The sequence below is a fragment of the Serinus canaria genome, chromosome 1A, assembly GCF_022539315.1.
Source record: "Serinus canaria isolate serCan28SL12 chromosome 1A, serCan2020, whole genome shotgun sequence".
Lineage (NCBI taxonomy): Eukaryota > Metazoa > Chordata > Aves > Passeriformes > Fringillidae > Serinus > Serinus canaria.
Window position 1 is genome coordinate 29,569,674 of NC_066314.1, and position 72,089 is coordinate 29,641,762.

The 72,089-nt window shown below is 42.3% G+C and overlaps 2 protein-coding genes and 1 long non-coding RNA gene across 5 annotated transcripts in view; 1 reads left to right on the forward strand and 2 right to left on the reverse strand.

Moving 5' to 3' along the window:
- Window positions 1–1,462: 1,462 nt before the first annotated feature.
- On the reverse strand, window positions 1,463–44,138 carry SLC38A1 (solute carrier family 38 member 1). The gene is made up of 16 exons (XM_030237770.2): window positions 43,874–44,138; window positions 35,106–35,318; window positions 27,255–27,330; window positions 26,570–26,685; window positions 21,602–21,675; window positions 19,840–19,932; window positions 19,445–19,526; window positions 18,220–18,302; window positions 17,253–17,311; window positions 16,425–16,544; window positions 14,152–14,231; window positions 12,890–12,990; window positions 9,600–9,718; window positions 8,880–9,021; window positions 8,673–8,770; window positions 1,463–7,651 (listed from the first exon to the last, which is right to left on the reverse strand). The coding sequence occupies exons 2-16, from the start codon at window positions 35,222–35,224 to the stop codon at window positions 7,550–7,552; spliced, it is 1,464 nt and encodes a 487-aa protein (XP_030093630.1). The 5' UTR covers window positions 35,225–35,318; window positions 43,874–44,138; the 3' UTR covers window positions 1,463–7,549.
- A 1,335-nt stretch (window positions 44,139–45,473) lies between these two features.
- LOC127060457 (uncharacterized) lies at window positions 45,474–56,711 on the forward strand. 2 transcript variants are annotated; one of them, XR_007779559.1, is made up of 3 exons: window positions 45,474–45,768; window positions 55,038–55,159; window positions 55,920–56,711. It is a non-coding gene; the product is annotated as an uncharacterized LOC127060457 (long non-coding RNA). The 2 variants fall into 2 exon arrangements; XR_007779558.1 differs by lacking the exon at window positions 45,474–45,768 and adding an exon at window positions 51,477–51,630.
- A 12,438-nt stretch (window positions 56,712–69,149) lies between these two features.
- Window positions 69,150–72,089, reverse strand: part of SLC38A2 (solute carrier family 38 member 2) — a 16,131-nt gene continuing 13,191 nt past the window's right edge. For both annotated transcript variants that reach the window (XM_009095040.4, XM_050983742.1), the window contains one exon: window positions 69,150–72,089. This exon is cut by the window's right edge and continues 709 nt beyond it. The gene's annotated coding sequence lies outside the window, so the exon portion shown is untranslated.

Genomic DNA, 72,089 nt, shown 5'->3' on the forward strand with positions numbered 1-72,089 from the left:
ACCATCTCCACTGTCTCCACACTTCCTGAAATTGGCATGAGTTCTTATTCCCAGCTCTTAGTGTAGTGGAAAATGAGACATCTTAGTGGCTTGAATTGGGCTTCAGCTTGAAGACTAAATGCAATTTTACATTAATTTAAGTCAAGCCAACAGCCCAGTTGAACCATATGGAGGAATATGTTCCTTCTGATAAAAGCATTGCTTGCCCTAGGAAATACTAATTTATTTTTTTTTCCCCCTACTCACAAACAGGGACTGGTCAGATATACTCAAGAGATCTGGCTGACTTTAGGGATACAAGCCAAAAGTAGAAGCATGTGGCTGGAAAGGAGATTGGTGTTTTTAACTTTGGCTGTGTGGTTTTAGGTGAACTTCAAGTGAAGCTGTCAGACTGCACTGCAGAAGGCAACAGATATTTGTGGTAGTCTCTGCAAGCAAGGAGAAAAACGAACAATAGTTTCTCTTTTTTCCTTTGCTCCATAAATTATGTTCCCATGTCTTGAGATATGGCTATGAGAGGATTAAGTTTGCCTGGGTACAGAAGTGTGTGCAAATGTATGCCAAACAGAAGAGACTATTAGACCAGTCCAGTGCAGAAGCTTGTTCCTCTGTGCTCCCAGGTTTATGGCTTTAAGATACATTCCTGGGCTTGGGAACCAGACAATGGCTTTCAAGGATCCTCTGATACACAAATGGCCTCATCACTTCTGCAGAGGAGCCTGGGGAGCTGTACTCATCCCATGCAGTCAGGGACACTCTTGTTTGGACTCTAGCCAAGAAGCCTTTTTGTAGGTGGTCACTATTATCTAGTAAAACACTAGTAAACACTAGTACACTAGTAAAATTAGTGGTCAAAGGCAAAAAAAGCAAGCACTTTCCAGACCCTTTAAGGCTTTGACAAAGGTACTTTGGCAGAAACAGTCACCTAAGACATTACAGTTTTTGGGTATCCTCCTCATACATCTAACGGCTTCTGCTTCCATAGCTGGGAAACGTCTAGCAGGGGTTTAGTCACTTCCAGTTTGACATCTTAAACCCAATTTAACAGCAACCCTTTAAGTTAAATTGCCTGATTTGACCTTGAAACAAACTGGCAAGCACTCAGACAGTCTTCCAGAAGCAGGCAGAAACAAGTATTGGCCTTGAGGAATGCTGTCATCTTCAGCAACTGCAGGCTGTAGTAACCATCTGTCCCCACTTCAGGTCCCTCTGTTTCAGAAACTTCACCTTAATGTTCCATAGCTGTTTGTTGATGCTTTGCTCTATATACTGCACCAAATGTAATGTAGTTGGCTTTGCAAGAGCTGCATGCCCTAAATTCAGTGAAAATACTTGGATAAAGAGTAAGAGAGCATTTGCTGTTAAAATGATACATCGTCATCCCTTTGGAAGAATGAGTATGGTCCCAACATTAATTTAGATCCCAATTATAATGTTTAAAAACTAAGAGGTAACAGAGAGATCATAGAACTTGATACATTTTATTTACACATAGAAACTGAAAAACTGTGTTGTTTATTTGGATATGAGCAGCACAAAGTTAACAGGTGATGTTAAAAGGAGCAAAATATTACCAATGACTCACTTCAACAATCTATTAGACATGAGCTTGTATGAAGCATACATCGTTCAAACAACATTGTTTATACTGGATCTGTGTGAGCCTTAGCATATGTTGGGACACTAAAACCAGGTTTCTATAAACAATGTAAAGTTCAAGTCTAGTGGAAAAATACCTTTTCAGTTTATATTTTGTTGGCTATAACACTGAAAACAAAACATATACTGGTATTAATTTGAAAAGCTCTGTAGAACTGACTGTATATAGGGTTTTCCCCCTCAAATTTGTGCTCATGATAAAAGCAAATGTTATTTCAAGTTTCATTTTCATCCAAGCCCATAAAGTAAATATGGAAAAAACCCACAATTATTTTTAGATGCATTTCTTAACCTCCATTTTTCAGCAGTCCCAAAAAAACATTTCCATGCTTTACCAGTAAGAAAGTCTACACAAGGCCTCTGATGGATGCACTCTCAAGACATACCCAGCCCTCACCCCTGGACACAGCTATCCAAAGAAGTCTGCCTGTTCATGGAGTGGGATGTGCAAGCAGTCCCTGGCCAGGGAAGCTCTTGGCAGTCTCAGGTGCCAGCATTTTGGTTGCATGAGAGCAGCAGGATCTGAGGCGGAGCAGCCACAGGACTCTGCAGGAAGGGAGGGCGCTGGAAATGGCACCAATTGCTCTGGTTGCTGCTGACCCCTGACTTGTCATACTTTTTTTTTTCTGAACTACTGGCATTTCTGATGGCTGAAAATGGAAATGCAGAAGCTCTGCCCTGACTTCTGTTTGTACTAGTTGGGTAAATACATGCCTGGATACAACACGGCATAATGCTAGGTCAAATTGCTGGCTGCAGTTTGCCATGGCTTCTTCCATAAACCCTCCTCAGCACTTTACTCCCAAATGACCCCAGCTGAGAAGGTAAGAGGTGTCTGGGTACCAAAGGGGCCCTTTACCAAGGGAGATATTTTTCCCAACAGGAAGACTGGCAGACTTGCTGTTGAGAAAACAGGGAGTCATTCACTGGAATTGATTCTAGCAATTTAACTGGACCTTTTATTTCTCTTTTTACTTTAGGGAGGTAATTATAATTTCAAGTTTAGGATTTAACTTGTGAACTCTCGGGAGAAAGAAAAGGATATACATTTTGCTAAGAAGCTAAAGTATTTGTATTTCTATTAAAATCATTCTTAATATGCAGAGCCTATCTCAACACTTCTATTCATAGGGGATAACCAACTGCAAAAATATACAGCATCCTATTTATTTACAATATATATGTACATAAAAATGAAATTTCCTACAATACAACACAACTGCATAGATTTGTCTTCAGAAACATAGGTATGTGTACAGTTTGTGAATTCTAGACTTTCCAGCCCTGTACCTTTTATTAATTCCTTATCTTTTTTTTTTTTCACAGTTCATTACAGAAATCCTTACATTAGATACAAATAAAACATTCTTGGCTGTACTTTACAGGAAATAAGGATTTTCTGACGCCAAGGGCTCTGGGGATTTGTTTATGAAAGCACCGTGGCGCCAGCTGATAAAGCCATCTCATGGAGCTGCTGATGGAGCTGAGTACATTCTGTGGTGCCTTTCTCCTACAGGCACTGGGGTGGGGCAGTAGGACTGGAGGTGGGACACCACCACATGAAAAGTTTTGTTTTGACCAAGGTGCTCTTTAGCCTTAATGTAAGGTTCAAGCAAAGAAATGTATAAATTTAAACTAGACATACCATTAATTGTTACTGTTTAATACTCAATATCAGAGAGCTGTGTTGCGCTTATGCACTGTAAGGCAGATGTACAGACAAAACCCACACACCATCCAACCCACACTTGCATGTGTGACATATTACAGGTGGAGCACAGGCTTTGGGTTCATATGTGGCTCAGAAGAGCAGAGCCTTCAGAATGGATGAGCATCCCCATCCCTGACCTCACAGGATGACACCAGCTTTTGTGCCCTAGTCTTGCCCATGTGCCAGGCACCCCTTGGTCTGTGTCAGCTCTACAAAAGGTCTGTGCTGGTGCACAGATTTGGCATTGGCCCTCTGACCAGGAGTGCGCATCACCCAGAGAGGTGACTGCCCCGAGATACTGCTCCCAAATAACAATTTACTATGTTTTACTACCTAGGCATGTTTGCCATTAGACAGAGAAGGGCAGCTGTATTACGGCTGCTGTAAGCCCATAACTATTTTCTTTGCAATGTGCTCTGGACTAGGAGAGGCAGCAAGGCTGTCTTTTAAGTGTAGGATTAACTCTTACAATCTTATTAGTAATCCCTGCTTCTAATTAGTCCTTCCTTGTCCCTCACCACTCAATTGTTGCTACTATGCAAATAAGAATTTTAAAATTTTTTTGTTGCAGTTATTAGGAGCAATTTTGCATCCAGTCTATGACATTTGCAGTGCTCACAATAGTGATAAACTCTCTATGAAAAGAAAGCATGCTATCACCTACTAAGTAGATATGGTACTCTGGATCCTAATAATTTTACAACAGAGAAACTCCTATAGCATTTCACTGTGCTCTTAAAATCCTAACTAAAATGTGGGACTTGTACAATCGTGGCTACAGGTTCACTATTCCAAATGAACTGAATAACAGCAGTACATTTTACAGATAACCTCATACAAATATTGTCATCCATCACTGATGTTGACAGTTACAGCAGGGTCTATTGCATTCTGTTAAGAATGTATAAACCTGATGAGAAAACAAAAAGCACGTTATTTCACGTTCATTACCACAGACATCAAAAAACACATGATTCCTTTCCATAAATATCTACAAATATGATGCCAGTAAATCAGTCTAAGCAAAATTCCCTCTTTCTTTTTTTTTTCTTTTTTTTTTTTTTTTTTTTTAAATTGAGACCCAGAAACTAAGTCTGTTTAAAGACTTAATATTTTGGGTATCTATTTTTCAGTATATAAGACATGCTTTGGTGGTTCTGTACCTTGGGTAATTTCACTTCTATGCACACTCAGCTTATTCTCCCTATTTATTCAGTAAAACTCCAGTATACAAATAAACTGGGGAAAAGGAGAAGGCAGAATAGCAAAGAGGAGAGAGAGGAATAGTGATGGAGGAGATTTGGGAAGATGAACAATCACTGACCCAACAGCCCTTCAAGCTGAAGGAAGTTGGGTGCCAAAACTCAATGGTTCGTATTTCAAACAGCAGACTACAGACTATTTGGGAGGAGGTACGGGAGGAAGGAGGAGGTCACATATGTGACCTTGCTGGAATCCTGTGCAGCAGATCAGACCTCTGGCTCATACCTGGAGACTTGAAAATCTTTCCCAGGATCTCGTCTCTCACAACTCCCCAGTGCACAGCACTGTGCTGCTCATTAATCAGTAGTAGAAGAAAGACAAAGGGGGCGGAAAGAAGGAGAGCCTGGTAACATCTTAAGGATAACACTGCACGGCATTCTCAGGTCTGAGTTAGGTTTTTAGGATAAGACCCAGAGAGATTATAAGGCACCTCAAAACCTGAAATGCAACCTCAGCAAGCTGAGTCAGAGAATGGAGTGAGATGCTGGGCTTCTGCTGTAGTGACCACTGAGGGTTGGGTGCCTGCAAAAGGAAAAGTTTACATCCCAGGCTGAGAAGACGCCTAGAATAAGGTGCAAAGAGATAGGAACAAAGCACAGTCTCTTCTCCACAGAGCTCGCCTAACACCTGGTCTTGTAGGCTATGGTATGGACTTCTCTGTGAATAAGGGCAGGGATCAGTCCCATAAGGGGACAGCACAGAAAGAACTGGTGATCTGCACCATCACAGATAAGGGTCTGATACCACCCACAGGGAAATAGAAGGGATCTTAGTGCAGGGGTCCCAGGTAGCTCAGCAGTTTGTATGTTAAAGGCTGGGCTAGGGAGTGCTTGGGAGAAAGAATGATGCACCAGAGACCTTGCTGGGAGGTTTCTAGTTTTGTTCTTGCTTCTAGGCTACTCCAAATATTTTGGAAGCTTGTGGAATCCACTCTGCCTTATTTCTGGATCATAGTGAAGTAGCATCAGAGGCAAGCACCTCACTGTCTATGCTACGGTACAGATCTGGCAGTCTGGGCTTAGTAGGCTTAGTTTCTGCAGCATGAACACTCTGCATCTCAATGCCCAAATTTCTGGGAAGGCCTCAAACTAACCTCTCTGGATGTTATCTTTAGAAACCAACTTTCAGGGTCCTGAGATGTGTTCTGTGATCTCAACTCTCAGTGACTTCAAACAATGGTAAGGTGTTACATTACAAGGTAATAGCAACTGAGGCAATTCAGTAGCTTACAGAAATCCCAAGATCCCAAATACTCTATCCCTAACCTTAAAAAGAGTAAGTTGCAATGACAGGTTCCTCACAGCTGATGATGGTCTGTTTCCACAGTTAGAAAGAGAGTAGTCAATGAACCAGACACTGAGAACAAGAGGGTCACTACATACTGACAGGTATGGCTGGAGCATATCAAGGGCATCACAGCCCTTGGGCATGAAGCGGGGCTCCCTCTAGCCATCAGTTCTTTCAGTAGGAGCCACGTTCATATTCTCAGACACTCTTTAGCTCGCATGGTGAATGACATAAAGTGAACACGTTTATGCTGCTGGCAGTGCACTAATAGAAGATGCCTGCTCAGGATGGTGAGTGATCACCTGCTTAGCTTTTGAGTCTCTACATGTGGTTCTCTACACCAGCTATAAGGCATTAGGCAAATGCTTATTCTGTGGACAACTGTTGCAAGTTACAGTGTTTCTGCTAGTACAATAACACTAGCTGTGTTACTTCTAAGTGTTATGTTCTGCATAGCACCTAGAATATGAAGTGTTATGCAGAACTAATGAAAAATGTAAATGAAATCTTTTAAATATATAAAGTATTTCTGTTCATTTAAAGAAATATTGCAGATTTCAATTTCCATTAGAAATTTAGTAGTTTGGCAGAGTGAGTCAAATCCTGCTCCCACTGCTGTCAAAAACCCCACTGACTTCAGTGGGAGGAGGGTAAGACACAAGAGAGGCGCCAGTCCCTACAAGGTATGGAAAAGGCATGAGGTATGATTAAATGCGCAGGTTTTGATAAAACTGGAGCTTGGTATTTTTTTTCTGAGACCAATGGGGCATTACTAAACAGTTTAATGCTGAAGAAAATGCAGACTTCTTATGGAAATCTCCAAATGTCTGCTTCTCTTCAGACACAAGTACTCATGGTTTGGGGTCAAGTTCTGGTCAATCTCCAGCTCAAGTGTGCCAGAGGAATAGTGGCTGGTGGTGGTGGCTGTCCTCCTGCTCCCTGCTCCACATCACAAAGACACACACAGTCTGTTCCCCAGAGCTATGAATGGGCCAAGCCCTGGGCCTGGTTCGCCCCCCAAAACATGAAGAGAAGCACCGGATTTAGGACCTACGCTTACACAGCACTCAGCTACACTCTCGTGGTGCTTTTCATGCCTGTATCCAGAATGCTACACTTAACCCAGTGAGGCAAATGGTGCCTGGAAGAGCAACAGAACAAACAAACAAACCAACAAACCAGATGCGTACGATTAGAGAGCAGAGTTTTGGCTAAAAAAGGGGGGAAGGATATGAACGGACAACACTCCAGTTGGAATTGATAGCAACAGGTGCTGCTGCCCTAAAGGAGCAGAGCTTGTGGCTGGAGGGCTGAGGAAAATAATGGAACAATGCAATTCATGGGTGGAAGAGGGGAAACTAATTGTGATGAATTTCTATAAGCGATGCTCTATATGATCTCATGGACAATTAACACAGACTTTTTGCTGATCAGAGAGTGACACGCCTGCTGGAAGAATGGGTCTGTTTTCTGCAAGAAAATACTCCCATGACAGTATTTTCAGTACTGGATAATCATTATTTGGATTTGATTTGAGTAAACTCACAAAAAGTGGAATAAACAGAACGGATGGTTGCGATTTTGGTGTGTAGCAAACAGGGGTATCTTCTTTTGAGAAGAGGGTGAACTTCAGTGGCCTTCGGCACTGCCTCCTGATTGTACCCAGTCATAGATGACCAAGGGAATGCTCACCAGGGAAAACAATACCCCCAGTGCCAAAAAAAGAGAAGCCTGAAATGAAAAAAAAAAGGAGAGAAGATTAACAAATAAAAAAAAAAGACAATTAATTCATGTGTGTTAACTTCTCTTAAGGAGATGTACAAGGTGATGTATTAAAGTTATCAGCTAAAATGAGCTAGCACTTCTGGTAAAGACAAGATCAACCAATAATTAAACAGATTAGCATCATTAATAATTACTTGCTGAACACCAAACTACTTTTTTTTCTCCTTTCAATTCACTTCTTAAACACTGATCACCTCTAAAGATGATTAAGTGATCAGCTCTGCTCTTTCCAAAACCTCACAGAAATCAGTATATTCTTCCTATCGGATATGTGTTCACCTAAGTTCAGCCCTTTCGTCATGGGATCTGTGGATGCAGCCAAAGTGAAACATGTTTCCTACCTGTCTGCTCAGAGAAGAAAGGTCTAACTGTACAATGCTTCCAGTTCATGCCCCATTAGACTGGGAATATACAGGAGTGTTGCATCTTTTCAGCTGCAGCACTCTCTGGGGTTCACAGGAAATCTTTCCAAGGTCCATTCCTATTTGCTCATGCATGCCAAACAGCTAACATAACACTTCAGCTGGCTGCTTCGTGTGGAACCACCCTAAGTCTGACTCAGGTCCATTAAAACCATGAGGAATGCTGCAAACAGAGCACTTTGCATGCTTTCTGGATCAACACACAGAAGCAGAGAGAGCTTGCTGCGCTGAAAGGCTTGTGGAAGTGGGCTGGAGGGCTTCCTGCACCCTGCTGACAGCTGCTGCTGCTTGCCAGCCAAGGAAGTACCTCATTCCACAGAGAAGGGGCACCCCAAAACACAAGATGCTGTGCATAGCATGGCCCCTCCACCAGGGGACTCCCAGGGTAAGCAAAGGAGAGGAGCAAGCACAGCTGCCAGCTGACATTACAGAGGGAATGTAATGTAAAGGAGCTCAATATGTTCAGATTAGGTCTGCTTTGCACCTAGCACATTAAAGAGAATGACAAGATAGAGGCGCTGCATCGATGGGAATGGAATTCATACCCAAATCCTCTGAGTCAACTTTGATCCATCCTGCTGTGTAATTTTTAAATACAACGATGAAGGAAGAATGAAGATCAGCATATTGGCAGAAGTGACCCCTGCAAAATTCAAATGAAAGAGTTTTGTTAACTGTCAGCAACAGCTAATCATTGCTTTGCTGATTAGCAACTGTTTTTTTATTAGTAGTACAAAACCAGGATACTCTACCTACAACTCCAAAAATATCCTTCATGGATGGGATAAAAATGACTAACAGGTTGATGATAACCAAAAGAACCAAAGTAACAAAAACATGACGGCATAAGTCAAATTTTGTTTTTCTGGCCATCTCGAATAATGATGAACGAACCTGTAGGGGGGAGAGAGAGAGAGAGGAAGTTTTCTGTCAAGAATAGTCTATGACCCAATTCAAAGCTTTCCATGTTTACTTTAATTTGGTTCTTCATGTGACAAGTGCTGCATGGATCTGTCAGAAATTTTGGGTTGCCTGAAGTAATGTCCTTTGAAATACTCCTTAAAATTAATTTGTTATTTCAGAACTGTAGGTACATGTACATGTACAGTAGCATATTCTTCTCTTTCTAACATGCCTTTTTGAATCCTTCTGCACTTTAAAAGGAACTTCACCTCAGCCTGCCCCAGTAAAGTGATGTGATTTGTGGATTCAATTTAAAACAGATTTAAGGCCAGAAGTGATTTGTTTATTTACTGTATAGAGAACTTCTCCAGAAGTGATTTATTTATTTACTGTATAGAGAACTTATCCAGAAGTTAGTGGGCATCTGGCATGAGAGAAGACTAATCCAAGCTCAATCTCTTTTTGTAGCTGCAGCACTGTAGTCTCAGCCACCACTGGATTGTGGTTTGAAGAAATGTGCTGTGCACAGGTGTTACCACCTTCCAAACCATGCAGACCTTTTTACTTACAGTGAAAAACAGCACCGGCACAGTGAGAATCACTGCCACGATCACAGCCAAGCGCACGGTCAGGATGAGGATGTCATCTTTGCTCTGGTACTTGTGAAGCAGATCTGACTGCACATTCTCTATGGGAAAGACAGTAAGGTAAGTGTTCTGGCAAAAAGGCAATTAGTCCGCAAAAATCATTGCTTAACAACAGCCTTCTTGAACAACAAGTGATTTATCTGTAAACAAAAGAGTACGGAATGAAACATCCTTGAGTTAATACAGCACTTTGAACAAAATCCCAATGATCCCATTATTCCAGATTAATCCTTTGGAGGCCTGATTTAGGAATGCATCTTAATTCATGACAGCACATGCCTAAGTCTAAGGTAATTTTCACTGTAGAAAAGACAACAGTGAGACGTACACGAAAGCTTGCTTACATATATACATTTATACAAAAATAGGTAAAGTGAAATCAGCTATTTTTAATTGGTTCTGTGGACTTTTTATGAAGTTCCAAATGATATAAAAATAAACACATGCACTGCAATGGCTGAACTTAATATAAACTGCAAGGTCTTGAGATAAATTTGTCTAAACAGCAAATAAACTTCCAGCAAAAAGCAGTGCCCCTGTTCTCAACCGAGAGCAAAGCCTATCTCGGGTCAGCTCTCAGCAGGACGCTCTGACATTTACACTCAAATCCTTCAGCAGCTCCTCTGAGGGCTGCCAGCAGAGCCTGCAGCTCAGCTCCACGCTGGCCAGCAGCCCCAGCAGCCAAGACAAATCACAGGGGGTGCTTAAGAGGGAGGTGCTGGCAATATTTTAATACAACCTCCTGCCAAAATGTTTCCTTGAAGCTGTGATAAATAGTGCAGAGCAGGTCTGCGTGTACTAACCAGCAGGAAAACCAAGTTGCTGAGGGACCTACATGTTTGCTTTGTAATTTTTAAATATCCAGGAGCAATAACCTTAAGGGGTGGCTGTTAAGCGTGCCACCAAACACACTTGCTGCCCCTTTTTAGGCCCATGTTTTGTTTCTGCCTGCTAATCTTAGAAAGCTGGTGGTAAAACATAACAGCTCTTAAAGGGAACTCAGTGGCCACGTTTAATTTACCATCTTTGGCACTTGGGAAAACCTCATGTATTCCTGGAGGCAGAGGGATCTGTCCTGTGGCAAAATGCCTACACTCCCCCCAGGGCGCCCTTCTGGGTAGAGACCACAGGTCAACACCGCCTACGCAGTGCCTGAATTCCCACCAGGAGAAAGAAAACGCTCTCCCACCTCCCTGCAGATCAGGAGTGGGGTTTTCAAGCCGGGCACATGCACAGCTTCTGCAACACAGAGCTTACTCTGCTCCTGCAAGCACAGACTGCAACTTCTGTACCGCTCACGGGCTGCAGCCAGGTAGGAAGTGAAGGGCAAGGCTTACAGTTGAAGGTCTGTTTTCCTTTCAGCTAGATACACCACAGAGCCCAACCACACTGTGACCTTTTAGGGGAAGAAAAACACCTCTTTTCTGTAATTCTGCAATGTAAATATAGTCATCACTGCAACACTTTTGAGAACATAGCAAACAGACAAGTACTATTGGTGTAAAGAAGAAATGGTCACAATTAAAATACTGTTCTTACCCAGGTAAGGGTAGAGAAGAGGGTTAGAACACTGTAAGTGAACATATGAAAGGTAAGGTCTTTTCAGTCTCAAGGGGAAGAATGAAGGAATTTTATGGAGGAATTCTATATTCCCTCAGTGTCTTCTTTGCAGCCTGTCACTGCACTGACACTGCAGAAGGCCCAGCGGAGCTCTCCACAGCTTCCACCTGTGGGCTGCCAGTGCTGGAGGGCAGGGATGCCTAATGTGGGGAGAGGCACACAAGACACCCCAGGGATTCCTCCGCCATTCCCCCTCAGGAGGGCCAGAAGGACGCAGCCCCTACCTCCTCCATGGACTCCAGACCCTCGTCCTTGAGGGATGTGGGAGATTCCCAGAGAGGAGCGCCACAGATCTGCCTCCTCAGATCCCTGGGGCAATCACATCAGAATCTCCTCCCTGCCAAAGCGAAGGGGTCCATGCTGATTTACACCCACTTGCTCCCTGGGGCTGCTAATTTGATGCATCTCTACGAAAATGTGTTAGATGGGAGCAGCTGGATGAGAACGGCTGATGCTGTTGTCACTTGCAGCCTATTTGTGGGTTTATTGGGAAAATTAGAACAGATGACCTCAAGTTACTTCAACACATGTATACTCAAGGCCTCATAATCAGAATGAGAGTTTGAGAAAGCAAATATGAGATAGGTACACCTTTGGGGAAAAAAAGCCACATTTTATATTTACTTTTTTTTTTCTCTTGCAATTGGTGGCTCACAAGGGACATTATCATGAATGAGGAGGTTGTAACAAAAATGCCACTTAGAATAGGGTTGTGAAGACTGATGGGTGACTCTGAGGTAAAAGGCAAACATCAGCTTTGTCACCTGTCATGTAACCCCTTAACAGTCCATGGAAATAGACATTACTTTTCAACATTCTCATGATACTGGAATATGGGAGTTCCGTGGGCAACATTCCCAGGAGTCCTGGGCAACATTCATATTTTATCCTACTTTACTTAACAATTGTGCCTTTAGGGCATACATATTGTATCCTGTAGTGATACAACATAATTTGTTTGTTAACTGAATAGATATGCATGGAAAGAGACAGGGTGGGAGTCTCAAACAGAGATAATCATCCTTTGATAATCATCCCTTTGCTGAGCTGGGGCAACACTCCAAGCTTCCACACCTTCACTGCCAGTTTGTTTAACCAAGACCTAAAAAGGTCAGCTCTAGGGACACAGGGAAAACATTTGGCCTGTTGCCTCTATGATGAAAGTGCTACTAAGAAAGTGAAAAAGCTGTAATGGCCAATTTGTTGCTCATTTCCTAGGACCTGCTCTTAAATCTGTCTCAACTTTTGCAAATATGCATGCTTCAGCCATTACCAATGCACACATCATTCAGGTAACGAACTTGGAATAAAATAAAATCTTAGTGGGGCCCAGCTAATCCCCAATTCTGTAAAACAAATCTCTCCCTCACATTTTGAAAATGCCTTTTGCAAATAATACTTTCACTTGTGCTTTTCATCCACAGGGGAAAAGGACGAAAGGATTTATACCTTCAATATGAGAACTACAAGGAAAATTATTTGGAAAAGTATTTTAATATAAGTGGATGGGACTTTCCTTTCCAGCTGGGATACACTATTGATTTTACATGTATCCCCTTTCTACTCCGATCAGTAAAGAGCCGCATACTTACCGTAGAAAGTCAAATAGCCAAATATGGCAGTCATAAAGTACATCAGAAACATGGCAAAAAATGAGATATTTGAAACCAACTGCATTTTTTTCTGTGAACGGCTGGAGAAAGAACAAGAAAAGAACACATAAGAATGGTTGGGCTGGATTTTTCCATAGCTGTTTCAAAATGTATTAGGTGTTTGCGTAAGCATAGTAATTCTGGGGAGACTCATGAAGGCATTTCCATTTAAAACAGAAACTCACTGACAGCTGCACAAGGAAGAAAAGGACTCGGAAAAAGGACCCTTCTCGGGGCTTAAGTGAAAAAATAGTGGGTGTGACTTGTAGGTCTGTGCCATGTCTGTACCTGCTTAAACAGTGAAGCTGTGTGGAGACAGGATGACCCTGAAACACTTTGGTAAGCAAATTAAAAGGTCAAAATGAAGGAAGCATAAAATTATACAGAGAGAAAAAAAAAAACCTGAAATGTTCTGAAATACTGCAGAGAAATATTTGTTTCCCCATGGGTAGAAAATACTGGATTTATGCTGACCTGTAAAATAGGTTAAGTGTAAACATTTAATCTTTAGATATTTATTCTGAAATATTAACACTCTAGTACATAAACTCAGACTTTTAAATGCACACAAGGTTACCCTAATAGGTTCCTGGGAACCTGCTCAAGTCTAAACTTTAAATTTAAAGCACCCAGCAAGTGTCTGAGGGCAGTCATGGGTCTGATTGACCCTGACCTCTCCCCTTGGCCCAGCACCCCATTGTAGCTGCCAGGGCTGTCAGCAGTGCGACAGCAGAGCTGGTCTCCAGCTCCCCACAGCCCATCCCAGCTGGAGGTGTCAGTGAGACAGCAGTACCAATAAAGGTCTTTTAGTATCAGTAAGGCTGAAAGCCCTTTTATTTTCCTGGTACTGCAACAGACTTTTAGTTGCACTAATATTGTGGAACAAACACTGTTAGCAGAAGACAGGCCTCTCCTATGCCAAATATCAACTGGCAGAACTTGGCTCTCCCCAGGCTGCTGTGTATTTCCAGGGAAAACTCCCAAGTATTGCATTATTCTCCACCTCCCTCGCCCCTGTTCCAGGGGCACAGCACGCCTGGGAGGCCAGATTTCCTAGCTGACAGCCACGCTTGATTAGTGTTACTAAAGCACACCTCTGAGTGGTACAAATGATTCAGAGCACCTCTGTGCTAACACTTTCCATGTAAAATGGTTCAAAACAATAAACTCTTTAAAAAAAAAAAAAAAGAAGAAGGGCTTACTCTTTAAGTTCGCTGTAAATCGGGAGGACTGATGGGTGGCACACAAACGCAAAAGCAATGGTGGGCAAAGCGTACACGGTCTGTTCAGAGAGAATTTCAGAAAATGAGTTAAGAAGTATTTTATCCAGTGCTCTGAAGAAATGTTCCATGTTCAACTACCTCAGCTCCAAGCTCGCCGGGACTCCTCAAGCGAGCACTGAGAGCCTTTCTGAGAAGGCAGAAGACCTGTCAATTAGCATGTGCTTAACGAAATGGGGAAACCAGCGCGCTTTCAACAGGAGGGCAAAGTCTGGCGTTGGTGGCGTAAGCGCAGCACTGACTGTGCTCACAGAGCACACAGCTGGACACCACACTGCTGCTGGCCTTGCCCCCTGGGATGGGTTTGCCTGCCCAGCTACTGCCAGCGCTACTAGCACAGTGTCTGTCACGCGTGAGAGGGACGTGTGGTGGGTCACCGCTACGCTACCCTGCCTTGGCATGGAGAGGGGTGCGCACCCATGGTGCTAAGGCTGAAGTCCTGAAGAGGAAGCCCGTATCCAGACTGTAAGAAAAGAGAACAGGAATGCAGAACTTACAAAGAAATGGATATTTCAAGGTACCAGACTGAATCCCTTAATTTCACAGGCCAACAAAAGGACCAGGAGGGCTGTGGAGGGAGCATGCTTTTTCTTGGGGAAAAAGAAAGACCATTATGTCACCAGAAAGGGCAGGAGGCCTCCAAGTGGGACCTCAGCCCCTTCTCCACTAACAGCTTGGGTGGGTTTCAGTCCTCAGCCAAACTTCAGAAATGGTATCAGTGCTCAGGCACTTCCATTCTCCTGAGGGAACAGGTATGAGCAAAGGTCACATACCTGAAATTATAGGTAATTATAGGTCCTCCTCTAAGGACAACATGAGTCTGTTCTACCTGCAGCTGTGTCCTGCCCTCTGAGATCTGCTTGTGCTCATCACAGGCATCCCCTTCCCACACAAGACATCCTATGGTGCACCCCAGGCCTGACAGATTCAGTAAATGTTATGATTGCTCTCCGGAGGTTCTTTCTAGCCCAGGCCTTTGCCACCTTTCCCTCACTCACAGCACAGTACTGTCGTGGTGTCTCCATCAAAAGGGACATTCAGAAGTTGCCTGGACACAGAGCTGGGTGGCCCTGCCTCAGCACAGAGGTTCAACCTCCAGGTCTCTGCCAACCTCTGATATCCTTCCGCTCTGTGGAACTGCCCTGTCTTCCCCTCACACACTGAAGTGCTAAAATGACTGGCAAATTGTTGGCCCTGAGGGCAAGCCTCTGGAGTTCAGCTCCCGTGTACCTAATTCAGATGGACCGATCCTTCCGAGGTGCCTCCATTGGCTCTGAGGCAGATGCTGACACTCACTGCAGAGGAAGACTACCTTTCAATGCTTCCTGAAACATACCTATGCCTAAGGTGCCATGGCACAACAAGTTAACTTATTCTTGGTCCATCATGATGGATCTGGGGTGTTAGTTACCCTCAACCAAAGAAAAGTGCTTCACTTGGCTTCTTCAACTGAAGCTGGTGGGTTAAATTTTAAAAAATACTGTTTGCACACCTCTGCTATAAATGTGCATTCCCTATGAAAGCGACCAAGGCCCTGAGGACCAGGCCCTGATGGATAAGGTCCTGTTTCACTGGGATCACTGCATCCCAGCACAGCTGACAGGAGCCATCCTCCTGCTCCTAGTTAGAGACAGCTGCACTCTCACATTCTCTTAGACCAACTTTTTCTGCAGCTGTGTGGTGATAGAGGGAAGCATCCAGCTGAAAGACAACTAAATTTTTGCTGGATTATCTTTCAAGAATATCCTTTTCACAATCCAGTTCACCGCATGGCTACAGAAACGTGTACCCTGTTATAAAGAAGTGGTTTGTGTGCAAAAGGACAGAGGTTATGGGCTTTGGATGCAGATGTGGCCTCCTCAGCCTCTACTGAGCAACAGCCTAAAGGCACAGCTGCAGCATGGACAGTAAGCAGCAGTGGAAAGGAAAAATCTCCTGAAGAGAGCAGTTATTGCCCAGTGGTAGCTTGGGCTCATCAGCCTTAACACATCTACTACCAGGGCAGGACAAGACTGCAAGGAGACACATTCACCATGGCATCTCTGTAAGACTGGGCAATGACAGCTGCTGTGCATTAACCACTGGATCACAAATGGAACTATGGAAATCAGTCCCTTTGTGAACAGAATAAGAACACGGGGTGTAGGTGCATATATTATGTGAATTAAAAGTAAGTATTATAAAAAGAAACATACCTTGGAATTAAAGATAACATACTTTGGCTTACACGTATGTTCTGAGCTATTTGATAGAATAGATGATGTTGCATTTAGCGCTTGTCCATCACAGGGAATTTGAAACTTCTTGTAAATAACCTAGAATAAGAGGAGAAGATAGCTAATTGCTAAAATAATAATGAAAAGCAAATTAGAATTAAAATATCAGTGGAATTGTGGGCATCATGGCCTGTATCAGAAATAGTGTGGCCAGCAGGACTAGGGAAGGGATCAATACCCTGTACTCAGCACTGGTGAGGCTTTCCCTCGAGTGCTGTTTCCAGTTCTGGGCCTCTCACTACAAGAAGGACATTGAGGTGCCACAGCATTTCCAGAGAAGGCAACAGAGCTGGTAAAGGGCCTAGAGTGAGTCATAAGAGGAGCTGCTGAGGAAGCTGGGGATGTTTAGCCTGGAGAAAAAGAGGCTGACCAGGGACCTTATTACTCTCTACAACTGCTTGATAAGAGGCTGTAGCCAGGTGGAGCTCAGCCTCTTCTTCCAGGTAACAAGTGACAGGACAAGAGGAAATGACCTTAAGTTGCACCAAGGGGCATTCAAACTGGACATTAAGAATTTATTTTTTTTTAAAGGCAATGGTTGTGAAGCATTGGAAAGACTGCCCAGGAAACTGGTGGAGTCACTATCCCTTAAAGTGTTCAAAAACACACAAGTGGATGTTCCACTTGAGGAAAAGGTGAACAAGGTGCTTGGTTGACAGTTGGACTTCTCCAGTCTCTTCATTGCCGACACCTTAACAATTCTGATTCCAAGTGATTCATACAACAAAGAAAGCAAGCTGAACTTACCACTACCAGGAAAAATACCATGCAGCTTAATGAAAATCCACTGGTATAGCCAAGGTATCCTGAAAGAAATAGAGAGGAAGTCTCATACAGAATAATTTTATTAGTCTTATCTTGGTTTTTACTGCTTTTTGCTTCTGCATGAAAAGTTCAAATGTATTAAACTTTTGATATGTATGGTGAACTTCTGGGCAGGACAAAAGCATGTCCTGTTGGTGTGGGAGTCTCCCAAAGTCTTTCAAGTCTCCTAGCTTTTGGGCAAGCCTAAGCCTTGCTCTGACCTGTTGTGACATCCTCAGGGTCACCTTTACCACAGTTTAACTAACTTTACTTTTAAAAGAGGCTGTGATAATTGAAAAAAACCTGAAAGTGTGCAATTGCAATCTGAATATGACCCAGGTTCCCTGAGTCATGTCAGCTGAGTTCAGGTTTTCGTCTCAAAAAGGAAGATTCCGAATGGACTTTGGTGCCAAATGGTGTTATCAGGATGGTTTTTACCAGCACTGTGTACCTACTGGCATTGCTGCTGGATTCAAACACATGTGAAAATGCAATTCTCTGTACCTATCTTACTACAAAGTCCAATACTTCCAATTAACCTCACCAGTAAAAATTTTCAAGCAAATAGAAAAGTAACATTTTCTGTAATGTCACCATTTGGGAACTTGTTTTTATGGGCTGTGCATAAAATTGAATTACCTTATGAAATGAAGACCCTCTTAACTATAATTTGTAAAATCTATTTCCACAATTGTATGGATAAAGCTGGTTAATACTGAGCTCAATCACTGTGATAATTTAGGCCTACTTGTTTCAAAATGCTCAGGACACAGATTATTTCTGGACCAGGGAGGCTGCTTAGATAACAATGAGAGCATGTTTTTCTCATTATAGTTGAATTGTCAGTTTGCAAGTTGAATTGATCAGTGGCACAATATCTGGGCTCCTCTTGATGGTATTTTCCTCTTACCTAAGTTCTTCAGGAGACATAAAGGGAGGATTATACAAAACGTCACTGCGACAACAAGAATCCTCCCGTCCACGTACCATTCCCTGTATAAAACATTCCAAAAACCATACCATGAGCACATCCTGAACATCTTCTGATTTTCCTCACTCAGTCATCCTCTTTGCTATACTTACAGAACTATCTTTGGTCTCCTTACCCTACAAGTTCCTACAAAAGGAGAGAAAGGATCACATCTTGGCTTTGGAGACTCATTAGGTATCCATGGCACTGCTCTGACTCAGGTAGGGAAGATTTCCAGAGGCAGGGAAGATTTCCTTTACCCTACCATGGAGATCAGGGCGTGGGGCTGAGAGGCAGAACCACCACCTCTGTGACCTGATACAAGCCACCCTGCCACTACGATGAAAGATCACACAATGGGCCGCAGAGCACAGTGGGGCTGGGGGGCCACCACGAGGCATTTGCCAAACCACCCAGGCACGTGACTGGAGCAGCAACAGGCTCCAGCAGGCTGGCATGCACTAGCTAGCCCAGCTCTGCATCTCTTCTACCAAAGTGCTTTGCATCCTACTGTAAAGAAAGAAAGAGGAGAAGGAGCAGCGTTAGTGATGTTCTGTATGGACTATTTCCATTGCTTGGCCCAGTATAGTAGGAAAGCCTAAGAATGGAATCTCTATGACCTTCTCCTACACTGAAGCACACCATATAATCCATATTTACTGGCATAAAAAATGCCACCCCTCTACTAAAGTAGCTGGCAAATGCCAAAGAGACATAAGGGGCAGAAATCTTATTTATATAAATATTCTGCAGTGGTCATATGCTAGTAGCAAAGAATTTCACTCTGTGGACATTGTCTCAGGGGCAAAATAATGTAAGAGCCTGAGAACTCAGGGAAACACATAGTATCTTTAACTTGCATTGTTCCAAATATTTCAAGTGTTGCCTAACATTGTAAAATATTTCATTCTATTATGAGAGTTTTGTATAATTCTTCATGAAAAGCTGGTGTGCAAAAAGGGCAACTAAAGCTTTATTTCTCATCAGTCTTCTCCTTCCTAAATTTGTCTTGTCTTTTATTAACCCCTAGAGATATTCCTGTGAAAATCTACTTTGGCAAACCTAAAGGGTATCCAATACTTCAGAGCTTTTGTAACCGTATGCTTAAACTTTACTATACAATGTTAAATTCTACAGTCTAAGTATCAGAACTAATTCAACTTACGAAAAAGTTTCTTCTTTTCCCATTAGAAACTTTATGGCAGAAGGCAGCTCATTTTTGACTATGAAGAGATAGCTCAACATTGCTGGAGGAAGAAGAAGATAATTTTAGAAAATGGGTAAAAGAGTTTCTTGAACAAGAACCAAGAAGCATTCTTAATCTTTTCCCTCATCAGTGTCTGATGATAGAAGACCTGAAACTGTGACTGACTGTAAACTACTGATCACTCAGTAATGCAGTATTTTCAAAGGGCTGCATGCAAAATGATAGCCACAACTATACTGAGGAGCATGAAGGTCCCTGGATGTCATGGAGAAAAGTAACCTGACTTGTTTGCAGCTGTGAAACTACTGAGATGTTCCTGGGGCTTGTTTTTCAATATTCCTTATTTCCTTTACCTCCAACATTCTGAAGAGATGTAGATCCAAAGACAATCATTTTCCCTGGGGTACCAAAGATCTGCTCACCAAGCTTTTCATACACCATGCAGCCTGCATGAGAAGAAGAGGAGAAAGGTTATAGACACACTACTAAAAGCTGTTGAGTCAAAGCATTTACGATTCCTTTTCAGGCAAAAGGAATCGTTTTCCTATCAATGCAGCCAAACCTGCCGTTTGTAAGTAAATAGGGAGCTCTCTTGTAATTTCTAGGGCTGAAAATTATGTAGGTATATCTTCCTGACTCTAGAAATGTTATTGTTGGCTACCAGTCACTTCAGAAATGGAAGCTCTTAATGAGAGTATTACACACCTTTAACGAGTCTGTCTATACCCCAAGTGACATGTGAAGTTCTGGAATCCTCATGCCAGCATATTAAGTTTTGCACCTGCAATGTAATGTAGAAAGGCTCCTCTCCAGAAGAAACCCAGCACAGCAGGATCCACAAGTCAGCCCTGGCAGCCTGGACACACACTACTGCCATTCTGCAGTTCTGCTTGCCTTGACTGAATGATCAAATGAGGACAGCCACTGGTTTAGAGGATCATTTATGGCTTCTAATGACAAAGCCTCAACTTGTGAATTCTCACTCTCGTATGTTTTTGGTAAAGCAGGCAAAGGTGTAAAAGATAACTAAAATTTCTTTTCAAATATCTGTCAATATCTTGTGAAACTCCTCTGTTAATTATGAACTGGTTTGTGTTTATGTTAAATGGGTTTTTTTTGTTTGTTTGTTTTTTTACTTGGCTGTGATGTAGGCTGATAAAAAGAGTGGGCATTGTGAAGATGGTGAGTTACACAGGAACAGAAAGAGAAATACTGCAGATGTTATACGGGGCAGATGATTTTTAAAATGTATCCCATTATCTTGTTTTCTCTATATTACCTTACAGCTGACATTTCTGCTTTAAAGTTTGTGTAAAAAGTAAGTTTGAGCTTAAACGTACCGGCAACATAGAAAACAGGACTTAGATTTTGGGAGTAATGGGACCCAAATGTATCTGCACAGAGGAAGCTGCACCTAGTTGAAACAGGCAGTTGCTGACATCATACATACTATAACAGTAATCATGTGTGTCCAAATTCCATATTTAAATATTACTGTATTCTTATGCACAGATTATTTTTCAAATATGACTTTAGACATTGTTAACAAGGAAAGAGACTCTTGGATTTCAGAACACAGTGTCATTTGACATAATACTGTAGGCAACTTCTAATTTCTGTGTTCAGATAGTGTATCTGTGTTACAGTTACACTTCTCTCTGTGAAGGAACTGTTCCCTTTTATTTTATTCTAAGAAAACTCCACCACAAAGATTATCAGGAGTTTTACACTAACCACTAAAGACAAACTGTATTTCTAGGTAAGCTTCACCATAAGCAAAGATTCATTATATTTCATTTGCAATTTGACTTGTAATGCAAAGAAACTATATGAGCTGTTCGTTCTAGCTCACTGAAGATAATATTTCTGGGCAGCTGAATTAATTCTTTGTCACAAGTATTTCTCTTTACAGTGATGCTGTTCTCCATTGTCATGCCATAATTTCTTCAAATTCTTGTTAATTCTAGGCTTCTGACCCAAAGTGTGTCAGACCTTCCTATTGTGTCAGCAAAGTGATAAAAACTCCCTATTTTACACAAAGCACCTGGCCTCATTTGAATGCTTGCCACCTCTTGATTTTTACATTCTTCTGAATGGTGTAGCATCTTAAATTACCTGTTTCCTTTGAGCACACCAACAGGAGATGTATTGAATAAATAGACAGCAGCGTGACTGAAACCAAAAGCAGCCTAAAAAAGAATGGAAAATAAAGTTTACCATATGAGATGAGGTCTGACATTGCAATATTTCAGGTCAGGTCATGTTCCTATCGACTCTGAGATAATTTTTTATTCTCCTGACAATGCAATAGGCCCTAAAATACGTATGAATCACATCCTGTGTGCAGTTCCACCATGGAGGTAGAAAACTCTGCATGTAGAGGGATACAACAAAATAAGACTTAGCAGAGCTGCAGTTACATCTCCTCATATTAAAAAAAGCAAGAATAAAGATGTTTTATCAGATAGGAATGAAGATTCATCAGAGCACAGACAAGCCAGATATGTCACTCAAAATCCATTCTAAGGCGCTTTATTTTTTCTGGAAGCAGAGTGAAAATTTAAAGCAAAGTCCTTTATTTAAGGACTTCCATACCAATTGGAAGCATCTTTTCCCAGGATACATTTCATATGCTACCAAAGGGGTGCCCAAATGGCTTTTTATGTACCTCACAGTGCCCAGGGAGGAGGAAGATGGGGGGAGTTAAGGCTAGACTGGCTTCCCTTGGAAATAAAGGCTGCAACCAAAGGCTTGTACTTTGTCTAGGTAGAGATTCATGTTCCCTCACTGATGTCAGTCCTGGTTTGACATGATCCATAATTTAACTTCACACAGAAGAATTGCAGGAAGTAATGACCAAACTGTTTGTGTAGGGAACTTGCTGGCACAAATGATAATTAGTCAGTGCCGGGGGCCAAGTGCATAAAAGCACATTTTCTCATTGCTCAATGTCTTTAATCCAAGCACCATGTGTGCCTTCCCCTCCAACACTCTGACACACAAAGACCTGATGATGTTTTCATGATGTGTGCGAAGAGCATTCAGACAATCTGTTGGCAATCCCTCCCTTTATTATGACAACTACCCTCCGGACACCGAGAAAAACAAGGCTAAAATTCAAGAGAAAACAAACTGCTGCCATGGATAGGCAGCAACACATCTTGTTCATAGGAATACATAGAAAGAGCAGAATGAGAAGCCTCCTCCCCCTACTTTTTTATTAGTTTAGACTGGAAATACTTCTGTGCCAAATAATGACCAACTAGTTTCTTGGGGCCAGAGGAGCAGGGAGAAACAAAGAGGAGAGAGGAGGAACTGTCCTTTCGCCAGCAAAGAATGATGGCTGACAATAACAACACACTCTTTGTACAGCCCTAGGGGTGTTTCTCCTTGAGAAGGTGGAGAAGGAAAGGAAGGCTGTATAAGCTGAGGTCACTCTGGTCCATTTTTGATGGATTTGCTCAGCCCTGCTCCTGCCCGTGTTCCCCGCCGAGTCGTTCCGCCCCTGTCTGCCTAGAGACACGGCACACAGCCCCAGTGCTCAGCTGCTGGGGCTGACTCACTCCCAGCCCCAAATGGCTACAGCTCCACATGCCAGCATCCAGTCTGCCTTAATATTAAAAGCTTCTGTTTTTCAGGCACTGAGCTCATGGAGCCTTCGCAGTGGTAAAAATAACACTCCCAAGCAGCCAGGTATTTATCTGATCTGTTGTCCTTAGCTCCCCATAGGGCTCCTACAGACACTTGGCATTTTCATTAGCACTGTATGAAAAACTTGTTTGTGCTAGGACTGTGGTATGGACAGGAATATTGGTGCCAGAACCACCCCTTGGAAAGGAATGAAAATGTCCACACCACTCACTCTGCACAAATTCAAAACAGAAGCAGGAGAGCTTGCACTGCAGTCTCAAAAGCACTCCTCTACTTTTTATTTTGTCTGCTTTCAAAGAAGTGCTGGTAGCTACGGAAGCCAACAGCAGATACAAAAGTTACCTTCCCCCAAAAGAATAAACAGTTTAGGCTAGGGAACTGATAGAGTGTTGGGAAGAACAATGTGCTTCTGCGATGCCTTCTGCTGTTTTCTCCCAGATGCCACATTTACCAGGTATACTGAAACCTGTGCTGTCCCTCCCCTCTGTGAAGTCCCAGGCTTTGGGGCTAGAAGACCTGTGAGGATTATGCAGTCACAAGAATTACTTCACTGAGCAGTTCTGAACCCTAAAAAGGGGCAAAGATGGAAGAGCACAGGGTTTGCTCTCGTACAGCCTCCCTGCAGGTCTGCCAGCCTGCCCTAAAACACTGCAGGAGTTACACGGCAGTGTCCTGGCCCCTTCCAGACACACCCAGCAGAAGAGGCTGCAGTGTGAGACTTCAGCTCTAGTCTCAGACTACTCCCGATCTAACAAGCCCCTCTGCCTCAGCAAGGTGTTTCAGATGACATGCAGTCCTGGGTTAAATGCAGGTTGAAAACACCTTATGCTTGGCCAGTCCCTATGCCTCTGCAACATGATCCATCACTTTGGTCCTGGCTCTCCAGGATGAAACCACAAGCAATAACTGCTCCTGCCATCCCTAGGTAGCCCAGCTCATCTCTAGCTTTTCAAACTTTTTCTGTTGTCTTCCTAGAGCAAAGTTTTCTCTCCTTTTGCATACTGGAAATTATGCTTTCTTTTGGTCTGGGCAGTAGTTATCAATAACACTGCGATTAAGTTCCTCTGAGTTCCCACCCTCATTTTGCCTAGAAATTATAACGCTTTGTTATGGCACTGTTAAGCAAATAAATTGTGTCGTTGCCATGCTTATTTTGCACATCTTTTGCTTAGGATATTGGATCTGAATTGATCCAGATGTTCATGGCAGTACACGCTTCACACTGCAGCAGCCCAAAAGTTGTGAGAGTGGAAATCAGGCTGGGTCTGCTTTGATAGTGCTGAAAATGCTCCCTTAATTTTTCTGCATCTGAAGAATTTTCAGCAACGCATGCCAATACTAGATAAAGCAACCTAGAACATTTCCAGAACTGTGCTACTCAAAAGCAGTGAATTTAAGATCTTTCTCATGTGCAAAAAGCAGTGAAAGTATTGTTAGGACTCTAATCACCTGCAAAGCAGAAATGATCTACCTGTGACAGTGACAGCAGAACTATACACTTATGGGAAAAATGAACTGAATTCGTGTGTAAGAAAAAATCTATCACTAATGGACTAGGTTTAATGAGAGATTATGGCATGAGAGCAGAACATTTAAAGCAGTTCAACTTTCAAGCCTAACTACGTTAGGATCCTGCATCTCCAGGCTTCAAAGACGGAAGCTCTACTAGCCTGCTCAGGTAGGTCCTGCTAACTTACTTCCTTTGATCATAGCTGGATGCTCTATCTCAAGGCCAAGAGATCCAAAGGCATCATAAAGCTCAGAAAAACTATCATCCACTTTTAAATACACACAGTTAATTCTATAGGGAACAATGCTGTCCTTTACTGAATGAAACCTCCACATTCATATTTGGCAGTTTTTTGTGCAATGTGTCGGTACAGATCTACACACTCCCTACTCGAGTCACCAACACACCTTGCTAGAAGTTTCTCTGGTGTTCAGGTCACCTGTCTGATCTATGTCACCTAAAAGAAACTGCATTTTTACATCCTTTGGAACAAAGGATGTAACTCTCATAAAAACTGCTGAAAGAATGAGAAGAGGATGGGATTATTAAAAACTAAAGCAGTAAGGACAAATTGAGGCTGCTCCTTTGCTGAGAGCCTGTTAATCAGCCTGTATCAGGTGACAAGCCTGAAAAGATGTAATTTCTTTTTCTCTCCTTACAGTGATGCCTTTTCAGGGCTACCTAAAAACAGAGGCCTAAGGCATCAACAGCAGTTATTGCAGCCACCAGTCTGTACTCTCAGAGATGGAGCATGGGTGGAATATTACATACAGGTTAGAGTACTGGGTAAAAAAGCAACAAAAATAAAATAAACTCTGTCACTTTGCTAACGAAAGATGTAAATTTTATAGTCCAGCCTAGCTTAGTGACAACACAATAATGAGACCTTCTACACTCTTAAAGTAAATGGATTAACTCCTGTGATTACTCCCTAGATTTTACCCAGGCACAGCAAACTCTAAGCTAGCAGCATGGATCTAGCTATCCTGGCACAAAACTCCAGAGCAGATGGCTATATGTACCACTTTGGCCATCTACTCTTCTTTATACAGCGCTCAAATTATGTATTTCCCAAAATCCTAAGAAATGACAAAAGTTCTATATTTTTAGATTTGACATTCAAGAAGTGACATCTCTTTAGAGCAATCTGTAAACCCAATAACTATATTTCATTGTTCTCAGATATTGTAAATTATTGTATTTCCTCCCTCAATGAACATTTATCATTGAAATCTGCACACAATTCCCAACTGATTTCTTAACAGTCACTTCTCAAAATGAAACGTCTCATACTGAGATCCAGAATAACACTGTCTTAGTCATTCAATGGCACTGTTCATTTTTAAACTATGAAATTCTCCTTTGTAAAAAGCCTCTTTTTTTTCTGCTGGAGTTAAGTAGTCTACCTCAGTCCTTTTCTATACTAAAATCTTGGCTATATTTATGTTGGCTTTCAAGGACTCTCATTAAAAAAGCTGTAGGAGTGAGATGAAAATATTATATATAACATACAAAGAAAATAAATATTCTTGGTTTAAAAAAAGTGTTTATTGCACCATGCTTTGAAGAAAGCTCTGGAAATCCTGTGACAAAAGTAAGAACTAGGTACTAACTCACTGCAGCTATTACTATAGAATATTTTTGATGTCTATGTAGCTTTCAGAGCACAGGAAAAATCCCTGTCTAGGTCTGTAGTAAATAACATGGACTTAATTTTCTCTGGCACTACAAGTAGTGTTTTTGTCCACAAAAACATATGACTGAAAAAAAGATGTCTGAAACTTGTAACTAATATTTTCAGGCTTGAATGCTGTACTTGATTACACATGGACTATAAATCCCTCCACTTGCTGGCAGTGCATGCAATCTTTAAACACAGTGAAATTCCATGGAGACCAGCTACTCACCACATGAATACTTACAGAAAAAGGAGAATTCCTGTGTTGGCCAAGGCAAAAGCAAGACCCAAAATCCCACTGCCCATAATTGCATTGCTAAGGTTGAAGACGGACATTCCCAATGAAGTAGTTCCTGGGATCTGGATAAATAAAGACAGATGTGTCAGCAACAGCTTGGAACAGAGCAGGAAAATGCAGCTCTGCTTCAAACCCCACGTTTTGTGATGCATCAGATGTAAGTAACTACTGCTATGAGAAGGATTTAACAAAAACTGTTTGAAAGAGGAGAAAGCATGGCTGGACTCTGTCACAGCTACGCTGCTCGCTGCCCAATAGGTTTTGTAAACTGACCTAAATGGTACAGGCAACACACAGCTCATACTGCACTCTCAGTTTTAAACCCCATCTTCCACTACACCTGAGAAACATCCTGGATGTGTAAGTCATATATGGAAAAGCCATAAGGAACCACTACAACTTCCTGCCAAACAGAGGCCAGAGGGATTCCCTTGCCTCAACACAACCAATATGCTTGGGGGTTTTGTTTTGAGGTTTTATTTAAGTACTGATCCCAGGCAGCTCCTACTGGAAATTGAATTCAGTTATAGTTGTGTGTGCCCAGAACTTTTGAAGACAACGTCTAAAGGCCTTTCATATACACAACATGCAGTTCCATTTGACAGGGAGCAGAGCAGTGAGAGAGACTTACATATTCATCACATTTCTTCTTCTCGAGGTGGCTGTTTGTGAGACTTCTTCTGCTTTCTCGATCCGAAATAAACTTGCTGAAAGAAGTCAGAGGATTTATTTCCAGCAAGTGTTTAGAAAATATAAACACAAGGTCCTGTGAAGCAAGTACAACAAGAAACCAAACAGACTTCTTCTTCCCTTCCCTATCAACCTCAAGACTCCTGGGCAGCAGCTCAGTTACTTCCTGCCTTGCCAGGCACAAGGTCCCAGGCACAGGGCCCAGCAGGCAGTGCTGATGACCCCTCCACAGAAGAGGAAAGCATAACAGCATCCTGGGCACTGAGTTCAGATCAAGCAGTCACAAGTCCTAAGTGGGGAACTTGGGACTGCAGTTGCCACTGGCCAGAGACACCCCCCTGTCCTCTGCACCTTCCAAGGATTATGGGAGAGGCTCATATTCTTTTACATGATTTTTGAGTTGAGATTATGATTGTGTACTGATACAAGAAACCACAGATTAAGATCTGACCCTATCTGCTGACAATCCAGTTGACTAGAAACTGTAAGTCAAACTGTACTCTAAATTCTGTATTATGCTACTTATAGAGTGCACTGCATTGATTCTGCTTGTTGAAATCCTGTACCATTCTAATCACAAATTCTGTGCTACACTAATCATAACACCCTGCTAAAAAATAAACCTTTAATCAGAACTATGAATTTCTGCCAAGGATCCCTAAAAGAATTCACTGTCCCCTCACTGTCAGGTGGCACTGCAAAACTTTGTTGCTACTGAAACCTTAAGCTGCCTGTCCTGGTTTAGGGCAAATTTGGGAGAAAACCTCCAAAGGGGTGCCTGTAGAAAGCAAATTCAAGTGGGCCCTCCCCCAGCTGGTTCAGGAAAAGATTTCCTTGGAGGAAAGTGGAAAAAACTGTTTCTTTAACAGGCAAAGCATTCACCAGCACAGAAAATGAAAAATATTAAACAATAAAACCTCTTGCCAATCTGAAGAGATGACAAACTCAGAAAGTCCTTATTGTGGGCTGTAGCTCAGCTCACCCAGTCTGTTAACAATCCCTCTGGTGCTGGAAATGCCTGGCCCTGTGGGCCACAGGTGGAGCTACCAGTGCTCTTCTGGGTGTTCACTCCAGAGCAGGTTTAAACAGGTCCAAGAAAAGGAAAAACCACAGTCCGGGGTACTTCTCTGTCTCAGCTAGCTAAAAGCTTGCTAAAAGCAAAGGAGAGCTCTGTCTTGCCCTCTGTCCATCTGCAGACACAGTCCAGGAGAAGGATGCGGTTTCTGAAAGCAAATGCAGTTTCTGCAAACAAACTGCACACTTCTTCTCTCCCCACTTCTCTCTCAGAACCAGTCCTAAAGATGCAAAAGTTATTTCTGGGCTAAACAGACAAGTGGGGATACAAGCATCATAAAGTCACCCCAGGACACTGCCACATATGGTTGGTATGGCTGGAGTTAAGAGGCAGAAGATGTGGCACACTGCTGGCTGGACAGTCCTGAAGCAGGCAACCTGCTCTGTTGGTACACTGTTCTGGGCTACTGGATTTTCATGTAAGTGTCTTTCAAAACTCAATGCTGAATTCATCACGCTGCAAAATTAAACATTTCTGTGCAGGGAAACATAGAATAAACAGCTTTTCTTTCTCTTTACCCTTTGCTTGTTCTGTGTCCTTGATGTATCCACATTTAGGAACTTACTGTCCCCCTGTGGCAGTGCTGGCATCCTTGAGATTTACAACACTTCTGATTTGGATGTGCTGTTATTTTCTCACAGATCTTCTCTTCAGCAAACATGTTAGTTTGTACAAAGCATTCTTTCAGCTTTTCATCTTTTGAAGGTTTATGCACAATTAAGTCCCTGGCATCTTTGCTAATCCACAGATGGTTCTTAGCCTGCGCTGGCTAATGCCTCAGCCATGGTACACGTCACATACCTAACCAGGGGCTGTCACCAAGTGTCAGAGCCCATTTTAGCTGTAGCTACATTAAGCTGGCTCTTCTTAAATTGAAGCAGACAAACAACACTGAGCACAAACAGCAGCACTGCTGATCCTTTCCCACAGTGGGAAACATCTGCTGGCCAGCGATGTATAGTTCAAACTGTGACTCAAAACTTTGCATCATTTCAGTACATCCAGCAGTATTCAGGCTAGTAATAAATCCATGAACTTTAAATACAGAGTTTGAACAAACTTCCCTACTGCCCCAGTTGCGGCCTAATTACTAGTGATATATATGCCAGCACAGCTTCTAAGGCCATGCCAAAGTCATGCAGCTATAATGCTGCTGACTTGGCTTCCACAGCTGATACACTGGGCCTTGTGTCTTTAACATTTTGTGTTTATGCCTTAAATCCAGGCACAGATGGCAAAATGTAAGTAGTATTTTAGCTGAGTCTTTTTTCAATTTTGACTCCTGCCCATTGGTCTGCTTTGACTTCCTTTAAATCAATGAAAAATAACTATAGGCTTCTGCTGTATTTTTTAGATACTAACTTCAGCAACTAATTTGCTACAAAATATAGACATGATGTCAGATTTACCAGTTCTAACACAGTTGGAATAGATGGCTGAACTTCCCCCACCATTTTATGAAGTGAAATGCAACCACTTCTAAGATAGACTGATCTGAAATTAGCTTTCCAAAGCTCACCTTGTAGGTATTTCATCCTTGTGGAATAAAATCTCAACCTGATTCAGAGCATGTGCTTTTTCTCTTTCATGTCTGTTTAAAGCCCATCTCTTGAACACAGGCAGCAGAGTGTGAAAGGCTTGAAAAAGACTTTCCAGCTCTCTCTCGAAACACCCTGCAGGCAATTTGTACAGGCAGGAGCACAGAGAAAAGTTTTGTCTCTTTTGGATTTGTAACTGCTGCTGGGAACATCTGCAGACTTTGCCTTCTTCTGTCATTTATGGAGATCATGTGTCATTTTAGATTTTGTCAAGAGTTATGATAGAAGTCACTAGTCTGCTCCCCCCAGTCCTGCTCATCCCCCTGCAGCCAGTTCTCCCTTAATAATTACAAAAATAACAAATTTGTGCACACTATTATTATTGCCTTCTGGCATTACATTTCCATGAAAATTATTGTTAAAAAACTAATACAGGATAAAGACAACACTTGAGTAACATTGCTTGAATATAAAAGTGACCACGGGACTTTCCATTAGAATACTTCTGACAGAATAAACAGCTTCTGCAAAGCTGGTATCTTCCACAGCCAGCAAACATGTTATTTCCTCCTGGATGAGACTTTGAGAGAACTAGTCTGATTTGATAAATTGATCCAAAGTACTTTCTTCTGAGTTAGTTCTAGAGTAAAAATGGGGTTGGCTTGTTGCCCAGCTGGGCTCCTCATCCACCACAGGTTCCCCACATCACACTGCACTTTTCTCCATTTTTCTGTGATGTGTACAGGAAGGCAGAGTCAGACATGGGAATGAGGATACTGGAATTCCAAGCCATGAGGTACATAGCACTGAGCCCAGCTTTCTTATGGGAGACTTCCCAGCCCCTGTCTCCCAGCCCCAGGACAGCTGGCCCAGACAGCCCAGCAGCAATGCAGTACAGGGGTTGTGGGCTCTGCCTCCGCTGCATTTGCTGCTGCAAGCAACTTAACCTGCAAGTCCAGAGCAGAGGTCTGCCTTGGGACAACGCCTGGTGAGGCCATACCATATGCCAGACAAGTTTTCCACAAAGGAAAAATATTACTGATCTTAAATGAAATAAAATGAAAAAAAAAAAATAGGGTGGAAGGTAATCCAATGAATTCAGCAGAAACAAATTTTATCAAGTTATTGCTTTTTATGAACTTTGTTTTTTATTTCAGGGTGTTTTTTTCCTTTAGAGCATATGAGAGGAAACATATGCTGGAGTACCGGAATTTCTAGTTAAACTGTGCAATGCATCTGCTCTGCTTAATAGATGTGCTCAGAAAACAAGCCATTCATTGTCACAGAATGCTGTATTTTTGACCTTTACGAAAATGACACAAATTAAGTGAACCGCCTGTTTACTCCGCCTCTCCCAGCCCTCCCAAGGATCAGAGGCCAACTGTGAGAGGTTCTGTGGCAATGCACTGTAGGACTGTCCGTGCCATCAAAGCCTTGAGACTCCCTGACGAGCATGAAATCCATTTGCACTGTTTGTTGTCTTCATTTCATGTGCTTTACCCATCACTGAAAGACATAACCTGTTCTTACACATTTCTGCGTTCCTGTTGTGTTTCCTGTATCATAGCTGAGTATGAACAGACTATACAAAACTTTTCAGATACATTAGTGAAATATCCTGGCCAAGACATAATGAGCTCATCCTTGTGATGCATGAAGCCTCACAGCTGGCCTGGAAAGAATATCTTAATCTAATTATTTTCCTGGTTTGATTTAGTGCAAAGCAGAAATTTAGCCTTATTGATAAAGTGGTTTAAAAAGGATGATGTTTAACTATGGTTTCCAAATTTAATTTATTTAAGGACTTCAATGAGAAATGTTTGATTAAGGTGATACCCCCAAGCTAATCACTTTGGCTAAGCAGAGTTAGCCAAAAACCATTTAGCCATCTCAGATACGTTTAAACATAATTAAATTAAAATGGTATTTTACAATGCCTTAAACATTTGTAAGGGAAAGTGAGTTTTGCCAAGATGACAGAACTTTATCCTTAGGCAGCTTCTTAAACTGCATGCTAACTTGAGCAGTGGCAAAGATTTCCAGGGCAGGCATGAACAAGAAACACAGAGGAAAGCTTGATCTGACTTACACTATGAAACTTGGACCAGATCTCAGCACACCTACTAACAACCTTGTTAACTGAACAAGGGGTGCTGATAACTTACTAGCAGCTGTAAACCAAGACAGGCATTCAGACATCAGCTTCTTGGGAAAATTGTCATAGTCACAATCAAGGAGTAAGTTATCTAAATACTGATTTACAATTATGTGCAGAGATGGCAAGGTTTATAGCCAGGAGACATAGTTAAAAGTCACAAAATCCATGTCTGGGTTTCATGCAAATCTCTGAACTGACATTTTCAGAAGACATTCCCATTCAACATCTGCATACAAAGAAAAAGCCCTCTTAGTGCAGCCTCTTCAAATCAACATCCCCTCCCTACATATATTTAGGCCCAGAAAAGGCTGGAAAGCCAAAGGAACATACAGGATTCTTTTCCAAGATCAAGAAATATTTGGAGTGTACAGCCAGCTTTGGAATCAGCTTGTGCCTGGTGTACCATCTCCAAAAGACTCTTAAAAAGTGGCTTTACATTGAACTTCAAAAACTACATCCTGAGAGAGAGGAAAAAAAAAATTAAATTAAATACAGAATGCAATATCGAACGCCTTGAAACAACAAAAAAGTAAGTTGGTTGAAAATTACAGATCTAATCTAAAGCTCAAGTGAAATCAACAGAAAAAGTCCCACAGATTTTGATGGACTTGGGCATTTTACAAGGCCTCACATCACGTGCCAGGCAGCACAAAATGTGTCGCTCCCTATGCCTGTTAACCTCTTACTCCGTGGAAAAAAAAGGTGTTAGCCAAAATAGTTATAGGAAGGGACTAACCACATCCTTTCAGGATGCAGGGGTGCAGAGCAGGATACGCCTGCCTGCTCGTCACACAGGATGGCATGGAGGTGCTTGCACAGGGCAGCAGCTGTGGGTGGCTCAGGGGCAGCCTCAGCCCCAGGGCATGCTGGCAGGGCTGCACTAGTGCCCACGTGCTGCTGCACTAGTGCCAGCTGTGGTCGGTGTGAGCTGCCTTGAAACTCTTGGTTTGGACATGGAGGGGGACATGAGCAAAATGAGATATACAGGGCAAAATAGTCAGGGGTAGGATGCAAGTAGCTGTCCCATGATTACCAGGCCAGAGGGCTTAGAGAACCATAACAGGCTATATCCTATAGCCAAATGATAGATTTTCCTGCAGAGGAAGCAAGTTCTCCAGAAAGGAATAGAAAATTCTGAAATACGTTAACCTGCCCTAGGAGCCAGAACAGTAATCAGAAAATCTGCCTCTGAGTTTCTGACCCTCTTTCCTCACTCCACTTTTCTTCTTCCTTTTGCAGGCAGTCTGGATCCAGCCCACACTTACTATGCCTTAACTCCACAGAGCACACACATTGTGACCCCAGAGGACCAGGCACATACAGCACACTCCTTCCCCACCCTCCATAAACATTCACTGACAATGAAGCGCCAGCAGGGTTTTTCCCCATAACAGTTACTGATGGCATCAGCCAAAGTGCTGGGGAGGCACAGCCAGCCCGGTATAGCCACTCCTTGTCTCAAGGATATAAATCCTCAACAGTCTCCAGGGAGTGAATTTACCACTGTCAGCCCCTAAGATCCTCTCCTTACAACATGAACCAGCAGGAAAGCAAGCAGGTTCATACTGGAACTGTTTTGTTTTGGCAAACTTGGAGGGCTTTTTGTCTTTCTCTTGCCTTATTTTTTTTTTTTTTTAACAGAAGTGGTTTGTGTTTCATTTTGGCACTTTCCATCAAAGCAGTTGCATCAGAAAATTCCTGACCAGCTCTAATCTTCATCAGCGCAGCTGCGCTGCGGTCACAGCACCACCCGCCCTGCCGGTGACGGCCCCAGGACTTCCCCGGGGCTGGCGGGGACAGGCTGCCACTCTCCTGCCCCCCACCCCCGCCACCAGCAGGGCCCCCTGCTCTGTCCCACGCTACGGCTGGCTGCTTTTGCTGCTTGAATGGTGTGGACAATGCTGGGTGCTTATTCCCACACCTGTCACCAAGATCCTTGTCCACCCCTGCAGTTGCAAGTCTCACAGCTGACTCGAACCTCACCTGGGAAAAAACAGCTCTGAATTTCGTTTTTACGCTAGAAAGTGAGTTTCTCACGTAGCTGGAGAGGATGCTGCCAACAGGAAGAAAAGGCAAGAGAAGATTTTAAAGATCATAAAATAGGCGGTGGCAGCCCCGCGGAAGGGATCACAACGATGTGCTGGCACAGGGTTCCATCCCTATGCAGGCACTGACTGGCCCTGGGCTCCACCTTGGTTTGCAATATTTGAACAGGAAGTTTGATCAAAACAGAGCTTCCTATTTTACAGCTCACAAAATACAAACAGGGTCTGTCAGCAGGTCTTTGCTGCAAACTGGATGGCTCAGCCCTGCTGGAGGCTGGCAGGAAGGGCTGGAGAATTGCCCTCTGGAGAAAAGGCAGCTCTTCAGAAATGACTGTAAGCTTATAGAAAAAGCCAGCAGCCTAATAATTGTATTGATAATAATTTTAACTAATAGTTTTCACCAATATTGATGCCTTTTTTTAACCTTGGTCTGAGTTAGGTGTAAGACACTGTTTTACCATCTTCTTGCCACCTCTGCCTCAAGGGAGCAAACCGCTGCCCAGTTTATCTTGTCAAATTGCAAATACAGACTGGCACTACAATTGCTGCCAACCACACCAGCTGCAATTCCCCAGAAGCTTGGATACATGGAGGTGGCCAGACAAGCTAAAATTGTCACACCAGAGATTAAAAGTCAACTAAGACACTTCCCCAAAATTATGCCATCATATTGTTATTACTTCTTTGCTGTGCGGAAGCAGACATCTAAAAATTTTGGCTTTTTGCTGCATTATATGTTTATGAATTTTATTAGACTAATTTGAAATATTCAAAATGATGAATAAATTGCTACTCTGCTTGCTTTATCTGCTATTGCAGCCCATGCCCAACAGATGTTACGTATGAAATTCAAATTACATCTTCAAATGGAGCATGACTTGGTAATGAATAATTCAAGATATATACTGAAAATTAGAATGCTGTTTTTAAACAGTGTGTCTCTTAGCAGAGGCAACGTCAGTGGAAAAATACTCACCTATTTATCTGGCCGTTTTCCACTTCTGTGAAATCATTTGAATCATTGCTGATGTTATCATCTTCAGGGACAGTCATATTCTGCAATTCGGTCAGTTCTAATCCAGCTTTGAAAGGCATGCTGGGCGAGGAGCTGTGCCTGTCCAAGTGGCTCTTCAAATACTAGTGTTCGGTTGGGATCTCGTGAGTAAACTGCAGCCACAGTGTCAGCAACCTAAATAAAACAAAAGAAAAAATCCAAGATGTACACCACCAACAGCAGGCAATATCACCAGGAGAAACCATTGAAACCTGCACAGAAGGGACATCCATACCAATCAATTTTGAACTGTTAGATGGACCTCAGGTTATTATCTAAATACACTGCAGAACAGTAGTAACCTTGTATGTCTTAATGAGATCAACCTCACTATCCTTATAAATTTACCCTGTCCTGCAATCTATTGCTGAAGACAGCAATTTTTTTTAAACTTGTGAGCAAACCCAGCCTGTTTGTTTCAGGAAAAAAGATTAACCTCAAATTAAAGAATAAAAACTATTTGCTTGTTCACGTCCCAATTCAGTATCTGGAGTTTGTCTTCTGTATGCTCTCCATTCTTACTTAAAAATATAAAATACATGTCCATGCTGATGCTAAGTGGGATACAAAGAGGGATAGAGTTATCCTGGTACTCTGTTCTACTAATACATGTATTCCAACCTGTTAAGGATTTTTGGGAAAGCATAGGTGCAGTGCATGCTTTGTTCAAATTTTTGAATGGTTAAACTTGTTATGAACAAGGAGAGAAACAGAAAAAAACCAAAATGCCTAAGCTCATGTATCCCAAAAAGAAAGAGCAATGTATACCTTGTGTCAGTTATTATCTAGAGACCAGGTGATCTCTCTTCCAAGAGATGTGTTCCATAAAAGCACAGAGAAGAACACCAAAGGCAGATCAGAGAAGTGTGCTACAGTGACATACTTCATCATCCGCAATGCAAATCAACTGAAAGACCAATATTTTCCGGAGTCCAATTCGGCTGAGCTACAACTCCAGCGTGGTAGTGAGGCAACAGTATGTTACTCACAAACAAGCTCCTGCACCACAACTCTCTCAATTCCCATTTTTGTGAATGAATTTCCTGCAGTATTGCCAAACAACTCTTCAGCCTGGGGTACGTGGTGAACCCTCAGACACCAGATTAATCTGGGGATATTTTAAAATTCTCAGGGCTACCTCAAAGCCATCAAATTGCATGCAACCAAAGAGGCACGAGCATCCCCAGGCTCTTGCAGGGCGAGACAGGAGGATGTAGTTCACTTGTTCAGTTAGGACATCTGCCTGTTTCAAATTAAGTTTACAGAAGCCAGTACTTCTGTTTTATACCACATCCCTACCACACAGAAGATAGCTTTGCAAATGAGCAGTTTTTTCCCTGTAAATACTTTCTCAGAAACGCCATTTTCAATTCCTCAAGAGCCCACCCTGTCCAAAGTTCAGGCGCCAAGTTTAAAAGCTACCCTCTAGGCTAACAGCAGGATCCCTTCTCTTCAACTGAAGGAGCAGCTAAGCATGCGATTATAGTGGCAAACACTGCCTGGTGAAAGGGTAGAATCTGGGGTGTGTGAGCTGGGTACTTTTCAACTCCTCTGCAAAAGAGATTTCCACTACAGATACCAGGAGAAAACTGCTCAGGTATTAAAATGTTGGCACATTAAAATATTAAAAAAAAAAAAAATTGATTTAGGCTGCTGATAAATAAATGCAGACTGGCAAGCAGAGGGTGGTTTTAGCATTCTGGAACAGTCTTCCCAGAGGCTGCAGGGATAAAATAGTCTACCTATTTTGGAAGAGAAGCACAGTCTTTTTATAAAAGGATAAAGCCACAGGAGACGGTGACTGCTGAGGTGGCAAGACCAAGCCCACTGAATTCTGAAGTTTCTTGTGACCGTGAGTTCCTAAAATAAACAATTTCTTAAGAGACCCGACAACCTCTGTACCAGGATCTGGGTCCCCTGGCATTTTAAAGCCTGTGAAAAGGTTCAGCTGAGATTCAAGCAGAGAAGCTTTCCCTTTGGGTACCGTTTTGCATCAGGATGCCCAGGAGGATTTTCAGAACTGCCTTGACATTGCCCGTGCTTAATAAATTCCCCATTAAGTGTTTCAAAAGCAGGTGCTGAAATTAGCAGCAGTGTGAGGTAAGCAGCGCGCTGGAGAGCCGGCTGCACGGCTCACTGACGTGTGGCTCCAGCTTCGCCCTCTGCCCCTCTGCCCCTGAACACTACAGCACCAGACTGGCAGGAACACAGCTCCCTGCTTCATTCCCAAGGAATCTCTGCTGCACAAAAGTGACAAGCTTTGTCTGTTTCAATCAAAGCCCTGCTTCTACAGAAAACTAATTGAATGAAGACTCTTCAAGGACATGTAGTGATAGGACAAGGGGCATTGGCTTTAAAATGAAAGAGGACAGGTTTAAGTTAGGTATTAGGGAGAAATTCTTCACTGTGAGGGTGGTAAGGCACTGGAACAGGTTGCCCAGAGAAGTTGTGGATGCCCCATCTCTGGGGCTGTTGAAGATCAGGTTGGATAGGGCTTTGTACAACCTGGCATAGTGGAAGGTGTCCTTGTCCAAGGCAGAGGGGCTGGAATGAGGTGATCTTGAAGATCTTTTCCAACCCAAACCCTTCCATGATCCTATAGGACAGAGCAAAATTTTAGAGCGAGCTGAAGCACCAGCAATCATTTCAGCACTCCATGTTTCAGACAGATGAGTTGCTCCTGAAGGATCATGACAGTGAGCACATCTCTGAATATGTGTCAGGCTCTCTCTGGGGTAAGTGATTTACTAAAAAAACACCATAACAAAAACAAACAAACAAAAAATCTTGAATGAAATAATGCATAGCACTTCCAAGTATGAGAAAACCTGATCTCAGCAACAAAATATGAGCTGGGTGAGTAGAAAGTGGTGGGGCTGGGAACTGAAGTTTTCATTGCCATGGCATAAACTCATCACAGATCTCTGGCAAAGTAAAACCAACATGTCCACCTATAAAATCAAGATGATGATAGCAACACTAACACTCAGTTTGTGAAGTGCTTGAAGGTTTAGAGACAAAGGGTGATAAAACACTCCGCAAATCACAAAATTTTTGCAATCATAACTTTGTCTTAGAGATATACAGAGAAAACCCTTTGTCACTGCTAATTACTCTGGGCACTCTCCACAGTCAATGGAGTATAGGTGGTCACATGAATTTCATCCCCAAATCACCTGCTCTAAACTTCACCCATGTGACAAATCACAGAGCCTAAATAAAATCTAAAATCCCAAAAGGTAGGGTTTATGTCAACTAGCTAAATTCCCTACAAATTGAGTGTCCACTCCAGGCCTGTCACTTGGCCTCTACATCAGAGCCTGGTGCTGCTGGAGGACAACCCCCTGACTCATGGGAGGGGTCTGCAGTCACACTGAGCTGCTCCCTGCAATTGCAATAGCTTTGCTCCCAAAAGGAGATTCAACTCTGGGATAGCTGTGTGAGCTGCCACCTCAGATGTATGTGCCACTAGTGTTGTGAGAAAAAAATCCCAAAATTGCTTCACTAATAAAAATTCACCATATGTTGATACTGAGCTACAATGGAAGCAGCAGGGTAATATTTGTACTTTTACGGCCTTTTCATTCAAGAAAAGTCTTAAAAGACATGCAAATAAAAATGGTATGTTGGCAAGAGTTCTTAGGCTGAGCTTTACTCCTAATTCACATTGAAAGACAGTAAATAATCACGTGAATAGTGACTGCAGAAATTCCAGTCACTGTGCCTACTACTCTGTCCTACTCTGTCCTCAGCCTTAAACATCTCAAAAGGAAAACTTCCAGAGACCCACCATCAAATCTCTCCTTCCAGACACACACAATCATAAAGGACAAACCAGAATTTTGCTCTTGCTTCAAATTTTTCCACTCAGATGGGCAAGCATTCCCACTTGTAAAAGGCATCACCCGAAGAGAAAATCAGCAAAGAGCTAATGACTCTTCAAAATGAACCTCAAGTAGCTGTGTTTGGTAGCTGACCCAGCTCCTCTGTTTAGTAGAAAAAGCATTGCTCTGGCCTAGCAGTTTGGCTTTCTCTTTAAATATCCCATGAAATGTCTTGTAAAAGCCATTACAGATAATTTATTTGCTGTGTGCTCCTTGCAGAATATGGGAAAGATTACAACTGGTCACAACTTTAGGAGGACTATGAGATGACACAATAAGATAAAATGAGTTTATTTTTTTCAAGGACACTGAGACCTTCACAACGAAGGCCATTAAAACGTATTCCAAGAACTGTAGTAATGTTCCTGTTGACTTGTGAAAAATAAAAGAAAAAAAATTCTGGACTGTTAGAATTCCACAAGAGCAGCAACGGGATCAAAAACTTTATGTTTGAAAAGAAATATGATAATACAATCTATTTCTTTTGGTTCATGCATGAATCCTTTCTAGGCCATATATGGAAGAGGTATAATCTCAGCAAACACTTCACCAGAAGCTGTGTTTCTAGAAAGAACATCAACCCTCCTGGTAGTAATCACAACGGCTTAATTCACGTGCCATATTTTTTTCATATCCTGTAAATGGCCCAGTTCCAAAAGCATCATCTTAAGGCACATGGCTGCCCAAAAGCTGACCCAGTACATGAGAGGCATATGGGTAAGTGGCCAATCTGGACAACATCTAGTCCATCTCTGGGTACAGTTTCTGCAATATGTCCTTTCACTGGGCACTTCAGTCACTGCGCACTTCCTGCAGTCAAACGGTCTTGGGACTGGTAAATATCCAAAACACACTAAGCACTTTAAACTATGGAAATCACAATAATTTGCTCAAAAGACAAAATGTGACTCAACTTTCTTTTCAAAGAGAGTTTTGCCAAGAAAAACTGGGTTGGTTACAAGTCATCCGAACCCTTCACTTGAGTTTCGCACAAGCTGTTTTTATTCCTGCAAAGCCTGAGATGTGATACATCTTTCTTTGCTCATACTTTTGAAAGTTCTTTCAAAGAAGAGCAATATGACCAGTAAGACACCATGGATATAAATAATGAAACACAGAGACTGAAACTCTGTGCACGGACTATTCACTTAAATGACAGAAAGCAAGAATAGGCTTTATATGTAACAGTATCACACTGGGAGGCAGGGAAGCAACTATCACCTTTTTGTTCTGCATTGGTGACACCTGACATGAGGGACATAAAGCTCCAGACTTACTCTTCATCTACAGAAAGGACAAAATGGAGAGATTAGAGAGGAGCCACTGAGATAACAAAGAGCTTGGAAATTAGACTGACTCACATCCACTGAGCAAACATCTGCAGTGCTTGAAATGTCATTGCCTCCAGCTCCTCAGCTCTGTCCCTCTGCAGCAGGCTGCAGCCACAGGAGCAGTGGGAGGAACTGGGTTCACCCCAGCCCCAGTGGTGTCCCAGCTGGGCCCAGGTGCCACAGAGAGCCAACAGGGTGCTGGCACACGCCTGTCCTGCCCACCATGGCAGTGCCAGGATGAGGGCAGCGTGGTGGCCAGAAGGCCTTGGCGCTGCTGCAGCCATTTGCTTGGTGTCTGCAGGCCACCACCTCTTATCCCCAGGCCCCTCTCTCTCACAGCCCCCACAGCATGCAGGATGGAAACAGTTAATAGATAAGATAGGGGGTTTGGAAAACAAGTGGCAGAAGTCTTGGGTAGGAAGCTCAGAAAAGGGCGCCATAAAACAGAAGTGATGAGAACAAATGTGGATCGTCAGCCTTTCTCTTGGTAGTGCACGACCTTGTGCTGCAACAGGAAAATGTTCCTGCTCTGCCCCATCACTCTCCACGCTGCCCTTCCATGCTGCCATGAAGAAGGGAAGACAGTCCCAAATTAAGTTTCGACAGGCTACTCAGCTGATCAAAGGCAGGCAAATAAGAAACCATAAAATCCCAGTCTGATTCACCAAGTGATTCATTACTTTAGGCAAAACACTTAAAGATGAGCCATAAAGGAAAATGGTTTTAAGTACATTTTTGTTTTGAGCCCTTCCCAGTCAAATTAGGAAAGGCATTTGGCAGAGGAATATAGTCACATTTTTTCCTAATTATATTTCTTTGTGAAATCCTCTCGACAGTCTTGGTTTTCAGAAGAGGTCCCACAACGCACCGCCACAAATAAATGCGCTCTCGTCTTCCACAGAAAGTGGAAATGCTGTGTGAGTGGGGCTTTATGGGTCACTGCAACAAAACACACTATCCAGATGTATTTCTAAGGGTAAAACAGCAGCTCTGAAATTCCCATTTAAATAAATTTTTGCACTACAGAAGGAAGAATCCTTTGTATAAGTTCATGTGTAACTCACTTTTCCTCTGCCCCAAGTTACAAGTAATTTCTCTGCCACACTTTTCTTGACTGTAAGAGACTCAAAGCAATATTTATTTGATAAACCTGGTCAAATATTGTAAGAGCTAACTGCAAAACATGTAAAAGCTGCTATTTTTCCCAAGAGCAGCTGCTCAAACTTCTTGGGTTGGATTAAGGTCACAGCAGTAAGTATCCATCAGAAAGAAAACTGAATTAAGGTTTAAAATATTTAAATATTTACACAACATCCACTTGTCTTCACAATACGACTTGTAAGTGATGGTTATTATCATGTTAGTTGCTACGCAGATTCCAACAGAAATGAGCAAGATGCTAAAAAGAGAGAGAAGAGCACAGGAGAGAGTCCCATTTCTGCCTGGTCACCACTCTGACAGTGCTAAGAACAAGCTCCCAAAACAGCAACACAGACAAAATGTAGGACAGAGACCCAGGATGAGCAGCCTCCAAGCAGGAAGGCCGAGAGAGCACTGCCTCCCCCTTCCATCCTCTAAAACCCTTGTAAAAAGCAGGATTTGGGCACGAAGGACAATTGATCCTCCACATTTTACAGCAATCTGAAGAAAGGCTCAAACTCAGGAGATAATCCTCTTCACACGGGAATGTGCAGCTTGGTGCTCACTGCCAACAACCGTCTCCCATCCTCACCCAGCCTGGAGAGCCCAGTTGGTCCAACTACAGCATAAATAGTCTCAAGTGACGAGACTGAGGATGCTGCAGTGTGCTTCAGTGAAGTGCTCTCTCTATGGTGCCTCTTAAAAACAAAAAAACCCGACCTTCCGAAAAGGCAAAGTCAAATAGGAGTCATTCAGTACGACAGTGAAGCAGATCCCATTTTAGTCAGTGAATTTCCACCGAGCCTCAGCAGAAGGCCTCTGCTCACCAGCAATATGGCAGTTCGGAGATTGCACGCAGGTTTTGCAAAGCGGATTTCAGCGCCATTTCGGCAGCGGCTCCCAGCCTGGAAAGGGTAGTTATTGATACCTACATCCTTCAGCAACAGATGGAATTTCCTTTTAGAGGCTTTTTAAGCAAAGTTGGTGCTTTGGTAGCAAATGAAGTAAAATTTAGATGGAGGATGCTGTTTCTTTCTCCCCCTGCAGCTGTTTTTATTACTTCTGATCTATGAAGGTTATTCTCAGAATGTAGGGGATTTTTGCTTTGTTTTGTTTTTTATTCCTGCAATATTCTATCAACTAAAATGTATCTTTTTCTTACACTTTACTTTAGAACAATGTCTGTTCTATGTTATTTTGCCTTTCAAGCACAAGTAAGAGCCAAACAAACCTGAAGGTGAACGAAGAACAGAACAGGTTCCTATTTATAATTTGGACTAGAGGTTGGCAGAAATGCCCCGCGGCAGTCTGGGACTCTGAATAGCCTACGGACATGCGGTGAGTTCAGCGGGTGGCACAAGGAAACTATAGCTTCTCCTTCCATAAAACCAGCTGCCAGATGCAGGCTTTATTTCAGTCCTTCCAATGTCACATAAACAAAGCACGGCTTTACACACCTCATCGTCTCCTCCCTCACAAGGAAACAGTCACATCCTAGCTACAGGTTGCATTACGAACTCTGCCAAACAATGGAACAAGCCCCCTGCCACAAGAGCGAGCTGGACGTACACACACGTGAGCCAATGCACCCCGGGCATTCACTCGGGCCTCTTTTTGTTCTCGCCTTGGCTCACGAAAAGCGACCACCTCAGCTGTTACTATGTATTTACGGGCACCACGCACACGCGTGCGCGCCGTGGGCCCAGCCTGCATTTTCCGAATTCCGTAAAACTTGCATTGACCCCATGGCAGTGCTGGGTTTAAGGGAAAGGCAGGAACGTTCCCCGGGCATGGCTACACCGCGGCCGAGCACCCTGCGGGAGCTGCGGCACCCGCGACCCGGTCTCATAAGGGGCAAACTCATTTATTATTACTACAAATTTTTTTTTCGCTGCCAGCGGAAGCCCGTAGCCGCAGACTGCCAGGTTTTTGTTTTATTTCTGCGGATTTTGTTTGTCTGTGGGTTTTTTCCACAAACTGCTGCCCGCCTCAGCAGTCGGCGAGGGCAGCATCGCCTCCCGCCTCCGGCGCGGCAGCGGGAGATGCCGCATGGCCGCCCTGTCCCCACGTCCCCTCCGCCCCGCCGGGCTCCCCGAGCCCCGCCCGGCTGGCTGCTCGCCTTTTTAGGGTTCGCACTGGGCAGCAAGAGGGGCGAGCCGACACGTTTCGCAGGGGATGGGGGGAGGGTTGCGCAGACGGCGGGGACAAAGCGCGGGCGGCGGCGGGCTCCGGGCTCCGGGCTCCGGCCCGCGCTGCGCGGCCGCGGCGCGGAGACAAAGGGTGCGCGGGGAGCCGCGGCCCCATCCCTCCGACTGCATTCGCTGCTGCTGCCTACCTTCCCCAGGAGCCGCGGGGACCCTCTGAGAAGCGATCCACCTTTTCCGCCGGGATCCGCCGGAGAACCCCGACAAATAATTGCAGTGATAAAAATAAAATAAAAATTAATTAAAAAAAAAAAAAAAAAGAGAAGACGAAGGAGAAGAAAAAAGGGCGAGAAGGGGGATAAATGAAACTGGCGAAACGAAATCGACGAGAAAGATGCCCTTCCTCCTCCCGCCGCGGGTGTGTGCATGTGGAGGTGGGCGGGCTGGCGGGAGCGCGCCGGGTGCGCGCCGCGCGAGGCTGGCGCCGGGGCCGCGCCATCAGGTGCTGCGGGGCGCCGAGACTCCGCGGACCGGCTGCTCACACGTGTCCGGGCAGGGGACCCACGGGACCCCCGACACGCCCAGCTCCCCGGCCGCATGGATGTTCAGCACCTTTCTTAAACAAAAATAATTTTTTTTTTACTCTTTTTACAACAGACAGTAATTTTTTTCTAGCCACGGTTGGAGAAGCCTTCCTGGCAGGCAGGCTGGATTTTTGTGACTTGAAATGGCTACGGAAGATCTGGCACTATTGTGTTAGCCGATTTCCTGTTCTGTCATGCAAAAGGTATATGCTGAAAATGCTGCCATTTGTGCAAGAGGTCGCAGTATTTCCTGCTGGGGCAAGACACCTTCCTCAAAATAAACTCAATGCACAGATTATTTGCTGTAGCTGGTTATTTCCATCCTAATATCTAGAAAGCATTTCATGTGCTTTTTGGCTTGGAAAAAACTTTTCAAGAACTAACCTGAAGCAAGATGGTATTGCAGCTGTCCTTGGCTCCCCTCCCCTGCAGAACACATGACTTGCATGGCATATCACAAGGCAAAAAATGAAAGGGTGATGGAGCCTGTGGGTTTGGGTGCAGTTTGCCTCGCTACCCATGGAGGGTAATGGTTTCTGGGAAGCTTTCATGGCAACTCTTTCAGAAGCTTCTTGAGGTGCTTGCTCTGGAATTTCCACTACTGTGTCTCCTAAATGTCAGGCCAAAAAGGCAGATGACACACATGAAGAACTGTGGTTTTCAAATTACTGACTTTGCATGTAGAAATTGGATTCCTGTTTTGGTGCTTTCAGCAGTTTGGGTTTTTTTATCCCCAGTAGAGCAGTTCACAGAATCATAGAACAGTTTGGGTTGGAAGAACCTTTAAAAGTCATCTAGTGCAACCTCCAGCAATGAAAAGGGACATCTTCAACTACATCAAGTTGCTCAAAGCCCCGTCCAGCCCATCTTTGGATATTTTCAGGGATCCACCATCCCTCTGGGCAACTTCTTTTAGTGTTTCACTGCCCTCATTTTCCTTATATCTAATCTAAATTGACCCTCCTTAGTTTAGACCCTTGTCCTATTGCAACAGGCCCTGCTAAAAAGTTTGCCACTCTCTTTCTTATAGGCCCCTCTTAGGTGCTGAAAGGCCACAATAAGGTCTCCTTAGAGCCTTCTTTTCCCCGGGCTGAAAAACACCAACTCTTTCAGCCTTTTCTCCTAGGAGAGGGGCTCCATACCTATGATCATCACCAGGACCCTACTGCTCCAACAGCCCCATGTGTCTCCTGTGCTGAGGACCCCAGAGCTCTCTGAATGTGAAGTGCTGTGCAAACAGTAATTTAATGAACACCAATTGCACCCTGCTAGGACAAGAGCCACATCATCCCAGTACTGAGAGTGAAGCCTGAGGAAGAGCTAGCTTAACAAGGGTATTAGGGCAAGGGCTGATCTTTCAACTTACTCATGTGATTAAACCTCCCACAACAGAATCATATGCAGTTCCAGAGAAATTTAAGATTGACAAAAGATGTGGATCTGGATTTCAAGCCAGAGCTTCACTCCCCACCCAGCCCTCGTGCCTGAAAGCAGAGAAGCAGGTATTTGCAATTAACTCTGACTCAATTAGACTTACATATGGTAAACTGAAAATCAATCTCTCCCCCAGATTATTCAATAAAAACGTGTATTATATACTGGATGAGGTCAGGTGGTGTTACTGTAGGGAATAAAAGGAAACTACTTTGTTTGTTTAAAACAAAATATGTATCAGGCTATCAGGTGAATGATCATTGATTTGATGTGTTCTGCTACCTCCTTTCCTTTCATAGTTATAAAGGCAGGCTATTTGATTCTTACCTTGTCATGTGCATTCTTAGAATGGAGGTAATTATTTTTCATAGAATTTCAAAAAAAGTCTTTTTACTATATTTTAACCAGCTCCAAAAATGATAGTACTTCTCAGAAAAGTAAACTATTTAACTTTTCATCTTTAGTAGTTCAAATTTCTCCAATCTCCCTCTCAATATCTCTCTGATTTTTTTAATCACTGTTGGTTCTGTTTGCCTTGAAATGCTGTGAAACTTTGATGCCTGTGGCAAACATCTTCTAGTTCTAGTTTTATGGTTTCTTGTAAGCTTTTTTCCAACAGGTTTTTATGGCAGTCATTCCTTATTGACCTTATTCACTCCTCCTGTGTCTTTTTCTTTATTCTTTTCGCTCGTTATCTTGTTCATATTCCTGCTTTAGAGATATACCACAAAGATTCAGGAATTTATTGTAATATTTCTCTTTCTGTTGCCCATATTAAACTGGTATGAGATGGGCATCCATCTCAAATCTCTTCTTGGATGCCTTTTAATGCACTTTTATCTAGCCAAAATGGATCCTCTTTTCTTTCCTCTGAAATAACCCTGAGCCTTTCTCTGTTGTATCACCATTCTCATCCTGCTTTTGTTCAGACTTGCAACTTCCAAATATCCTTTAGATTATATTTTGCCTGAAATGAATCAACAACAATGTTCATTTTCAGAACTACCCTCTGAAGTGCAATGTTCTTCCAGAGTCTGGAAAATTCCCTTCTGTACTGTCCTTCAAAAATTTATGCTTATTGACTAACTTATACTTACTAATGGAAACTGCTGGTATGCAGCAAAAAATATATCTACATTCTAAAAGTGAACTTAAATCAAAAGCCACCAAATACTTCTTTGGTTGACTAAATTATTGCACGTGTGAACATTTGGCAATTTTCTTCACGCAGTTTCAGAATGCTGTTTGATTTGGCATGCATTTCATTGAACGTGGGGCTTGTTTGGCTTCTTTGCTGTCTTTTGCTTTCAAATTGCAGCAAAGCCTACCAGACATTCCAGACACAATTTTTGCACCTGAAACAAAGCTGATGACAGAGCGTCATTAATTTTGTATGATTATCCGGTTCAACTATTTTACCCTCAGGCAAATATATGGCAACAGCCCAGGGGAATGGAGTTGCTGGAGTTGGAGGTGGCTGTGCCTGGGGCAGAGGAATTCACGGCTGATGTGATGAGGCTGACAGGTGGAGCTGGAGGTGCTTACAGAGTTCTCTTCACCTCTATTTTAGTTCATCCGTCATTGGCATGCTTGAACTCATGTGTTAGTGCTTGTGTGAAAGAGAGGAAAATAAAAGAGAACAGATCAGGAGTGCAAAGCCAGCTGAAGGACAAAATCCTGTGTTTTTCAGAGAAGGTGCTTGCTGCCAGAAAGTGACCTTGAACATCTTTAAAGTCTGACTGCTGTTTAAGAGTAGTGATGAAGCAAAGGATGTAAGCAATGGCTATTTTTGCACCTCAGTACTACATCTAAATCAAGCTGAACTAAAACGCACATAAAATTTTGTGTCTTTTTTTTCCCCCCTGCTGAATTTGGTTTTTTTGGAAAGAAGAATTTGTGTCCATTTCCTGCAGAGAGCCAAGAAGCTTAGGTTTGATAACTCAGTGTCAGCCATGGGGCTGCTCACAGGAGGGGGCAGTACTGGTCCTCTTAAAGGAAGTAATTAGACAGGGAGATCCCTTTCTCACCAAGGCTTCACAGAGACTGTGTGCTCGAAAAGTCCTGGAGATGAGCTGCAAGGACAAACAAAATACTGATATCTACTTGGGCTGGGTGTGGTTCAAGCCCAAACACACCACGGTGCTTGCTGAGGTGACTGAGGGCTTTCAAGGTGGAACAGTAAGCTATTTACTTCACAGTATAAATTTATTCTTGTAAATAAATAAATGTTTCAACAAATATCTATGCATTCTCTAGTGCTGCTATGCCAGGATTTCCTAGCAAACAAAAATATAGGTTTTGGGGATATCAGTCACCATGTTAAAAGCTTTTTGGTGCTAGCAGGGTCCTGACATTAGCAGAGGAGGATATTTTGTCTAGCAGCTGGGCAAGGCAGAAGATCATTGACTGTGATGCATAATGTACGATCTGTACATGACTGGTCTTGTGTGATACTCCGAAAAGAGCTGCCCACACTTGTCACAGATTTTGTGAACACTGATAGCATCAACTGTGTTTAAACATGTGTTCAGCCGCCTCCAACTCTGCATGTTGAGACAATCAGTTTTCCAGGGCTGTGAAATCTTGCATGCATGTGTGTAATGCTGTGACCATGAGATGTTATCACTCATTAGTTTCCTGGCCAAACTACGGTGTAGGACTGATGATGAATAATCCTGGTTTAATAGGAGTTGTCCTCTGCTCTTCCTCTTTAGATTCAGGAATTCACACAACGAACCAGGTAGTTGTGCTTTTTCTCCTTAACTCCTGATTGTCTGCTCTAACTCTTTTTTTTTGGTCAGAACAAGTGTTTTGCTGCAATACAAAGTTTTCAAACTTTGCATGAGGCCAAGGAAATAGCAGTGGCTAAAATAAAGGAGATTTACAATATGATAGATGCCTGCAGTGATAGTAGAAGTTTCATTTAAACACATTTTAAAAGTAGGTGTAACAAGATGCTCTTTTATTTACTCGCCTTTAAGGTGTTGGTTCTTGACGTCAGTTTATAGCACTATAGACCAATTTATATGGTCTGAGTAGACTGTAAAACTTTGATCTTTTTGAAATGAGTAAATTCAGATTTTGTGGTGACCAGGATGCTGAGTCGTGTTACAGCACAAAGATGAGATCCTCTCTTCTTTTCCCCAGAAAAGAATGGGCTTTGCCATTCCATTTGTATAGAGAACTTCAAGGGCTTGCTTAGTATTTTGAAATAATACCTGTGATCTCATGTTGTCAGAAATTATCCTGGCAAATTGCAATTCCTAGTCCCAGCATATACAGCATAGCTATTGAGAATGGGATGTGTCTAGAAACATGAGATAATTGATAACTGTTGTGAATTAAATTATACTAAAAATACTTAGTTATGAATTGTATTAAATTATACTAAATATAATTTGTTTAATCTAGGACTGGCCTGCTAGTGCAGAGCCCAGTAATTGAATTCTCCTCTTTTAAAGAAGACAGATTAAAAGGTAGATAGATAGATAGATAGATAGATAGATAGATATAGATACATGTATATATATGAAAGAAAAAAATGAAAACTTAGTTGAGAATTTAGATGTCAAGTATTATATATCTCAATCCATAACATTAATTAAAAGCTTTTGGAGTTGATGAGCATATCTCACTGCTGTTCAAATCCATGGGCATTGAGGGAAATCAGTTTCTTCAGAAAGCAGAGTGCTCATTTACCTGACTATGTGAAATTGGGTGCTGACTTGTAAGTATCCAGGTTGTACATAACTGATCTTAGTGTAACCCTGCAATAACATGATCTGCTGACCTCATGGTATCATGAAACATCATGAAATGGGAGAATTTGGAAAAAAGGAAAGAATTATTTTTCTGACAATTCCTATGTAATAAGATGACATAAGCTTTTCAGGATGGTGGGAAAATGATGAATTCTTTAAATCACCACAGTAAACAAACAACAAATAAAGATTTAGACACAAGAGATTCAGACTCAGGATTTAGAGGACTGGGTTAAAATGAAGTCCGTTAAGAACACCTTGATGGCCAATATTTTTTAAGTAATAAACCAAAATAAAGCTATTGACATGCCTGAGGGCATTTCAAGAAGGGTGGCTGGAATCTGACAGAAGTAGTGAGTTTATTTAAAATATTGTTAACACATCTGTAAGACCAGACAGATGCCTCATGTGGTACCCAGGACCCATCTCATACATCTTCTGGTGATTACATTAGCTTTTGCAATTCTGTAAAATACAAACAAATTCAATATTCATTAAACTTAAATTAAATCAGAGAAAACAGAATTTATCCCACCATTTACAAGGCTTTGGGTATTGCATATTCCACGCAAGTCCTAGATTGTGACAGTTCTATAGGCCAAGGCCATGGTATGTGCATAAGCTTTCAGTGGTTACCAAGTGTGCATGTCTCTAATGACATGTTTATGGAGGAGTAAAGTTCCATAGAAAAAGCATTAAACTAATAAAATTAGACACACTGGAATTTCATGTTATCAGTATAGCAAGACTTCCTGATCTGCCCAAGACAGGGAAGTTTCAAGCCCTGCTGGTGTGGCTGCTTCCTCTGAGCCTCCCGTGCAGCAGGGAGCTGGTCAACGCCAGTTGTGCCTCAGACAGGCTACTGAGCTCGAGCTGCAGATGAGGAGAAAAGGCAAATAGCAGACAAAAATGTCAAAGTATGCAGCTCTATTAGCAGTCATGCTTAAACACATTCTGAGGTACCTGAGTGGTAACCTATTTCTCTCTTTGGTTTTGGGCTTCATGTAGCATGTCATTACAGTAATGAAGTGATTAGATCTGCTCTGTTGCCTAATTACAGGACTAGAAATGGCATGTGTTCCTGCAATCTAGTTAAGTACTCTATATCTGAATCCTCTGATTTCAAGGATAGTGTTTGGGAAATTATCTTTAGAGCACATAATTTATTTTTTTTTTAAGTGCACTTGAGTGAAGTGAGGAGTCTAGCATATTGTAGAATTATTGATTACATTAAGTACTTTGAACTTACACAGTGTTTTTCATCTTAACATTTTGCTACAAGGGGCAAGTATTATTAGTCCCATTGCAAATTGAAAACTTGGGGGGAAAAAGGAGAATACATTATTCATTTAGGATTCCCATCAAATGCTCCAGCAAGACTAGCTAGTTCAAGACTAGATACCCTTTTCTTTAATGTCCTCGAGAGGATGCAAGAGACCTTTTGTTGCATTTCTTTTGGATAAAAGGATCTTCCGTGCAGGTCCTGGTGCTATAGGTTGTGGGTAAAAAACAACACTGCTCACAGTCTCCAGACAGATACAGCACCTGCAACTTTTATTTCCCAGAACAGTTCCCCACTCTTCATACAATTCTATATAGATATATTAATGATAGAAGCGCAGTGTTACAAGAGAGAAGACTTCACATGTCTGCCTTAATTACTGATATTTACCTCTCAGAAGGGCTGCCTTCATACCAGCTCCTGACATCTTTGGAGATGGACAACTAAACCTGCTCCTTACTAGCATCTGTTTTACTGTTTTCCATCAGCTGTCTATTTGCCCAACTAAAATGTATTTCAACACTGTGAGCTTAAATCCCTCTCCTGTTGGGGCTTACATCCCATAGTGTCCTGTGTGGGATAGTTGGTGTGACCAGAAGTTGAATACCTGAGTGAAGACTACCTGCCTTGTCCTGCAGATTCTTCTGACAAATGTGTGCTAGCAGAAGATGCTGCTCACTTAGCAATGCTTGCAACTCAATGTGTGCCCTCTTACAGAGACAAGATGATCATTATCAGTGGAACATACACAACTCAAGATTTGGCAGAGGCTCTTCACACTGGAAAAGGGATTCAGTTGTTTTGATTCCCACTGCTTTCACTCATCTACAGGTCCCTCCTGTTTCACCATCTGTTTCATGTGCTTAGTCAGAAGATGAAGAGAACAGGTAACAGTAACATTTTAACAAGGCTTTGTCAGAGGTAAAGTGCAATAAAATTTCAAGGACTCATGTAAGAGTGTAAATGTTCGTTTAAAAAATGTATCCTGAGGAAACTGATAGTAGTAAAAGTTCTTAGAAGATCAGAGTACAACAAATGCCTGGTAGATCTGGTGTATAAAGCTCTGAGCAACCAGAAGACAAAAGATATATTACAATATGTAGGATATATAAATTTACGTTATTATATTATAGCTAAAATTTAGAGCTATCTAATGTATAATTTATATTATCAGATGCCACTATAGCTCTTATACCAATACATTTTTTTAAAAAATCCTGAGGAAAGGTTTTGAACTTGTATTTCATGCAGGAGCTTGACTGTAGTTAGCTAAGTATACCTAGTTCAGAATGCACATTTGAAAACATTGTCTTCCTAAAGCCTTGCCTTGTCAGAAAGCCATAGCCTGATCCTGCAAATTTTGTACATTCAGGTACTGAAGTCACACTGGAAATATTGTTATGGGCTAGTGTACAAAGCCCAATGTGTTTTTAGTATTACCATCATGGCTTAATGCAGATGTAAAAGGAAGACATAACTGCATTTTGCAAATGTGTTTGAAATATTCATGTTCATCACAAATGCTATCTGGTTCAGGTTGTGGATGCTTTTCTAGAAGATTGGGGTCCAAAACTGCTCTTTTCTGGTGCCAGTTTTGCAGAGTCCATCACCCCTCTATGCATGGGCAAGGGGGCTGTGAGAAGTGGCCTCCTAGGCAATCTCAGTGTTAGGGCTGGCCAGAAGCTTCCTGAAGGTAATGAAGGCAGGGAGATGTATAAAAAAAATGCTGTGCTGAAGCACTTTCTGAAATTTGGTCCATAATGGGGAGTCCAGGATGTAGTGGTATAAATAATTTCTCAGAAGTTATAAGGGCCTGGATGCAAGGAGCAGTCCATTTCCATGCCAGGCTGGGGCACACATCCTGGTTAGCAGCAACATCATCCCAAGCCTTGAGCTCAGATCTGTTCACAGAAGGGCCATTGCAAAGGCAGAAATGGGCACAGGATGCACAGGCAGCTTTGCTTCCCTGAAGCCTGAGCTAGCACTTCTAACTTATGCTGGCCATCTACAACAACTTCTCTGAGACCTGACTTCCCACTGGAAGAGTTAGAACAAGAGATTTTTAATCCCACCACTTCTGTCCCCTTCCCAGACTGGGTGCTTGAGAGTCCCCACTACACTGCTCTTTCCCTTCTCCAGAGCATGACCCTCCCTGGGCCCCAGGCAGCCTCAGGGGGGCACACCATGGCCAGGGCAGCACAGGGGTGCAATCAGTCACTCCCCAGCTTGGGATCAGAGCTTGGGATCAGAGCAGGGGGACAGTGCTGTCAGACCTGGTGAGGGCTGCCTCCTAACATGGGAGAACAGGCTGGTGATGCTAGCCTGGGGTAAGACTCAGAAAGGATGCTCTGTATGCTGACCTGGAGGGAGCTTGGTAGCTCACTGCAGATCCCTGTAGCAGCAACCACACCCCTACAGGAGCAACACAGCTCTCTGGGTTATAAAACTGTATTTATTCCTGCATTCCAGGTAAATGGCACTGTTCTGCAATTTTCCTTGAGTTTTGCACTTTTTGTTTTTTGCATTAAAGTCTGTGGCTTAGTACAAAGTCGGGAATTGGGAAAATCTGGATGCCAAGATTTGTGACAGAGAAAAGTAGCCAAGCCCAGCCACAAACTCTCCTCCCCTCTTTTTGGCTGAGACAGGACAAATCCAGTCCCACAACTGCCCCCCAAGCCACCTTAAGCCCCACCCAAATCAGGACCTTAAATGAAAAAGGGGTTGGACTTTGGGACATGCCCACTGCCACAAACAAAACCAGCAGCCTGTGTTACAGGGAAGCAGGAAACTAAAAAATATGGTATATCAGAACTTGACTCACATGCATAATTCTGTTTGAAAATGTTTTGGGTTTAACCAGGGGAGTGACTGATTGCCAATTGCTGAGAACCTCACCTTGTGCTCAGTAAATATTCTGCAGGCAGTGAGGCAGTGTCCATAAATGATCGAGAAGCTCTCGAAGCTTACAGCACTATGCAGTTATTACAGTCTGAGCATTTTTTAAGCAGAGCAAATATTTGCTTTCAATTTCATGGCTAGCTGTTGCTGGCGACACATGCAGCCTCTATGGGCACAAGCACTCACTGGTTCAGTGTTTGCCTTTTGGTTTTCTGTCAGAAGAAGGGTTTGGTGCCAACGTGGAGTATTAGAAATATAAAATTATTTGCTCTTCTCTGACGTTCATCTAGTTTGAAATGGCTACTGATGCTGTTAATGTAATTTCTCACGTGGATTAAACAAACATTTAATTTCTCATGTAGATTAAACAAACATGTGCCACTCACAACAAAACCTTTCTGCTCATGACTCATTAAGTTGTGCTTCCTAACCAGGTAATCAATTGCCTGAAAATGTTGCGACAACAGAGTTGATGACCTGTGTAATGTGAAAACGAGGGTAACACAACCAAGGGCCGCCTTCTTCAGGCCTTTTGCACACAACATTGCTGTGTTGGGACTTCTGAAAATGGAGGGATTTTTTCCTTAACATTTTAATCTCATGCTTGGAAAATTTTTTAATTGAAATTTATGCTTTTCCCCCTGCCTCCGTTTTCCTTATCCTGCCTCCGTTTATTTAGGCTAACTTGCACCATAAATTGCATTATCTCACATTACATAATGAGAAAGGTGGAGCACCAATGTCATTAATTAGGGACAGACAAAACTTTCCCTTTTCCAATACCTTCAGTCCATATTTCTTTGCTAATTAAAAGACCACACTTCCAGCTCACCTGCATTTCCCCATACACTGATCCAGACCTCATGCCAGTATGCCCTATGGACACAGGGACAGCAAACACACTCCATACCTTCCCTAATTTTTGTGATAATATGCAAAATCTAGGGGGTCTGCTGGGGCTGTTTGAGTATGGATACTTACTGTGTGCTCTCTTAGAGTTTTGGAGTCCACACTGCATATTTGGAGAATGAAATTAAATTTTAAAAAATTAATTATTTCTATGTATTTTTAGGTATAACTATACTTATTCATTTATTTATTTGTATATATGATTATTTATATATATATATACTTATAAATAACATCTAGTGTTGAACTGTTCTTGGAAAATATTCGTCTACTAACAAAAGTGACTGCCATCCCCCTGCATTCATCTGGTCTAAAAATACTGTGTCATACAGAATTCACTCATATTTCACTGGTGAGTCTATAATTTTCTCTAAGAATTTATTTCTTGCTGCGGAAGTGTTTATTTTCTCCTATGACGCTAGTGCTTGAAGTGTTTATGTCGTTGTCATGTTGCTGCAGTAAAACTTGCCCTTGTTTTTCTGCTCAGCTGGATTATTCTGTGTTAGCACATCATGAGAGATGGCAACAGACCAGGACACAATTGATGGAGATGGGGTGCACTGACACGCTCTGGCAAGAAGAGGCTTTGAGCACTCATGGCCATCTCTGGTAAGACGTAGCAGCAAACTTCAAAGCTTGGCAGAAGTAGAGGGAAGCTGCTCTAAGCCAGATTGGGTGTATGTAAGTTTGGCCACGCAGCAGAAAAGGTAGCTGGTACTTGCTCAGCAAAATGGAGAGATTTGATAAGTGTATCCCTTGAAGTGTGGGGAGGGATAATGTATCACCTGCCAGATGTGAGAATGGGAAAGGAGCAGTCAGTGATGTGCAGTGAAACTTAGTTTCATAGCAAACTTTGGTTTGCTGCTTCTGTTTCAGATCTATACAGAGCTTGTGTTCATGACATCTTTTTTTTAATTTTTTTTTTTAATTACACCAGTTCATCTAATAAAAGGTGTAATCCCTACTTACTAAACCTGTGTTGTTTATTTCTTATGCCCATTGACTACAGTGATGCTACATCTTTGGATAAAAATATGTGTTGAATACAACTTATTTTGATACATATGATAGTATATTCTCAACTCCCATTTTATATACTAAGAAGGAGACAATATATTCTTGTGAAAAAGTTTATGGAGGGAAGTCACAAAATTAAACTGTGATTCCTATGATTTTAAAATGGAGTTTTCTGAGAATATGTGTTTCTCTGCTACACTGCAGTTTTTCCACAGTTCTGTTTACAACATACAAAAAGATTTCAATGTTACTTCTTTGACATCCAAATTGAACAGTCTTCAGTTTATTTCTGTTTCCCCTGTATTTGGTTTTGGATATATAAATTTGTCTCTTTTCTCTTTTGCTGTTCCAGGAGACAGGAATGCACCTTTCAGACAAGTGGAAAGTGATTTATCTTTGATTGGAAAATGGTATTATATATAATGCTCTTATTGATCTATCATGCTGTTATCCTCAGATGTGCTTTCCTTGCAGAACTGTTTTCTGTGTTAAAGAAATGAGCAGCTGAAATTCTGATAATCCCAAGCTAAATCTGAATCAAGCTCATAAATCTAAATATAAAACTAATAGCGAGATGTGATCAGAGTTTGCATATGTCAGCTTCATTTGCAAAATCCAATTCTGACAGGAAATGGGAGACAAGAAAATCATCCTAAGGAGGATCCTAATAACCTCCAAATTTGACTATTTTTATCTTTTTTCATTTGATCCTCTTTAAGGGTTGATACAACAGGATGGTGCTTCCTATGCAGGAATCTTAAGAGACACAAAATAATGTTAAAAGGTCTTGATTTACATCAGAATGAAAAAAATAAAAACTTGTAACAAGAGGAGGATGAGAAGTGAATTTAAAGGACATAGTTGCTTTTTCGTAACTTTGCTACTCAGCAGCAGCAGGCAGGAATTTTCCTAATTTACCCCGAAGTATCGGTCCCTGAGTAGTCAATGGGAAGGAAACACAGCAATATTGTTCTGTGTGCTGTCATATGACTTCGCCCAGCGGAAAACAGTGGCTTTGCCTGCCCGCCTGAGGGGCCGGGGGAAGCTCCGGCATCCGCAGCATCGCCGCTGCCCTCGGCTCCACCGCCGCTCCGTGAGCGCAGGCGAGGCGGCATCCGCCCGCAAAGCATTCCCTCTGCAGCAACAAAGCATTCCTACTGCAGCAACAAAGCATTCCCACTGCAGCAACAAAGCATTCCCATGCAGCAACAAAGCATTCCCACTGCAGACGCCTTGAGTCGGCTATCGTCGTCTGCCTAATTCTCCTGCTGAGAAGCCTCCTTCCAAAAGTGGCCATGGCTTCCCTGGAACACCTTCGGGTCCATTAGCTGAGAAGTTGCTTGAAACATTTACTGTGAAAGGGCATCTGTGAGGAATTCTTTGACTGGTGCAGCTGAAGGAATGTCTGGGAATATTTGTAAGAACCCATTAAGCTGAAAAAAATGGTGTGTTCAAAGGCCAAATGCCTGGAAAATGCATCGCAGTGGCACAGTTTGTTTTTGCCATGCTGGGCCTTCCTGGCCGTGCTGATGCCGTGCCCTCTCTCATGGGTGCCATGTCTGATGAAACACATGCAGGTATTTCAGCCTGGAAAATGTCATGAGAACAGTTTTGGGAAGGGTTCAGCAGAGCTTGTAATAGGATTAGCTATCCACAGCAAGCCTGGAGCTGTGGTAACTCTTCTCATGCTGCAGGGATTCTTCCTGTCACCTTTCTCAGCACATGTCCCAGTTACTTGCTTGTTTCAGTGCAAAGTTTGAGTTCCAATTTCTTTCTTTAGTTTCCAAATTAAATCTATAGGAGGTCTTGAGAAAAAAAGAAAAAAAAAAAAAAAGCTTGTTTTAGGCTTGAGTCCAAACCTACTTTAAAATAAGCATTAGTTAGTGAGATTGTTCCAGCTACTTAAAGCATATACTCAATTTGGGTCCCCAGAGCCCCAGGCACCGTGCAGGGAAGACCAACTTTGCCTTTAAGTTCAGGCAAGGCTGGAGCAAGTGCTGCTCCTCTCCTCCAGCAGCACTGTTGGACGTGGAGTACAGCTGCTTATGATCCTGCAACAAAAGCAATCTTAGGAGTGTAATAATGATGCTGTCAGGTTTGAAGATGGTTTCAATAATTTCCAGGCATTCTTCTGTGTAGAAAATTTGGTTAGATGATAAGTAAAGACCTTTACTGGATTTTGGAGGGAATTTACAGCTCTCCTTCTGTTTGTGCCTCAATTAATCCTTGTTAACTTTGTGGTTGGTTTTAAAGAAGTGATGGTAAATGTGTGGCAGCTAGTACCAATATCACATGAGATCACCATTGTTAAAACTATAAATCTCTTCAAAGCAAAGAATTTATCTATTTTTGTGTCTTCCAGATAAGTGTACAATTTGGCAACACGATCCAAATTAATTATTCAAAATCTAAACTTCTTGCAATTTCTCTGTTGCTATGATCTTTAAAATAATTCACCCCTGTCATTTGCCTTTGATGCAGCCAGCTATAAAGAAAAATGAAAATGGCCTCACATTCCATTAACATACTTCTTCACTTTGTTATTCTTTTCAATAGGCAAAGTTATCCTTCCTCAAAACACGGGCATAGTTCAGGCCATCTATTTTGTTCCACAAAGGTCGTTTTTAAATCCCCAAGAACAAAGATAGTTTCCTATGAGTCAAGGCAAATTCCTCCCTTCAAATGTGAGTATCACCATCAATCTTTTGGCCAGAAAAAATACTTACTCTATTTTCCTTCCTATCTGGTTCCTGCAAAATTGCATCATTTCTACCACTTAAAAACAAAATAAATTCAGGAAGTGATGTTTTCAACTCAAGGCCAGAACCTTGCAATTTTTATGAGATTCTTGTGATTCAAAATATTGTAATTGACTGTTAGTAGAAAAGCTTTCAGCTTTTTTTTTTCCTATATCCCTGGTATATTTTGGTACAGAGTGACAATCCTAGGATCCCTCAAATATATGGATCAGGCTCACTATTTCCCTGGGGAAAATACATTTTATATTTGTAGCACCAAAACTCATGAGTATAAAAGCTTTTTACAAAGCGAGAGAGCCCTTTTCTGGAGAGAGGCACACACATGCCCCCAGTGTATTTGCTCTGCAGCTGCTTGGGAGAAGGAGGAATGCTCTGCCTGCAGTTTGCCCATAAGGATGTTGTGGGGCTGCACCAGCCGTTGCTGCCCAGCACATCTTGGCTGCCCCGAGACACCTGGCTGTGCCAGGAACCTGTGCTCCTTTGTTTTCCAGGATTGGTTTCCTCATTGTCACCTTGAAAACCAGGACAGGAAAAGATTTATGTGTTTTTGCCTCACAGTTAGAAACTAGTAAAGTCTGAAAAAACTTAGTCATCCCTTTTGACTTATTTGTGAGTTATCCATTCTAAGAATCTGTGTTTAAAATGGTGATGTGGACCTCTATGCTACTCCAAAAAGCTACCTCCTTGATTTCACTGAGCATATAAATACTGGTAATTGCTCACAGTCAGCAGGAAAGGTTCTGGCTTACAGTGATTTATTTTATTGCTTATGTTAATGTGCCATGGAAGGGATGGAAGATAGCCTTGTGGGCACAAAGTAACAAGAGTTAAGTAATAACTCAGGTTGCCCTTGGAGACTGTCAACACATACAGTTTTCTCCACTATTTTTTTCACATGATTTTGAAATAATTCCAAATTATTATGAATACTTATTAATTGAGCTGCTTTACAGGCTGGGGTGGATGATTTTCAGTTTTTCACACTTTCTGTTATGTGTACCTTATCCAGGATTATTTCCACAAAGTCCTATTCCCCTTTCTGTTCAGGAAAGGCGAGGACACAAACAAATAACCATGAAATCACTTTGGGATTTCTGATATTTTGCACGGGCATTCTTCTCATCTCCCTTTTTATTTGTTAGTTAGTCTACTTTCTCTCTTCTTCACCATTATGAAATCATTCTCCTTTTCTGTTTTTCTCCAGGCCTCTTTTCCCTCCTGTGTTTCTCCTGGCTTGCTTTCCTCTCCTGTGACTTGTGCTTCTGTGACTCCCATTACCAACTTCTGAAATGCGGTTGTTGTCTACATTTTCACCCCTGTTTGTGGGAGCCCTCAGTGACACTGACATGACTGTGAACTCTCTGGGGAGGGTGAGAAGAAGACCTGAGGGAGCAGCAGACCCCACTGTGATGGGCACTTGGAGAACAGTGGCAGGTCCTTTGCCTGTGTGGGATAACTGGCTGCTGGCAGCTCCCATTCCCGCCCTTCAACCACCATGATCGAGCAGCCCCTTTGTTAGTACATGCTGGAGTTTTTGTCTTGGACACCTTTCTCTTTTGGGCAGCAGCCAGCTCAGTGGTCTGACCACTCTTTGCCCCTGCATCTGTCAGCTTTTCACATCTTCCAGCTCTGTGGAAGGCTGCAGGGAAAGTGGACTCATGGCTAAAAACAACACTGGCTCATGAAAAAAAGCACAAACTGTGAGGATTTGGATTTGCAAGCCAGATCAGAATGCAGGGCAGCAGATAAGCACGGCCAAGCTGCAGCAGGAGGATGCAGAGAAAACTTTGTTCAGTTACATTTTCAGTTATGCTCTCTGGTGCCAAAGGCAATCCACAGTTTAGTAGCATTAATGCATCAGTTGGCTTTCATAGCCACTCCCATGATACTGCAATATTTCTCACTGATTCTTTACCACTGAGTCTTTCAAATATTCCTCCACTTTAAAGTTTTATAGAAACATTAAAGAGGAGGATGGCAGTCAATTTGTCAGTTTGGGTGGAAAGGACCTATGTACTTCCAATTGGAAATCTGTTAATCTTGACAGTCTATAGCATACGTGGTAATATAGCAGACACAGTTGGAGCATGCCAAAACATGGGAACTACTGCTTATAAAACGAATTCTCTGGCAGTGGCTTTAACAGTGCACTTCCAGGTTCTGGGCACACGGGCAGGGGTCATTTTAAATGTGGTTCAATGGGTCATTTAAAAAGGGATTGCCCTCAACAAGGGGATGGGATAAAAATGTCACCTAAAGATTGTCCCAGGTGTGGAAGGGGAAAGCATTGGGCTGTTGACTGCTGTACCCAATACCCTGTCAAAGGAAAGGTTCCACAGCTGGGAAACTTCTGGTGGGGGGCAGGTCCACGCACCCTGGAGAATCAGAAAAATGCAAGACAAAACATTTGGCAAGTGTCCTGGTTTAGGGCAAATTTGGGAGAAAACTTCTAAGGGGGTTTCTTCTAGAAAGTAGATTTAAGTGGCCCTTCCCCCAACTGGTTCAGGAAAATATTTTCTTGGAGAAAAGTGGAAAAAGTTGTTTATTTAATAGGCAAAGCATTCACTAGCACAAAAAAGATGAACAATATTATACAATAGAACTTCTTTCCACTTTGAAGAGATGACAAATTTAGAAAGCCCCCTTTTTTGCCTGCAGCTTGGCTAGCTTAGTTTCTTATCAGTCCCTCTTGTGCTGGAAATGCCGTGGCCCAGGCACGGCCCCATGGGCCACAGGTGCGAGCTGCTGGTGCTTTTCTGGGTATTCAGTCTAGAGCAGGTTCAAACAGTTCTGAGAAAAAGGAAAACCACAGTCTAGGGAACTTCTCTTCTCAGCTAGCTAAAAACTAACTAAAAGCAAAGGAGAGCTCTGTCTTGCCGTCTGTCCATCTGCAGACAACACAGTCCAGGAACAGGAATGTGGAGGAGTGAGTGCAGTGTTTAAAAACAAACTGGGCGCTTCTCTCCCCCCCACCCCCCACCTTTGCTCTCAGAATCAGTCTTAAAAGTGCAAAACTTATTTTTGGGCTAAATAGATGAATGGGAATGCAAGCATCATAAAGCCACCTCAGGATATTCTATCCCTTATACCCATGTTGTCAGCTTACTACGGAAAGTAATATATATTTTAACTCTACAAACAGATACATTACACACTCATATTTATATAGTATGCAGCTATATATAGACAATGGCAGTAACTAAATGTTACTGTCATTGTCTATATATAGCTGCATACTATATGTTATATGTTTGCTAAACACTGCAAGCAGTGTTTAACAACCATTTAGCAAACTATTTACACATAGTTCTCACTCAACGATCAGATCTCTTTGAGGTACACATCGTGCTATTCTATTTGTCTGTTTTACCTATTGAGTCCAAATCAATCTTTGAGCAAAGACAACTCTGTGAAAGGGTTTGTCTGTATTTGAGGCAGAATTTATTTAAATTGTCTTTAACAAACTTCTGAGATGTACTACTGGGACTTTGTTTATTGTAGGCAGGGTTTCTGATTGGGCAGGGCCTGCTTGGTGGGTGGAACTTGGGGTGTTTATTAACCAGGTGGCCTTTGTTAGATGTTGCTTCCCTTTTGGTAGAACTTCCTCTCTGAGCCTTGTTGTTCTTTAATTTAAGCACCTGTTGTGCCAGAGCAGCAGTTTCAGATGTTTCAGATGTTTCATCTCACCTCTTCATGTTTTTTCTATTATCATGCAGGAAGAACTACAGTTCAGCTCGTGGGGTGTACTTTCTCTCCCTGTCTGGGGGACATCAGAACCTCTGAGGTTCTGTATTGCTGAGATTTGGAGGAGGTCCTCTTTAACCTCCTTCCTGAGCTTCTTGTAATTCTCCTTTATCTTATCTTCTAATTTCTGCATACATGTTTCTAAATCTGTGATTCTTGCATGCATTAGGCCATGCACAGCATGTGCATATGCTCAGCCAACTTTAACATGCACTATAGATGGCAAAAAGTTCAAAGGGCTTGTTGATACTGGAGCTGATGTCTCTATTACTAAAAGCAATGAATGGCCTAGTAACTGGCCCACAATCAGCCCCACATCAACCCTAACTGGGGTAGGAGGAATGCAGCCCCCTAGACAAAGTGCTCATCTTCGGCTTGTCCTTGGCCCTGATGGGCAAACTGCCTGAATTGCCCTGCTCATTGCCTCTATACCATGCACAGCAATATGGGTAAGAGATGTTCTGGGACAATTTGGGACAACCATACAAATAGACTCAGCCTCACTGGAGGGGCTTTTTCATAGGGGCATTGACCAAAATCAATACTGGATGTATGTAAACTCACATGGAAGACTGAAGACCCTGTGTGAGTAGACCAATGGCCCCTATGAAAGGAATGGCTACGAAACCTAAAACAGCTTGTGGAAGAGCAGTTGTCCTTAGGCCACACCTGCCCATCTTCTAGCCCCTGGAACACCCCTATATTCTGCACATCCAAGCAAAATGGCAAGTGGCAGTTATTACAGGATCTACAGGCATTCCGTACCTGCACACAGGTCAAGCTATTGTTGAGCATGCCCGTAAAACCTTAAAATCCATGCTTTAAAAACAAAAAGAGGGGGAGTTGGGGTGCCCTCATGAAAGGCTAGCTAAAGCTTTGTATGTTCTCAATTTTCTACATCATGATGAGATGGGACAAACTGCATGTGAAAGGCAGTATTCTTTTGACACAAAGGCTCATCGAAAACCTCCTGTGATGGTGAAGGATTTACTGATTGGAGAATGGAAAGGACCACAGGACTTGGTGACACAGGGAGGGGCTATGCCTGTGTCTCCACAGGCCATCATGTGGAGGGGATCCGCCAGGGTGTGTGCTGCCTTTTGTTGCATGTCCCGAATAGATGTGTATATAGTTACTGTGTTATAAGCCTATGTTACGGTTTTTGAAAAGTTGTTATAGTTATTATTGTTGTCACTGTTATTAATGTCTTAGGAGTTGTTTCCGTTTTTTCCTAGTAGTTTTTCATTGCTTAATGAAAAAAAAAGGGGGGGGGGAGATGTAGGATATGAGGTAATAATTGTTAGAATGGTCAGGGCTTATGCTCACCAGAAGGCGCCATGGGAAAGGCACAGCCATAGGCTGGGCAGGGGGAGTGGGCTGGGGGGTGAGAGGGGGTGAGAGGCAATTATGAGTGAGGAGGGGGTCAGTTGGGAGTGAGATTGTGATTGGCTGGAGGAAGGGGGGCACAGTGCATGGCAGGAAGCTGATTGGATGGTAGGGCGCTGGGACAGCGTCACCGCAGCTGGGCCAGCCAATGGGAGCCTTCTCTCTGTTCAGTTCTGTTACAGCTGGGTTTGGTTTCTGTTATGGGAGGTTAAAACTGAAGGTATAAAACTGGTTTCTGTTATGGGAGGTTAAAACTGATGGCTTTACTGCAGGCTCCTACAGTAAAGCCATCTCCTTCGGATGCATAAGGGGGTCTGTGTCACTTTGTTCCCCACTGCTACACTGAGAGTTTCTAAAACCTTGGGAAAATTAGAAACATGAATGGTCTTAGGTGTCTGTATTGGAGGGGGAAGGGAAAGCTACAATACATTATTGTGCAGAAGAGTGAGAGAAATGAAAGCAGGAAAAATTCTGTGGAGGAACTTCTGTAGTTTATCTCTGTGTTGTTGAACTATGTATAATAACTCATTGTACACAGACAAGGAAAGCACCATTCCAGAATTTCAGCAGGGAAAAGTCTGAATCACATGGGCAGCTTGATTCAGATAACAGCAGAACAGACAGAAACACAATAAACTGTAAAAGTACTTTAGATTCCATGTATTTAATTTACTCAGTATTTTTTAAAATAAGAAGACAATAAAAGTAGTTATTCTAAGTAGTTGTTAATGCCTTTTTCAGAAGGATTTTACGTTTCTTTAATGATTCCGGATGACAGAGATTGTGTCTGATTCTTTCTAACACTTATCCATATTCAAGTAAGAAAGGAAATACTTCAGAGGTTTAGTTTTGGTGAAGCTGCTGCTAGAAAATGCAGAAGAGGAAGACTGATGTTCCCTGCCAAACTGAAATTTGCAGAGGAGGACAGCTGGATATTCTAGTAGTTAGCCATGCTCAGACATAATAACTGTCATAGGACTTCTCTACTGGGACTTGGAGATAAGCAGAGTGTTGATCCAAGATACTGATTGTTTAAATGTGTTGAGAAATTCGACCACAAGATGGAAACTGGCTCTGTTAAGTGCAGGAGTAGTAAAGTGCTGTATTTGACCTACCACAATGGGTGGAAATCTGTGGCAGCAAGAAAACAAAAACATTTGTTTCATGTTAAATTACAAACTTGGTTTTGAAATATGCTGTGACCCGGATGGTGACATGGCCCAAATTTTCTTTGGTAGTTTATAGGAACTCACTAAAGTACTTAGTCTGGGTCTTGGGGGGAAACAAAAGGCTGCTGCACTTGGGTCTCATAATCAATTCAGTGTTCACATCAACCATATAAGATGTGAAGGAACAAGGATGTGAAATGCAGCATATGTGAAAGGAATGCTCTCATGGAGGAAATGAAGATTAAAAGCCAGCTTGCAGTGGCTGTTAGAGGGAGTACAGGCTTCCACAGCACAATGTGTGAGAGGAATTTGAGAATCATGGATCTTTCTGGCACCAAGAAAAACAATGTTAGGTGTGGAAATCAGTATTGGCTCTTGTCCAGTTTACTGGAAGAGGAAATTGCTGTATTCACTTTCCCATTTGATTTTTTACTGTCTTTCCATGTACGTGCAAATAGATTGGAATGGCCCTTGTAACTCTGTTCCCAGTGTGTCAATCAGACAAAGAAAGATCATTACATTAAGCAGGACTCATTTGCTTCAAAATATTTCTTGAGACACCCATGATTTTAATGATCTGTTTAGAAGAATCTGAGCCTTGCTTGTGTCTGGAAATGTCATCTTTGCAGTAAGGTGAGAGAGAGGCCATTGGAATCTGGTCTTTGGGAAGAAAGCAAGTGCCAAAATCTGGCACAAGCAGAAAACATGCAGCTCCTCTGAGCTGGGTGGTGGCAGCGGGCTACAGACAGTCCCCATGGGTGGTCAGTCTGAGTTAGTGCAGATTTCATAATTTTCTGCTCCCAAAATATTTCTGCTTGGTTTCTGCAGGCAGGCTGGAGGATGCAGCAGCCTTGCTACTCCTGGCACTGCTCCTTGTCAAGAAATACCTGCACCCAGTGCTGGCCCCTGGTAACTTCTAAAGAAGTTACAACAGCTTCTTGTGACAGCTCAGCTTCCTGCAGCTGCTGTTCTTAGGAACTTCCTCACTCATTCCCCAAAAAACACATCCCTCACATGTAATTTTCATTTAAGTCCAGTAATCCTCACAGAGCAATAGTTTCATAGTGGATGCCTCCCCAGTCATGTCAGACAAGCAAGCACAGATGTGAATATTTGAGGGGCAGCTGTTTTCAAACCAGTCTTCTGAAGGTCTCCTGGTTGCCACTGTTTTCTGGTGGAAAAAGAGGGAAACTGTTCATGCTCTCTGTGGCTGCTCTTCACATTTCCACAAAGCTGAGACTCTGCTGTGGCCTTTTTGACCCCTATCTTAGCATTTTTTCAGTGTTTTCCTCAGTCACGGTGCTGGGGCATGCTCCCAATGCCTTGCCCACAACAGAAACTCGTGCCAGCTTTAGTCATTGCCCAAGTCCTCAGTGGGGTTTGAGTGGGGCCTGCAGATGACAGCGCTGCAGGCAGGGTGAGGTGCCCAGAGGTTGGTTCTTGCCAGCTCTCAGGAGACCTGTCTGCCTGTCTGTTCTGTGTAGTCACCTGGGCTCCAGCCCCAAGGTGCATTCCACTAGCACATTGAATCCTCTGTCTGCAGTGAGCAGGAAGCAACAATACTGGAGGTTCAGGAACTGATATTTATTTTAACAGAAAGTAAATGTGTGATTGACTACATTAGCCCCAGCCCAGTAACACCTGAGCATTTGGGAATACCCAGAGCACCTTACTTGTCTTCATTTAATTTTGCTGCAATCTGAGCTGTTTGGAGATGAAAAAGACTATTAAAGATCATGAAAAAGCTAGTTATATAAGCTACACTTCCTTTCCAGGACCCATACTGAGTTTCTACATTATTGCCAGTACCTGTCCAGCATATATCACCTATCAGTTCATGATCTGCAATTGGAAAACAGTTTTTTTCTTTTTCTATATGTAAATATTAATGAAAACAAAAATTACCACTTATTTCTAATTTAAATAGTATTTTCCAACATGGTTGGTTATGCCACCTGTTACAGAGATTACCTGAATTTTCTCTTATTGGAGTATGTTTCTGTTCTTTCAAATGGTGCCTAGCTTCAGATGATTCTCCTGACATTTGCTGTCATGAGTAACTGCATCAGGATGGTTCTTTTCTGCATCTCTGTGGAAAACCAATCAGATTAAAAGATGTAGGCCATTTGAGAATAAAATCAGGGAAAAGAGTATGTTTTCCTGTAGTAAAATAATAATTCATATTTCCTGGAAAAGTTGCCCCTGCCATCCTCTACAGGTGGGCTTTGGGCTCAGCCAAAGGCTGGAGGGGTAAGGGTTGCCTGAGCATAGTGTGGAAGTGGCCTTCTCTGGGCTCATGAAGAGCTGCAGGGTGGCCAGAGAACACCAAAATATGGCTTACAGTTACAGTGGTGGCCATGAGGAGACAAGGTGGGCAGAGAGTAGAAAAATCAAAGGAATATATTTCCACCTGTGGTTGGGTAAAGAAAATGTGGACAGATTGGTGCTGGGCTGGGGCAGTCAGAAAGGTAGTGGGATGGAGAAGGTGGCTTGCAAGAGGAACTTCAAAAGATGATATTCAAGGGGAGCTGGCAAACTAAGACAAAGGTGCAAACAAGAGTGACAGAGCTGAGCAATTGTCCCCTTATGACAGCCAAAAGCAGCTGTGCAAGAAGAGAGAAGGAAATGCCTGTGAAAGCAGGTGAGGTCTGGACTGTCACACTTAAGAGACTGGAAGAGAAAGGCCAATGAAACTGCTGCTGGGCACATCCACACTGGAGATGGGATGGCATATCCACATTCCTTGAAGGAATGGAGGCTGCCTCATGGTATCTTGGTTTCTTCTGGAGCTGAAATCTGGGCATACACTGGCCACACTCTGTTCTGTGTCTCCAGAAAGGAAACCTGGGCACACAGACTGAATGGGAACTGTGATGCCCTGGAAGCAGGGATATGAGCTAAGCCACAGGGGACCTGAGGACATGACCTGATACAATCCAGCTGCTGCATAAACACTTGGAGGTGAGATGGCTAGGCATGATCTTGGGGTACGACAGACTTGTCAAGGCCAGGGTTTAGAAGGAAGCAAATTTCAGGGGAACAAAAGAAAGTTGCCATCTGTCTCCTGGACAGACCTCAAGACATTCACAAAGCTCAGCACTGTGAATAAACTAGAAGTGACAACCCTCCTTTGGAGCAAAGACTTTATGGCAGGTAGAGAGGCTTGAAGCATGGGATTTTAGACACTGTACCAACGTAATTTCAGTTTCTTTCTAAAAAATCATTGCACCATCTCATTCATCTCACAAGATAAGCAATGTTCCCATTCTTGTGAGAAATAAGATGCAGAAAAACTGCTTCTCATATTATTTAAGTTGATGGAATTGCCTGATTGTAAAGGTGAGCCTAATGGTTCAGCTTGTCAAGCAGCATTCTAGGGGAAGTGCTTCTGCACTGCTGTGAAGTTCCTCTGTGATGGCAGACACCTTATAAGGGTCTGGGGCCCTTCCAGACATGATCACTCTTTCCAAATGGCTAGCTTGATTTTTAGGGTTCATGTTCCAAGAATGATCATCATGCAAAACCTGTTTGAAGTTACGCTTCAGATGCATGTAAGCAAATGCTGAAATACAAAATAAGCACGCGGAGGACATTAAATTGTGGACTCAAGCACATGGCTGTACCACAGTGCTCCCTCTCCATACTCCAGGTCCCCAGAGCAGTATACTGATTACCACCTTAAAGGCCTGCAACACTGTGAAAATGAATAATCCATGTTACACAAACATGACACTAAAATGAGAACTAGAAAGGAATGCAGGCATTCATCCCTCATCAGGATGGGCTTTGGAATTTCAGCAAACACATAAACGCTGTGCACACACAGAAAGCATCTTAAAAAAAATAAAATAATGAACAGCTACTAAGTGTGGATTCCAGGAAAACATACTATGCAATCTTATAATTAATGCAACCTTAATTGAGGATTTCCTAATTTCAGAGCATATAACTACCCTTTCTAAGTATCCCTTTTGTATAGTGTTTTGCCGTACACATGACACACTGAGTTACAACTCCAGTGTCTCTCCACCAATTCTGAATACTTGAGACAGATATTCATATGACACATACAGTGTTATGGAGAACCAAGAACACATATGCTACTCTTGGTTCATACCCAGTTTCCAAAATGGAAGCAAACCAGGCATACCAGTTTTGTAACTTTTTACATAAACTGTTATTCTTCTCCTAGAGATTCAAATGAAGGAAAGTGGATTTTAGCAAGACTCACTCATTTATTACACTTATACAAGATCAAACACACTGGGTCTTGTCTCCAGCTATGCCTTTTCCACAAAAGAAATTACTTAATTAATGCAGGTTCCTTGTAGAATTTGATCTCTCATGCCCAGACTTGCTCTCTTTACCCTTGTAGTGTAATAAGTTGTGGATATGTTTGCATGCCATTTTCCTCCCCATCTTCTCAGAAAGTTAAATATGCATGAAATAAAGATACACTTTTAGAATCATGTCTAAAGAAAATTCCCAAAATGCCTCCCCCAAAGAAAAACATCAGAACCTTGCTTAAGATTATCTGTTTATTTATTTCAGTTAAAACAAACATACAATGTTTCATTGAAACTGTGTTGCTGGCCACCAGTCTAGCCAGCAACCGTAGCTAGGCTGTTGGCCTCTCCCAGGAAGGCGGGTATTTACATATGTACACGGCTGTACCGCGGGATGCGCGAGCTTGGCGGCCTAACCAGCGTTAGAGCGCAGAGGTGGGTGGTTAACTGCTGCATTCAGGAAATCCTAACATCCATGGTAAATCTGAGAGAGAAAGTACACATCAACCTGAACGATGCTTGCTATGGACCCAAGTGATTCCGGTGTTTATTGCAACATATACATTTGTAATAAATACAGTCTTAGTGTTTTCTTGCACACCTTAGGCATAACACGCTCCTTTCATCTCTGTAAGCGTTACACTTGGTTGAAAAACGCTCTTTCCTTTGACAGCTGTTATACAGATGTACAACATGGACAACTCCTTGAAATGCTGTAACAATCAGTAATGAGAGAGGAATATATACATAAATCCTGGACTCCAAACCTACATTATATACATTATACTTACAGTATATACACACATACAATTTATGTACATAGACTATCATAAATATTGAAAAATAGTTTTAGTTTTAATGGATTAATGCTTTATAAATAACATGTTACATTTATGACTGAAATATCATGGAAGACAGTAATGTCTAACTGAGGTGACAGAACAGTGGTTTAATACTGAAGCTGCTCTTTTAGGTGGTTTGTAATGTAGGTAACTTTAAACAGACAGGTTTGGGAAAAAAAAAATTAATAAAAAAAATTACATGTTGGAAATCGACCCAGCCAAGTGGAACTCAACTGTTGCAGGTGGAGAGTCAGTCATCAAATGATATAACACATAATGTATAATCTGGAAATTGCTACATTCAGAGAATTAGTGACATGTACAATACTCTATGAGGTGTCATCACAAAAATCTTCTTCCCTTCTGGTTGCCAAGAAGGACTTGTGTAGTAACTTCTCACTTACGACTCCTTCCTCGTCTATGGTTGCTGCGAGAAAGGAGGATATTTCTCACTTTCTTTCCTCTTTTTAAAGGGAAGAACTTCATCCCTTATGTGCTACAAATTGCTCAAAGGTAGACAACATTTTAATCCTCTTCCACCTTTACACATTTGTGGAGGAAGAAGAAAAGCTGCCAAAGTACTGAGGAGGCACGTGCTCAGCACTTCTGTGGAGATCAGGTAACATGGGATAGTTAGCCATGGATGTACAGTACCTGAGGCAGAGAAGTACCTACGGAGCGTTAGTCAGTGCTGACTCCAGGATCATTAATTGCCAGTTGAGTACCACCAAATTAATTATACAAATAACACATGAGGAATCTAACTTGTCATTACAGTTTTACACTATAGTCTTAGTGACCAGTACTTACAGTCATGCAGAAGTATCAATACAAAATACCTGCAGTTGTTTCCCCATAGATTTCAAATGGCTGGGCAGAGCTTGACGTTATCTGCCAAATGGTGATTATTGTTTAGATTTATTTCTGATTAATTCTACAAGAGCAAAAAAGTCTCAGGCACTGTTTAATCAACGGTTTACAGGCCTTTACTTGGTCTCTCTGACACGATGACTGAGTGGGACTTCATAAATCAGATTTTTAAAGCATCATGTCAGATGAAGACAGTTGACCACACTGCCATGACTATTTCATTAATAATCTCTATCTAGGCTTTTGTACCCAATATTGCTGTTTGAGAACCTCTTATAAGCCAAGTACGCTGTTATACAAATGCTACCTCTCTTCAACCTGGGACAAGAATGAAAGAGAAAACATGCACTAGAAACAAAATAGCTCATCACAACCATACAGCACCTGTTTCATCAGCTAGGGCTCATTAGAAACGTATCTATTTCTGAAGCAAACAAGTATGAGATGACTATCCAGTCTATGAGGTTATCTTTAATACTACTATACAGTATAAATTGGAAGAGGAATCCCAGTTGTGTATGTGAAGAGAGTTTGTACCAAGCATGAAATATTGGTGCAGTTATTTTGTGAATTTGACTCAGAAACAGAATAATCAAGTAATTCAAAATCCAATAATGGATGAGGAATTTGAGAAATACTGTACAGTTTTTAAATATTATACAACTAGAAGACTACATTAGGATTCTTTTGTTTTCCTACAGAGTGTTTCAAGATAGATTGGATAGAAAAAAAATCCCAACAAACATTGTTACAACTGACAATGGACCTTATTAATAAAAGGAACTTGAGGAGGGAGTTTTGTATTAATGGCATCATATGCTCCAGTGCCATTCAGTTTCTACCTACAACAGGAAAAAAACCCCAAAAAGCAAAAACCCCAGACCCTGTTTTACTCAATTGCACTACTGAGTACCTCAAGAAGGGAAATGTTAATGCCATCTTTGCAATTTTAGATTACCTATGCTTTTCTCAAATGTACCCTTTTATAAAGGGTGGGTTTCGTTAAAGTTTGAAAATTTGCATTTCCACATCATTTTTGGTAACTCTAGTTACTTACGTAAGTCTGCAATGATTTTCAGGATTATTTTCTCCAAGGGAGCTTCATGGGAAGCATTTAGTATCAGAAAATTTTGACCTGAATTAGCTTATTTTCTGTTTTGGTCATTAGAAGCATTTTTAAAATAAAATTTCTTCTAATTATGCCTCTATAGAATCACAAAGTAAGTTGAGTGGGAAAGGACCCATCAGAATCACCATGCCCAACTCCTGGCCCAGCACAGGGCACCCCAAGAACTACACCATGTGCCTGAGAGTTGTCCAAACACTTCTTGCACTCTGTCAGGCTGGTGCTGTGACCACTTCCCTGGGGAGCCCGTTCCAGTGCCCAACCACCCTCTGGGTAAAAAATCCTTTTCCTGATATCCAACCTAAACCTACCCTGACTCAGCTTCATGCCCTTTCCTTGG

What these genes read in the sequence shown, in the direction of transcription:
- SLC38A1 (XM_030237770.2), bottom strand. Translation starts at nt 35,224, where the DNA reads ATGCCTTTCAAAGCTGGATTAGAACTGACCGAATTGCAGAATATGACT. An exon ending in GAAAACGGCCAGATAAATAG is followed by an intron (nt 27,331 to 35,105) that starts GTGAGTATTTTT and finishes GACTTCTTTCAG; the next exon opens with CAAGTTTATTTCGGATCGAG. An exon ending in GGTGTGCTCAAAGGAAACAG is followed by an intron (nt 19,933 to 21,601) that starts GTAATTTAAGAT and finishes CTTCTCATGCAG; the next exon opens with GCTGCATGGTGTATGAAAAG.